General features: G+C 41.4%; 1 protein-coding gene across 1 annotated transcript; it reads left to right on the top strand.

The window, feature by feature from the left end:
• Positions 1–4,027: 4,027 nt before the first annotated feature.
• PLEKHH1 (pleckstrin homology, MyTH4 and FERM domain containing H1) lies at positions 4,028–60,154 on the top strand. The gene is made up of 28 exons (XM_044436919.1): positions 4,028–4,380; positions 10,276–10,338; positions 14,134–14,277; positions 15,186–15,269; positions 16,931–17,012; positions 21,838–22,823; positions 24,228–24,306; positions 26,896–26,987; positions 28,282–28,432; positions 29,145–29,287; positions 30,306–30,416; positions 30,749–30,835; positions 31,987–32,148; positions 32,266–32,346; positions 35,335–35,514; positions 37,731–37,845; positions 41,904–42,016; positions 43,194–43,364; positions 45,000–45,097; positions 46,561–46,738; positions 47,449–47,604; positions 48,575–48,675; positions 50,523–50,664; positions 52,619–52,761; positions 53,717–53,846; positions 54,908–54,994; positions 56,051–56,197; positions 57,377–60,154. The coding sequence occupies exons 1-28, from the start codon at positions 4,255–4,257 to the stop codon at positions 57,551–57,553; spliced, it is 4,329 nt and encodes a 1,442-aa protein (XP_044292854.1). The 5' UTR covers positions 4,028–4,254; the 3' UTR covers positions 57,554–60,154.
• Positions 60,155–63,648: the final 3,494 nt, after the last annotated feature.

Here is a 63,648-nt window from a genome sequence, read left to right as displayed (position 1 = left end):
CTGCTTTTTTTCCTCTTGCAAGGAACCCAAGGTGGCTTACAAGGTTCTCTTCTCCTTTATTTTTATCCTCACAACAACCCTGTGAAGTAGGTTAGGCTGAGAATCTCTCCCCTGGCCCAGTGAGCCAGTTCCCAGTGAGCTTCATGGCTCAGTAGTGACTAGAACCAAGTCCTCATGCAGCACTCCAGTTCTTACACCACACTGGCTCTTCAAATATGTTATGCACATTTTGCACAATCTATTCTCTAATGTTTATTTGATGTTCCTACAAATTGTTTAAGTATTTTGCTCATCTATTCCTATCATCTTGAACGCTTTGGATCCCAAATTGGGCAAAAAGTATAAAAGAATCACAACCAGGATGCTACCACAACTGTGAGATCTTATACTAACTAAATATAAATTCAATTTTAGCACTGTTTATTTAAATATAGTCTACCAACTCCCCCCCCCCAAAAAAACCCCCACAAAAATGTTGCGGAGATGTTTTAGCTCAAGCTTTTCTAGTAGGGAGGAGAAACAGAGATTATGTAGTCCCCAGAGGCTTGATGCTACATGAGTTTCCTCAGCATTGTCCTCTACTTCTCAGCCTAGACATTTGTGAAACAATTCTAAATGTGAGGGCAGTTAACTATGTATTATTGTTATCAATGTTTAGGATACATACTGGACCAGAAAGTTTCTTTGTTGCAATCTACTTGCTTTTGCATGCAAGTTTGGACAATTCATTAGCATTGAGAAACATTCCAGAAATGCATCTTCTAGCTAAACCACAAAATAGGTAACCTTATGCTAAGAGCCAAGTTGCCCATCAGATTCTGTATAAAAAGCCTGCAGTTCAGTCCTAAGTATGTTCATTTAGAAGTATGTCCCACTGAGTTCATCAGCAAGATTTTCTGGAAAGTATATTCTTAGAATTGCAGCACTGGTGACCTATAGGGTTTCTATAGGGTGATCCAGGGATTTCTGCCTAGTGAAGAATTTCCTCTGTTCAAAAACACCTTTGGTGTGGATGAATTGATGAGGTATTCCCCACAGTATTTCAGTGCTCTGCAGAAATCCCGAACAAATGCTTGCTTAGTACATAAGCAGTATAAAATAGCTATACGTAATGGTAAAAGTGACCAGGAATGGATCAACCATGAACAGTGGAAAAATATGGCAGTTTGCCTAAACATTTCAATGGTTTTCATGTGTGAGCTTAGATTTCCAACAAAGCATTTTTGCACTCAAATGTAGTCTCCATTTCCTCAGTCCATGTTTTAGGCAGTTTTCAGTGTTTCACAGAGCAGTCTTGAAAGGTAGATTTCCAATTAAATTTTTAAGTTCAAATGTTTGCCTCATTCCCACTGTACTTGCAACCATTTCTGCAAGCCCATTAATGAAGTGTTTCACCCCTTAGTTTTCAGCATCTCTCTATACATCCATTCAGTCAATTTGGGGACAAGCAAAAAAGGCTTCCAAAGATGATTAAAGGGTCTTAGCTAAATATATTTCAGACTGAAGTAATGAATTCAGATCTAGCCTGATGAATCTTTGGCCTCTCATTATCTCCCTTGCTTGGATACTTCATAACCAAAGTTTTGCCATTGAAGGGCTTCTGTCATCCGTGAGGACACTCGGTGCATTGTTTTCCACAGCCCAATCTAATTATCTTATGGCCTTCTAATGAGGGGGCACATTGCCCATGTGAATTTTAAGTGTAGGCCAAGCAACAGGCCTGTCATTCCTGCTTTCTTAGCAGAATCCACATACCAGAAGATTAAATACACACTGAGGAGCTGCTTGAACAACCCTGCTGGGAAATATTAGAGTCATTGTATCTTGGTGGTCTAGATAGCTATGCTGGGGAGAAAGAGTCCAAATGGAAACCAGAGAAGCTTTGATGATCTTTGTGATAAGAAGAGTTGGATGGTTCTGTCACTGCTCAGCCTGGAACAGCTGTAAGTTTATAACATCTAGGGCTTAGACTGTTTGTTTTTAACTAATCCTCTATGGAGGTTTGATTGGAACTCCTGTACTTGTTAAAATTTATCATTGGGACAGCATCGGATTCTTCATTGCACACTGTTTGGAACTTTCTTTTTATGTTTTTATGCATTTTATGGTTTTAATAATATTTTATATTATTCAAGTATATTTCATTGCTAGATTGTAGGAGGCATTATTTCCCTTTACATAGAGATTATTATTTTGTGGTGGGATAGCATACAGACTAGAGCCAAGAAAGCCATGTTGTAAAAATTCACACAGAGGGGAAAATGTTCATGTAAGATGTGTCTTTAATCAATCCTCAAAGACTGTTATAGTGTTAGAGAAGAATAAGCAATGCAAAAATGGAATGTCAACAGACAACAGGAAGAGGGTCCAGGTGCAACATTAGTACTGATAGAGAAAAACTGTATGAGGATATGTGAAAATTGGGATTGTTGATCAATTATACAATAGTTAAATGAACATCTTTTAAAATTTAAATAAAATGAGCAGTATCTAAGTTTTAGACTAAAGAAATGCAACAGTTATTTAAGCTTTTAAAGATCCTGATAAAAGACCACCTTTTCTTTTTCTTTCCCCTTTACAAAGTCAGAATTAACCCTTAATGTCCACCTCCACCAATTAAACTTTTCCCACTAAGTAAAGTTTGCAGGTCTCATGAAAAGAGAAAAGTCTCTCTCATCTTTCCCCTTCAGAACCTGTCCCAAGCTGCTGTTGCCTCACCCAACCATGCATAAAAACACAAAGTACAGACAGTTGAGGAAAAGACGTTGTGCAGCTAGATAATTGCTTCTCAGCAAACAGATGACCCTGGCAATGTCAAGGCTCAGCCCCAGACACTATTATCTGTAGCAGAATCTGGTAACTGCCATATTGCATTGCACTCCTGGTACATGCAAATACTGTAGCATGATGTGTCCACTGTATTTTCTTTCCTGTGTGCTAATTTCAGCCAGATCCTGTACATCAGCCTTTCCTAAATGGATTGTCGCTAAATATACTCGGCTACAACTCCCAGAATTCCTCAGCCATTATGGGGTATTCTGGGAGTCATAGCCTACTTAACACTTCTGGAGAGCACCAGTGTAGAGGAGACTGCTCTGTATATAAAATAAACAAGCATGCATTCCAGATAGCTTTGAGTCAGCAGAATAGCTTAGTTCAACTTTCCCTAAGCCACTGCCCTCCAGATGTGTTGAACTGTAATTCCCAACTACCAACTCCCCATGCTGGCTGGGAATTATGGCAGTCTAGCCCAGTCCATCTGGAGGGCATCAAGATGGGGAAGACTGTCCTATTTTGAAAGCATGCTGTTATTATTTTACTGGTAGTACATTATATTATCCTGTCCTTTTCCTCTTTCGAGGGACCCGAGGCAGCTTGTTGCTGTTAGTTGTGAAGTCGTGTCCAACCCATCGTGACCCCATGGACAACATTCCTCCAGGCCTTCCTGTCTTCCATCACCCCCTGGAGTCCACTTAAGCTCACACCAACTGCATCAGTGACTCTATCGAGCCACCTCATTCTCTGCCGTCCCCTTCTTCTTATAGCCCTTCCCCTCTCCATTTGATCCTTACAACAGGGTTGGAGGGTGTCTATCTGTGCTTTTGAATTGTATGTTGTTATTTTGACAAGAAGGTAGACAGAGCCTGAATGACAACCATTACTGGCACTGCGGTAATTAAAGCTGCTATAAAGAATCAAATTGCCAGTTTTCTTTCAGACATATTATTTATAGGGCTTCAAACCATGTGATTCAGTGGGACCCATAGTACTATTTCACCATTGCTCTCTTCTTCTTTTACTATATTTGTCTCTTCCATATGGCAGCTGCTACTGTTTTGTACCATACTTCTCAGCTCTTGTGCTGTATGGGTCAGTTCACACATGCAAGTACATCACTTGGTTGTCCTAAATTTATTTAATGTACAGTTGATGATTGGTCAATGTATCAGTGGACTGGTTCCACTGGAAATGTATTGCTGGTGGGAGGTTGCAATCATCCAATAATGCCTATGCATGTTTTAACCAGCTTTTGGTAAACTATATCCTTGATTCCTGTCACACAATACCATGTGAGAATTTCCTCCTACTACTTTACTCTGAAATAAAGAACTACTGGCAAAAATCTTTGATGCTGAGCATGTTTGGTCTATGTGGAGAGGAAATGATAAGATGACAAATAATATTTTAAAAGCATTGTCTAACTCATGTAGGTCACCTTGAGGAGATCAGCCTGGGGTGAAGAAAGGTTTCAGAATGGCAGAACTCACAGCTGAGAATGGTAGCAGCATTGACTGGCAGAAACGATGTCTTGCATTAGAGACACAGCTCTTCAAATTCCGTCTGCAAGCTAGTAAGATCCGGGAGTTGCTAGCTGAGAAGGTGAGGCAAAATCTACTTATTGTGATGTTTGTTATTTGTCAAGCAACAGGAAAGAAGATGATGATGAGATTTCATTTCCAAACCATCCAAAAGTCAAAGCTCTCTAGGCAGTTCACAACAATTCATAAAAATACAGCCCACAAATACATCAAAATAGCATATTGTTCCAATGTAAAACTTTCAAAACAATGTAGCAAATGTAAACCATTTTGCTCAAAGTAGATCTATTAAAAACAACTGGCCTAAATGCTGCATCATGACATTAAATATCCTTAAATGCAGTCTTAACATGGTGCCAAAAGGATGACAGATGAACCTCAGCAAGGGAGATCATTCCATAATGGTTATGTTACTTGTAAGCCACCTTGGTAAGATTTGCTTCTTGAAAAGTGGCATGTAAATACATGTAATCAGTAGGTGCATTTCATGACTAGATATAACAACATTTGATATAGTAGATGCAAAAGTCTTAGCTTAAATTCTGAATACTCTGCCAAATTCATATTCTGCCCAAATAAGTTGTAGGATACAAAAAACTTTCCTTCTTCATCCCATGATTTGGAGTACCTTTAAAATCAGTGGTGCTATATACCTGGCATGATAATGATAGAGGAAGGTTCAGTAAATACTACAGAATAATCTCTGGTATTGATAAGTATGATTAATTGTAGTCACATGAGATGCATTGCTGAGCTAAACAAACTTTGGTGTCATCTCAAGCCATATATTAAAAATTGTGAAGGGAATTTGGTTGATTTTGAAATCATGATGCCATGATCCTAGAAATCCAATGCCTAATTTCTCGCCCTTGTTGTGTGCCTGTTTATATAATCTTCAGACCCTTATCTTTTTCCCTTGGAAACCCAGTACTTCTGAAAAGAATTCAATTAAACGGTGACTAAATTATAAATCTGTCTGATCGCTCCTCAGTCTGTGGAGCACCTGACTGGGAAGGGAAAGGGAAGGGACATAAAGACTGTGGAATGAGTCCAGTTCTGGGGTGAGCGTCACCACTGGCTCCTTTGTTGAGATTTGGGAGCAGCCTGGTTCAGTGGTCAGGTTACTGTGTAACTGGCTGTGCAAGTTAGTGGTCTGTGTTTTTTCCTCAGAGGCCAAAGACCAGGCAGGCTGTATTGAAACAAAAGCTTGTCAAAAGTGTGTGTGGAAAGGAAGCCGTTTCAAACTAATTGAAACTTTTGCCTTAACACTGAGCGTGTTAATTTATTCCTTCATGATTGATCCAGTCGTTCAGTTAATAACAACTGAGACAAATGGGCTTCAGTTCTTAAACATATGAGGTTCCAGAACTACAGGGCTAAAGCCTGGTTCATACATGAAAATATCTGTTGGTTTAGTTTGGACGTTTATGTCTCTACCCGTTTTGTGGCAGCTTCAGTGGATCATTTGATGAATGTACATATGATTTCATATCACTTCAAATGTTCTGGTTTTCTCAGGATCCAGTTCATATTGTCGTATTTTCAGTTATGAAGGGATGAAAAATCAGCTGACTAGAAAGCAGGTAGAAACTATCCCCAAGTGCTTAACAAATGTACAGCAAGTGCTAGTATGCCCTCTTAATAAAAACTCTGTGTTCTGCATTCAGGTTTGTTTTTTTTTAATCGCATTGCATACACCAAGGAAAAGAGGAGTAATATTTGTTGATGAGCGACATGGCAGTCTGTTGCCATGGCAGCATGATCATCCTGTTACAAATAAGCTGCCTCTCGGGGAAAAAAGAACTGAGGGGAGAGAGATGGGGCTAACACTAATTAATTTAAAAGAGAAAGGGAAAAGAAAGGAATGTTTTTATTTTAATGTGAATGTCTGACTGTGCATAGAAGTGGATGTGTGTGTAAACAGGTTTCCCTCTGCACCTTTTCCAGGATTCCTAGGGAATGGGTATTCATACTGACTGTTAACACATCTTCACACAATAAATCTGGAAATGTATTCAAGAATCTTGTGTCTTTAGTAGCTGGCATTTACTTACACACTGGTGCACACAAGGGGAAAAAGCGGTAATATTCTGCTGATGAGTGATACAGCAAACAGTTTCCATGGCAGCATGATGACCTTGTTAACAAATGAGCAGTGGGGCATGAATCTTTGACCAACCTCTTTACCTTTGAGACATTTGTCGGGTGGATAATAGGTCTTTATTTTGGAGGGGGACAGTGTGGTGGGCTAACGATGAGAAACAGAGGAACAGTATTTTGAAAACTGCCTTTTAGTGTTTGTTTGTAGCTAGTTAGCTGTGTGGTTCACTTTTCTCATCAGTAAAACATAATACATGGAAAGAGCCATTTGAATGCTCTGCATATTATTTGTTCATCCCTAGAGAGCCTAGAAGTATTCTTGACACTGAAAAAGCAAAACAAGAAATTACATTCTGGTCTGATGTAAAACAACAGAGCAGCTGTTTTAACATTAGCAGCAAAACAATGAAGTGGAAAAAGGAAGGAGAATACTAGTTATTTTTAGGCTGAATCAGGCTAGGTGGACTTTTATTCAACTACCTGAAGGTTTGGCAGATCAGCAGGAGAGTCTATGAAACATTTAATAAATGGTGTGAATATTGACTTACTCGGGAGGTAAGGAATGTTCCACTGTACTAAAGGAACACATGCCTTCCTCTGAATTATGTATCTGGTCCTGCTTATTCATGAGAGACAGTGAAATATACCAATAATATTTGGAGAAGTATCTGAGAGATAGTAAGTACAATGAAACTCAGTCCTGATGGCTTGTACACAGGTATATAGGCTTATTCCCAGAACGCTGTATAATTTCTGAAGGCTCTACATGGCAAGAACAGAAGAATTCTGATGGCAATGTGTGACTACTAGCTGCTGACATAAAGTTCATGACCTATGGGTCCTCTGTTTTAATCGACTTAAAAAGGAGTTGCCCTTCTGTTGGTATGAAAGAATTGTAATTCCAAAAATATGCAGTTTCCTGCTTCACTGCCAAGTCAGCAATACAGTGAAATCAACTGAAGGCTAACGAATTGGCTATTCTAAAGACCTAGTGGAAAATATCCTTCAATCATACTCATACAACATTCTCACCTCTAGAAAAGCCAGCAGAAGGCACCCCTTAACTCTGTGCAAGTCAAATAATGTGCTGGGGCATGGCCACAATAACTGACCCATTGTTGGTCCCTAAAAGGTGTGTCAGAGGGATAATCCTTTTGGTACATCCATCAAGAACTGACTTGTCTGCAATTTTTTTTTCCAATTGGAGAAGACATGTGCCAGAAAAGCTGTTTTGTTTTCCCCACATTTTGTCCCATTGGGAAGAGAACACAGTACAGACAAGGCTTTAGTTCCTCTGCAGTCATGCCATGAGGTAGATCAGGCCCATGGAGGTTGACCTATGCTGAGATTGGCCTTAGCATACCACCTTGTGCTCTTTTGTTTTTGAGACCCCTACCAATCCATCAATTCCATTGTATGCTCACCTAGGAACTGAGCAACTTGCTGTTTCATGTGTGTAGTTGCAAGATTGGGACTATTGGATTTTTGTGTCTCTCTGTGATGCAGGGAGGCCCATAATTCATAATACAAGCAAAAATGTAAAAAAAGACTGTTATGAATTGCCAGTTTCACTGGCCTTCATTCTGAGTTCTGTTTTTGCTGCCGTGTTTTGTACCATGGAGGACTCCATCATTCCTAAAACTGGTTTAAGGCACAATTCTATTGATATTTCTGTAGGAAGGTTATACACAGAAAGTGATCTCAGTGAGATCTCTTATTTCTTCCCTGTCCCTGTGGCCTGGTTTCTCTGGTACTTCAGCAGCTCTTCTGGGACATAGTATGACAAGGTATGTGGTTAGGAAGTGTTCATTTATTGGGAGATAGCAAGGCCAAGTGACCGCACAGAGGAAGGAGTTGATGACAGCTTTTGGTTGTTCAGAACAGAAACCCAGAGTGTGGTGATCAACTTTTGAAAAAAGCACAGGGCAACTGTGGTAAAGCTACTTGCAAGGATTTTTTCACACAATACTGGCTGATTTTGTATCCATATATTATAATCATTGTGTGTTCAGTCAAGATCAGGAAATTGAGGACCAAAGTAAAGCTTGGATATCAAATCTGAAAGAAAACGCCAACTTTCAGAAAATTCTTTCATTTCTTATATCAGACTTAATTTTGACAAGATGGTTTTGCTCAGGATGATGCTGAGTATCTCCACCACCCTGGAAGACTATAATTAAGAACTGATGTCTGAAAAACAAGGACATTCCTGTCAAGACTGTTGAAGCTTAATTCAAGGGCATGCTTTCCAAAACTGAATGTGAACTATAAGAGAAAGGGAGCAATCACTGAGGAGCCTGAGTTATTCCATGGGAGGTTATAACACTGACACTAAAATCCATAGAATTTAACATTGTATGATTGTTAGGAAAGGTGGCATAGAAATGCACAAGCGTTCTTGTTAACACTTTCCAAAAATGTTGTCAAGTGTATGTAGCACTCCTAGAAACAGTTTTCAGACATCTTATGGTTCTATGGTCTTGTTTAATTGTTTTAAATTCTTGGGGGAGCCACCAACATATGCTGTGTTATTGGACAGCATATACATACTGTAAATAAAATCAATTGAAATTAATGATACTTACTATTACATTATATTATATATTATATTTTTCGGCGCCAGGTAAAGACCTTTTTATTTAAACATCATTTGAATTGTTAAAACATATGATCTGGCCAGGGCAACTTCTTCTTCCTTCTCTTTCTCCTCCTATATTTTTATTTACTTAAGTTATACTGATAATTTTAATCTTATATTTGTAAACCAATGTATTTTTTGTACTTTGTATTTAATGGTAATTTATTATGTGCTATTGTATTTCATTGTATTTTATCGTGTTGTAAGCCGCCCCGAGGTTTCGGCAAGGGGCGGCATAGAAATGTTATAATAATAATTATTATTATTATTATAACACACATTATAATATAATTATAATCTATTATACAATCTATTGGAAATGCATCACATTTATGTCATGTCCAAATCACATGAAATACTAGTTCCACTCAGCTTTGGTTATGCCTCACCTGGAGTGCTACATCCAGTTCTGGGCACAACAGTTTAAGAAAGATGGAGACAAACTGGAAAAGGTTCAGAGTAGGGCAACAAGATTGATCTGGGGACTGGAAACCCAGATCTGTGAGGAAAGATTGAGAGAGTTGGACATTTTAGTCTGGAGAAGAGAATATTGAGGGAAAGAGATGAAAGCACTCTTCAAGTACTTGAAGGGTTGTCATATAGAGGAAGACCAGGATCTTTTCCCAATTATCTCAGAGGAATAATGTGCATAGAATAATGGGCTCAGGTTACAGGAATCCATATTCTGGCTGGACATGAGGAAGACTGCCCTGAGTGTTACAGTAATATGACAGTGGAACAAATTACCTAGGGAGGTCGTGGGCTCTCCAACCTTGGGGGCATTCAAAAGGCACTTGGACAGACATCTGTCTGGGATGTTGAACTTGGAGTCCTGCATGGGGCAGAGGGTGGGCCTGATGGCCTTCTTGGCCCCTTCGAAATCTAGTATTCTATGAGATATTTGAATGTATGTATGTATATGATTGAATGCTAATCTGTATATGTATATATAGAGAATGATTGAATGTGGTAGAGATGAGCATCATCTTAGTGGCAGGAGTACTGGAATCCTTTTTAACCATATAGTCAAATAATAAGTTCGATAATGAGAAAATGGTCAGTGAGTTTGCTCTTAAAGGCTCTTCCTGATTTGGCTTGGTGACATTACTCTAGCAATACCAGAGATCGTCATGATCAGAGTTGGATTTGACTTGAAAGATGATAACTTTTCTCCTAAATCTTGATTTCCCCCCCTCCCTTTCTTATTTTGCTCTGAAGATGCAAGAACTGGAACAAAGAGTGGTTGAGGCAGAACAGAGAGCCCAATGTGCAGAAAAACAGGTAAGAACTACCCTGATTTTGTCACTTCTGTAATATTTGATACCAGCTAGTCTGGTATCTCTGGGGGTATAATAGCATGTATAATGTGACAATTGGTTTTATGGAGGATTGATTCTCTGGCATTCCAGGGATAGAGACAAACAATAGAGTGATGAGATGGATTGCTTCTTATGGTGCAGGGCACCTGTAGCAAGTTGCACAGACAGCCTTTGAGGGGGCCTGTTGGGAATGAAAGAAGTAGGTATCCTTGGAGTACTTTCCAGGGCCAGGGTGACACTGCCTCTTTGGATGGGGACTGTGAGGCCTGGAAAATGAGCTCTGCGGACATACAGATGGCAGAGGAGGGAGAGCTTATCTCAAGGCTGCCAGCTCCAGGTATTCAGGCAGACCTTGAGAACTGACAGGGTTTGGAAGGGGACTTGGGAGAGGAGCCAGAGGAGCCTGGTCTGGTCCCTGGCCCCATGATGTAGTGTCAGGAGAGAAGCACTGGCCGACTAGTTCTAGGAGGCAAGCCCTTCTCCAGCAAGGCACACCCAGGTGGGAAGAGCCCAGGGTTACTGAAAAGGAAGATTTTTGAAAATAGTTTCTAGTTTGGGTTGAATGCTCAACGATTCTTCCTCTGTTGGCTCTTACTTTGCTGGCTGTACACTGGAAATAAAGTGCTTTTTGCCGAAGAACTGTCTGTTGATTGAAAGGAAGAAGGAGGTAACCCATCTCCCGACAGGCATGTTTGGCTCAAGCACTATGTGTTGCTCATGCCTGGTGACACACAGAGTTATTTTTGCCCCACTTTCCTCTGCCCAGACACCGGGATGAAGCCATGTAAATCCCATGCCTCAGAGGCACATGTGTGCTACAGTAAATCGCCTTTGCTGTCCTTCTAATCCTGTTCTAAACTTGAATCAGGTCCAGGAGTGAAGGAACCTTGTTTTGAGGAGCCATCTTGTGAGACCCCAACACTCTTTTAAAGGTGGAGGGGGAAAGCAAGTGAACTTCAGCAAGGCTGAACTGGCTTGAACTGGCCAAACCCGGAGGAGAGAATCCAGCGCAGCGCAGAGGCTTAGCGGTTGCTGCCGCCCTGTTGCCAGTGGCACCAGCTGCCTTGGTATCTAGGGAGAAAGGGATGTGTCTTAAGAAATGCTTTAATTAAATCTGACAGGCTTAGGGAATGATTGTCATTCATAACATGGAGCTGCCACTCCACAAACAGGTATGTTATCAGTAAGCCTGCGGCATGGGAAATGAAAAGATGACATGCTGAGTTTTAGAGCTGCTGTTTTATTTCGCTGCATGAGTTCGGAGGGTTGGAGGGTTGGCTCAATGTGCTCCCTACAGCTTTTATCTTCAAATAAGGAGACCACATGGTTATCGTCCCTCCCTGCCCATTTGGAGCCTCCAGCATAGAGTCACTGCCCAAGCCTCAGATGGGTGGGAGGAGCTCTTTCTTTAGTCTGTAATCATCCTGAATGCTAATAAAAACATATCCCGCTCAGCAGGCTTAGCTTTTTGGCCCGAGTTCCAGGCACTTGCCTTTCAGTTTTAGTACTGAGGACAGACTGTTTGCCCCCCGCCCCTTTAATGCAAACAGACAGAAGGATGAAGCAGAGATTTCTGCAGTCTTGGGGTAAGGAATATTCACTGCAGCATTACTTTTATACAGACATTTGCAAGAAGACTGGGAAATATTACAGCATGGCATTGCCAACCTGGAGGCTTTGGAAAGAAGCCAACAGGTATTGGTTCTGAGCCAGAAATTCTTTTAAAGAGAAAAGTGGTATGATTGACCTTGTTAAGAAGGAGCTACTGATTGGTGACAGGCATCCCTGTAAAGCTGGTGTCCAAATCAGTGGAAGGATAATCCAGCTGTTGAGAAGGAGAAAGGAAGTATAGGGGCTAGAGTAAAAAATGAATATTTAGGCAGCAGGGTTAAGCAAAACTGTTACTTGAGACTTCAGAGGGCCATGACCAGTTGAAGCAGACTGAGGGCCCAAAGGTCTGATCCAGCAGTAAGCAGTTTCCCAGGTTTATTTGAGTTCTTAAAACTGATAACTGGGGCAGCTGTCTCTACACAGCAAGAAGTTAATCTGCAGTGACTCGATAGCACCACAAACTATGTGTGGGATGCCCCCTCAGCCCTTGTGTCTTCCAGTTTACAGCAGAGGAGTTTGATAAACATGAGATATCCAAGGAATGTGACAACCAGTTCCTTATTCAGCTTACCTCCCCAAGCTGGTAGATGCATCTTCTGCTATCATCTTCTTTGCAGAAGATGAGTTACCAGCAGAACTTCCCCCTACCTCACCTTGCACACTGCAGAATAGGTGAAGATGCTTTAACAACCAGGTGGGATGAAATTGACCACCCTACAAGTCTTTTCATGCTAAAGTTCCAGTTGGTTTTATCTCCCTCTTGAGACAATACTGCCCCATTGTCCTTGAACCTGAGAGCAAGCTGGGACTCCTACTTTCTTCCTGCCTTGATCTTCATTCCTGCTTTGAACTTACTGCTAGCTACCCCTGCGAGCTTCCAGGAAGCTTGAAATGAAACAAAATGTGTGCATGTGTGTGAGACCCAAACTAAACAATATGAGAAATGCATGACCATATTTCAGGTGTCTTACAAGTTTTAAAAGAGGAAGTAGCAGGGATGGGGAGGTGGACTTCAGCATGCAGGAAGAGGACAGGGAACCTGGAATTGTGTGAAGGGGAGGCTGCAACTGGCATCCAGCAGAAGTGTGTGTGTGCTGGGGGAACAGTATGTGGAGGTCCTCTGATAGCATTTGGGTTTTTGCAGATACCTGTGAACCTTGATCCATGATGGTGAACCTAAAAAGGAAGATCTCCACATTGCACCTGGAAAATCTTAAATGTAACATTTCTCTGTAGAACTTTTACAGCCAATGGATACTATGCAAAAGCTGCATTAAAAAGTTCTTTCTGGCAACACTGCAAATGCAAATCCTCCTTCTACCATATTGAAAGAGAAGACAAAGGACTGATCACATTTCATGTAGAGTTTGTTCTTTGCTAAAGTAGTAGCAGGCATGGAACAGGGTAGGGAACAGATGAGAATTTGATCCATGGTGCACAGGAAGGGATGGAACTGTTCCCTCCAGTTGCCTCCAAAGATGCTATTTGCAGGGCAGTTTTCCTCCAGGGCAAAGAGTAACAGTGGGGGACAGGAATTTTAATCAGGACCACAGTGCAGATTGGACCACTTTCCCCTTGTGCATCAAACACATTTCTGCTTCTGCTTTTGCAAATTTCATTTAAAGGAAAGAAACATGCATCAGGACCTGTGTTCAGTTCCTGACACCTAAACGGTCCAGGCAGCAGGTAATGAGCTATCCAGGGCTTCAGCCTGCTGCCTGAAGCCCTGGACAGTTGCTAGTCAAAGTAGACATTTCTGGGCTAGATGGATAGGAAGTCTTGATCTGACAGAGGGAAATTTCCTATATTTACACCTGTAAGACATGTTTTGTCCCTTCACTCATGTCTTATGTGCTTGGGATCTCCATGTCTGAAGAGGCTAGATTTCTTGTTTGTATTTCCTGAAAAACATCTGCTCCTTGACCCTTTGAAGCATGTAATGTTATATTTTCAAACTGTAACTCAAAACTATAGTTCATGGAACTCTAGAAATGAAAAATTCTAGAAATGCTTTAAGAATTCCCCTGCTACCAGTCTGTGGACAAAAGGTCCATTGGGAAATGGTTCATTCCACCAAGATCCAGGGTGTTTCCTTCACTTTCCCCACTCCTTGTCATTACAATCAAAGTGTGAGGGGATCTTTCAGGTTGAAATCATGGAAGAGAAGTTGAAACTTGCCAACATGAAATCAAGTGAGTCCAGTGAACACAAGAAACATCAGAAGCTGGTGAGCAGCATACAACAAAAGGATGAACTGATAAAGAAATTGCAGACACAGCTGGAAAACCAGGTAAAATGACTGTTTATTGAAATGCACGTAGCTTCTCCAGCACTAGGCAAGCTATTGTCTGAGATCACAGAATATCTACTTATTGTATAGATACATTTATATTTGTTTCCCTTCTCAGATCAATATTTACTTAAGGCACAATCCTGGTTGGCTGGGGCATGCTGGGAATTGTAGACCCCTTTTCCTGTCTAAACCTGCAGAAGATTCTGCCATCCTTCAGCAGGGCTTCCAGGGCAGTTTACAAGAACAAGATAAAATGCTTCAATAAAATGTAATAAGGGCATATTTGTAGAAATAGCTAGCATCATCAATAAGATTTTGCCTGATGCCCAGTGAAATTGATGGGGACACAAATGAGGTAGCAATTCCTTTGCTCTGGACAGAGGAAGCACCTGGTTGAAAAGCTTTAAAGATTACCTCCATGTACAGATAGACTCATAGGGAAGGAGGATTCCTTCAGGTATTACTAAATGAGCATCTGGCTGTCACAGTTTTTGGGTCCAATTTCAGGGCCTTTTGGAGAAATAAGACAGATTGCAATACTATGGATTCAAGGCTGTCTCCAGCTCTCCCTCAGAATATCTCTCCCTGTTCTTGCTTTCTCTGATCAGGATTAGATAGGCCTCGAAGCTTCAAAGGTCAATAGTCTTCTTTTGGTTTAAATTGGAAGCACACACAAGTCTCCAGAATATTCCTTATAGCTATGGAAAGATTGCTGAAAAAAGATACTGGCTTAGTTCAGGCAACAGGTAGTCCCGACTCAAGGGCTGAATGTGAGCATGTTACCCCCTCAAGTGTGGGTTATCTGAATGTAAGCAAAGGCAAACAGCATGCAGGACTGACATGAAATATGCTCAGCTGCAAGCCTGACATGTCATCTGTTTTTTAATTATTATGTTTTTTCACAGAAGCAGCTGAGAGCAGATGAAGCTAGAATTGTTCAAGAAAAAGCTGCCAAAATTAAAGAGTGGGTGACTGAGAAACTAAGAGAGGTGAAAGGCAGTTTGTTTATTCTTTTCTGATATGAGTAGGCATATGATTAGTGTGTAATTTGATGGAGATGGAGGTAACTCATGCAAACAAAGAGAACTTTTTAATTGTGAATTTTTCAGATTTAAATTATTGTTTGTAGGGCATATTTTGCCATGTACTGGTTGAGTTTTACTCAATTTTCCCTTTCTACAGATTTGCATAACCACAGTGGAACAAAAGGTGTTTTTTCTGTCACTTCTGCAGGGCATTCTATGCTTGAAAGATAGCCCAGTGCTGTCCAAAGTGACTTCTGAAATTTCTCTATTTGGGCTCCTGCTGGCACTGGTTTACTCTTTCCTTGATGGGATAAGCCTCTTCCAGGATGCTGTGAAAGTGCCCTGTACTCAGTCTATTCCCAAACTGGGATGGATCCAGGGAATATCTTCCACAGATAGAGGAGTTCCTTCCATCCATGGGAGGCTTTTGCGTTAGGGTTAGGAATATGACTAGACAGTTTCCCCTTCCATTCCACAGTTCCTCTATCTCCTGCATCTGTACTGGAGGACCCTATGGAACAGTGGGGAAGTCAGTGCTCAGGCCTGGAGGGCAAGATTGGAATTGGCAACAAATATAAGTACACAAACCCCAGTGGGAGCTTTCTGAGCAGAACTCCACTCAAGGAGACTCACACTGGCAGAATAAAACCTTATTGTTGTTTTTCCTTTTTCCGTGCTTCTGCTCCCTGCCCTCTATTTATTAGAATCCCACCTAAATGATCTGGGGACCACAATTACTCTGAAACTGACACCAGGAGATCTTCCAGTGACAATGCAGACATTTGCAACTGCTGCAAGAACATATGATAGGGATCCCCACAAAGCTTTCCAATACCTGCCCTTCAAAACTGCCTTTCAACCTGTTAAAAGTTGAAAAACATTAGGGCACTGGGGTCTCTTTCATACCTGCCACTGATCAGCTGTTCATCAGGCAAGCAGAGCGAGAAAGAACTGCTTCACCTCTTCTCCTTCCATCTATGCAGCCCTTTCCCCCTTTGCTTTCTCTTTCGACTGCAGCCCCATGTTTCTCTCCACTGAACTGCTTTATCTTGCCCCCCTATCTTAACCTCTAATCTTGTTCTTTTTCTTCCCTCTCACTGTTTGCCTTGCTATTCCCCCTTCTCTTCCAGACTCTAGCCTTGCTATTTCTTTCCCCGCCTTACCTCCTTTGACTAAGCCAAACCCTCACATCAGCCATTATGTGACTAACCACACATTTTTCATGAGAACCATTTTTCTGGCACCCAGAGCAAATTCCCATTTCTCAGATCCAAAAAGTTTAGTGTTGTGCTGCACTGCTGAAGAAGGCACCACTTAGAGTGATATATTACTTTGATGGGCGTGGAATTGGCCAAGGATGTCTACAGTGCATTCTGTGGACTTGCTTTGTGATTTAGTTAAATGGTCCAGTTTTATTGCTTTTTAAGCAGTTTCACAAATTTCACTGTGGAGGAAACAGGTCAAAGGACTCTTTCTGGAGGCAGAACTTTCAAAGAAAAGGAATTTAGCATTACATTCCTCTTTTAATTTTCTTAAGTTTTTATTAAGGCCAGAGGCCTGGAGATGACTGCTTTTATAAAGAAAGATGCATGCATTTTTTCCAGCATTTTTCCCTTTTTTCACAGCTGGAGCTAGAAAACCATTACCTCAAGAGTTGCAACCAGAGGCTGATGGACCAGATCAAAGCCCTACAAGAAGCACTGCAGAGTATGTGTACACATACATTCATGTTTATTTTGGGCAGGGAAACTGGGAAGAAGAACATGGACTGTGGTTTCATTATACTTCTTTGCAATGCTTTAGGACAATTCCTTTTTCTTTCTAGTGTACCAAGGCAGAGGGAGACAAATGTGACATTTCCATTTCCTTCTTGTATGAGGCTTTTTAGCATACTTTCAGACAGGCTGTTTATAAGATCTCTATTATTGTAGCCATATAAAACATTTATACTTTAGTTTGGCTGTAAAGGCCATTCTTAATGACCCTGGCAGGAAATCCATTAACTTTACTAGGGTAATCCTAAACTTTGAATGGATTATATTGCTTGTCCCCTAGGGGGGCTGCATCCCAAAAACCATATGCAGCACTACTGACTGCACAATGGGTAATTCTATTAGATTAAGAAATTAAAGGACTTCCACACAACTGTTGTTTAGCGTGCTGCAGCATGAATCTGGAATGTGTGCAGTGTCCATGCAGACTCCCTTCCTGAGGTGTTGTGATGCTCGCTAGCAAGATCCATGTCTCCTCCAATGTGGTTTGAATATTTTCAGTAGACATTGCTTTGATACCAAGATGTAACATCTCTAAATATAAGAAATAGAAACTCTTGCTGAGCACTCAGCTCTTAAGAATTTAGGGTGGGGGTGGCAGCTTGTGGCCCTCTAGATGTTTTGGTCGAAAACTCCCATCAACCAGTATGGTGGTGAAGCATGGTGGGAGTTGTAGGCCAAAATATCTGGAGGCCACAACATGTTCACCCTGATGTAGGGGCAGTGCCACACTTTATACGGCTGCCATGATTGCTGAGGCTATATTAGTGCATTGGTGTTTCTTTCAGATAACACATAAAGCATGGGTGAGCATCTCTGAGTGGTCCAGGGACTAATTTCCAGCCTGCAGACTCTCCCTGGGGCTGCTTTGCTATAGCAGCAAAAATGGTAGTGTTTTGCCACTGATCTTTGGTGGTAAAATGTTACAGAAGCTCAACAGTGTTTCTTTTGAAACAAGCTGAATTTGGTACTTCTGAATCACCACAATTTGCTGCCAAATATAGGCAGCAAACCACCTTTTTTGGCATTATGCCGCCACATTCCAGCAGTGTAGGTACGGTGGCAAGGCTGGCAAGGGCTGCACTCAAAGCCATGGGGGGAAGGGTCTCTGGCCTCCAAGCACTTGTTGCACACTCTTGGCATGAAGTATGTGCAATGCATTTCTGTCGTTTAAATACATATAATGATGCCAGCCACTCATGTGTGACATTTTCCCCAGGGTCTCTCCATGCACAATATAGGTTCCATGCATAATCTTTTATGCTGGTAAGCCTTGCTTCCCTATGGAATGCATGTAGGTACTGAAAGTTCATTGGGAGAAACCCTATTTTGCATCCATAGCTTTCTATCACCTTGCCTGCTCTTAAGGGTAGGGACCAGAGAACCAGGAATTTTCAAGCTTGCCTGAATTCTCCAAAACTCATTTTGCAGTTTGTTTTGGCTTGCTGCTGTTTTCATTGCTGACCTTTTTCCCATCCCGTTTGAATGGAGAAAGTGCCAATTTTAAATGAGAGAAGAACATATTTCTGTGCATATTTTTCTCAATTCTGCATGTTCCCCTATTGACAAAAATGCTTTTTAAAATAATCCTTTCTATGTGCACATTTTTTTAAAAATCCAATTTTTCAAATGAGCTTGCAAATTCAGGAATTTACTAACATTTTTTCAAAAAAAAAAAATCTCCTGCTTGCATTCACATTCAGGTTGATGAACAAGAATTGTGTTCATGTTTTGTGAACAGAGATGCAATTCTCATTCATCCCTAGTTAAAGGTATGTGTTTTTTCCCACTGGATCCTGAAAGCTGCATTTTCTACTAAACTATAATTAACATTTCAAGTGGAAGGGATTTATCTTTACTGAATTGCTTTCTCTATAGCAACAAATTAGGCATGGCCATACACATAGGCAAGTAACCCAGAGCATAGCAGTATGCAAATACATGGGGGTGCCCATTCTGGGGAGATACTCCTGAACTGCACGAGTTTATGCCTTTTCAGTCATGAGGCTTCAGCTTTCTCTGCAAGCGCATTTCCAGCTGAAAGCTTTGTAAGCAGGTTGTCTACATCCATTCTGATTGCTTACCGAGTGAGATGGTTGCTATAATAACCTGGTATTAAGTGTTCCCAGATCGCTACCAGTGAAACAACTCTGAATGATACATTGACTCCTGCACATAATTGTATGGTCTCATTGTGTCAGATTCCGTTTGGAAGCTCCAGCAAAAGGGGTAATTTGAACCAGGCTTAATCCCTTATCTTCCGTGCCATTATTCTGCATGGCAATTTGACAAGTAAAAATAAAGAAAACATTGTCTTTGTATATAGGTAGAATGTATTTTCCTCACATCTAACTAGCCACAATCTCTATCCTACACAGATGCACATGTGTTTGGGATTGAAAGGCAAAACGCAATATGTGATAAAGTTGTTTGTTCTTCTCTTCTCCCACCTTTCTCGTCTTTTAGAAATCTCTTTCAGACATCTTTACTAATAAGCAACGTTGTCTATCACACTAGTACATTGCATATTTTGTGCAGTTAATGAAGTTATGCTGTACTTTGATCATTAGGAAGGAATATTTTCCCTTTAGCATACATGGAAAAGCTTGGTTATGTGCATACTATGTATGAACTGGGAGCAAGGAAGTCTCCAGTTCTGATCTGAGCCCTATGACGAACTCATTAGATGGTGTAAGACCATTGTTTCTCCCAGCCATTGTTTCCAAAATGTTGTTAACGTTGCTAGGGTGACCCTATGAATGAAAGGCCTCCAAAATGTCCTATGCATGACAGCCTTGTTCGACATACTTTCAAAATATCGAAACAATAATAATATGACCCTGTCAGGAAATAATATTGTTCTATAATGAAGGACAGTAAGTGCTACTTAAATGAAATACACAAACACTTTACAGGAGAAAAGTGTGTGATAAATATTAATATACTAATCTTAATAAATTAATGAATTACTGCACTTTTGTACTACCTAATAGCTGAAGCTATCCACAATTAAAACTATAAAATATGACATAAGATACACTATAGGCATTTGGAAGTTTAAATTACAGTATAAAACAGAAGTAAAAAACAAAGAAAACCTATCAATGTGATTTGTGTCCTCATGATGTGCCCACAGTATGACACCTTCAGTTTTGTCACATTTGCTCTAGAGAGAAAGCTCCGGCTTCATTTGATCTAGGACCCACTCATTAGCCTTTCAGTCCAGGGAATTTGCAAAACATCACTTTTCTTCCTATCAACTTCCTTCACTGTCCAGCATTCACACCCACACAGAGTGACTGGGAATATAAAAGTCTGGATGATTTGGCCTTGGTCTCCAGTGAAACTTCCTTACACACGAGGATCTTTTCTAGTTCCTTTATTGCTGTCCTTCCAAATGTCAGTCTTCTAATTTCTTGGCTACAGTTTAAAACATAAATAAATAAGTAGTGTTCATTTTTATTTTGATGTAAATATAGTTGTCAGGAAGCCATGACAGACCGTTCTTTTACCATGAATCAGTGTATGGAGCAAAAAGAACAGCCACCATAGGCAGGGTCATGCAGTTCTAAAGAAATCCGTGCTTGTGGACAGAAGGTCAGAGGCAGAATGTCCCAGACCAAGTTGACCCAGAGGACTTGTATAGCCCTTGTATGATACAATGGCTTGGCTCTAAGCTAAAAAGTCTCTGAAGGAAGAGGTTGGTACCAAAATGCCTGTGGACACCTCTCTGCTGCCCCCCTCACCCCCGCCCAGGCCCCTGTATCTCCTGATTTTCATTTTATTCCTCAGAATGCACACACGCACAAATATATATAATTTTAAGTCCTAACTGGGAAGTTGACATACCTCAAGATGAAGTGCTTCTTCCCATATTGGGTTCAGGGGAGTAGTTTTCTGTCCTGTAATTCAGTCTGCACCTCTGTCTTGCAGTTCGATTCTTGAGTAAGCTACTATTCTTTAAGTCTCACCAGTTTGCCTTTGGGAAATGATTATTATTTGACCAACCTGGCTCATTATGGTGACTATTTTGTAAATGAACAAGCCCTCACATGACAGACATTTTGTGAAAGTAGCTACAGTGCTCTCACAAAATTCCAAATGCATCTACTGATCCAAAAAGTCTGGGGACCTTGAGCTAAGACTCTGAGATTTTATCCTTACTGGCTGAATGCCTGAAATCAAAGAGCCTGAATTTGCAGGTCTTCACAGGCTGGCATCTGACCTCACAATGTCTTTAGTTGTAAAGACAAAGGACTTCTTTGTAGGAAATTTTTAAACATTTAGCCTGAGTGCCGTGGCCCTTTTTAATTGTTTTTGTATTGTTTTTTCTAATTTATTATGTTTTAATTGGTATTTAATGTGTTTTTACTGTTGGTATGTTTTATATTGCAAGCCACCTAGGAAGGCCTCGGCAATTACAGGCGGCCTATAAATATATGTAAATAAATAGATAGATAAAACTTCATCCAGTGATTGCTCAAGGTGGGATATCCAGATTTTGCAGATTCCCCTCCATCATTGCACCCCTTAGCTCCCCCTGAAGTTGTTCTTTAGAATTGAGGCTCTCTCCATGGCAATATCTGTATTGGCAACACTCAGATGCTTGGCCTTGCACATGCAGAAGTCCTTTTTGGAGTGTAAAACTTCCTTTTGATAAAACCTCACTGAAAAACAGATTTGCAAAACTAAAAAGTAAGGTATGCCATATAAGTGGCATCCAACTAAAAGCTCTGTCCACTTTTTATTCCCAATTTTAGATTTGATGACTGTCCCTGCTGAAGAATCTGTTTCCCGCCATAATGTCCAGCTGCTTCGAGACCCCTTGTCATGCCTTCTTGAGAATTCAAGACAGGATTCCAGGCTTCTTGCAGTAGACATTGAACAGGCCTACCAGGGCATGTCCATGCAAGGTGTTCCTTATATAGCAAGTGTGGTGTTTATGGATGATTCCTGCATAGCAAGAGAGGCTGACAAATCAGTGCCTTCTCAGAGGTCACTGAGGCTCATTCCTGACTCCTCAGACTACAATAACTCTTCAGTGAATGACTTGGTCTCCACAGGACATGCCCAAATTCGCCCAACTTTATCAAAACATCAAGAGACTGTGAAATTTCATGGCACTTTAGCTTTTCACTCTCCTCTGGAGGAACTGCAGAGCTCCATCAGTCCCTCAGACAAGACAGTATCTGACCTGTACAAGCCCTTAGATGAGCTGAATAGTGAGCTCAGCACTCATAGGTGGAATTTATCTTCCTCTGAGGAAATCAAAACTGCCCTTAATCAGTCTATCTCAGCAGCAGTTCCAGCCCTGAAGCTGCCAAAATCCATCATTTCAATGCCCTCCAATTTTGCAGGGAGGAAAGATGGACTAGGTAACAGCATGACTCTCCCCAAAGTTCAGATCCCTAGCAATCCAAGGGACAGCATTCTGCTAGCCAAGAGGCATTATAGCCAACCACAGTCAAGAGCTGATTGTCTCCATCATGTGGTGAACATTGAAATCAGCACATTTCAGCCTGTAAGAGCTTTTGCTCAATGCCAGGGACAGGTGGAAGAAACAGATATTGATGAAGAGGTAGCAGAGAAAATGGACGTGGAAGCCTGCCTGGTGGAAGAAGCAGGAATGGAGGAAGTGGCTCATCAGTCTTCTTGTTCAAGGAAGCAGACAGGAACTTCTGAAACCAGAGTAATGGACCCAGGAGGCAAACCACCCACCCCTCCATTGCACAGATTTCCATCTTGGGTAAGACACCTAACACACTATATCTGTGGGGGACTTAAATTCATTGCAAGTTCAGCAGCTTGGAAAGCCAAATCCACTGGTTTCACCATAACTGGAATCTGCTAAATGTGCAAATTGCACAGATGCTGTTTGACTATTTTACTCTAACAATCAGAAGTTAGAATCAGGCACACATTCTCTTTGCCATCAGCAGACATGAAACCAGTACTCTGAAATGCTGCAGCCTGGTTGGATTCAAATAGCAAAATAAGACAATGGTAGAAAGGTTGAGATTCATAAAGTGGTGGCATAAAGGAGGAAAAGTGCTGGGAATCTTGAAGAGTGGCGTGAGTGTGTGTGTGTAGCTTAACCATGAAAATATTTTCCCAGGCTGCTTGTAGTCTCAGGGATGTGACAGATTCTTATCTCTGAAAATATGAAAGTCAAAACCTGCTGGATAACTGATAGATACAGTTGATAACATCCAACATGCCCATGCTAAAATAAAGATAAAGGCAAAAGCTAGAGGCTAGTAATATAGTTTATTAGGAACGGAGTCATATGTTCCCGGTTGTTGTCCCCATTCATTTGAAAGGCACAGAATGTCCTTACTAACAGTGATGCCTCTGTTTAGTTAGGCAATAAAGGCTCTTTGAGCCTTGAGTATTTGAGAATCACTTCAGGGAATACATCAGAGGTTAGAACTAGATGGTTCATGGCCAAGTCAAGTTTTAGAAATAGGAGCTCTGTTTCTCTGCTACAAAAAGTGGAAAGATGTGATTTACAGAGGAGAAGTAAATGGTGTTGCAACCCATCCCTTCCCATAAACATTTTCGCCTGCCAGAGTCCCCAGTGCATATTTCTACCATCTCTGGGAGCAATATCTTTACATTTAAAATGTAGGCAGAGCTTATTATCTTCCTTTCTGTGCAGCATAGGTTAGATATTTGTCTGAGTCAGAGGCCCTCCTCCTGAGCCGTCCTTGAAAGAGATCAAGAGGGTGACTACCCAGAGGAGGGCCTTCTCTGCAGTGGCGCCCTGATTGTGGAACACGCTCCCCAGAGAGGTTCTCCTGGCGCCAACACTTCTATCCTTTTTATTCTCCCAGTATTTTAATTGTTAACTTGTTTTAGTGCTCGGTTTCTATTTTAAAATTGGATGCTGGGCAATTGTTATTCTTATTTTTATTTTTTAGGCTAATTTGCTGTAAACCATCCTGAGACTTTTAACTATGGGATGGTACAGAAAAATTTTAAATCAAATCAAATTAAATTATATATTTATATTGCTCAGGATATCTGGTTCTAGCTCAAGAGTAAGATGATTGGGCCTGAAGAAGGGACAGCACAACCTGAGTTACCAGAAGGTAGTGGAAACCATACTTTTAGTTTGCCTTTCTCCATTCATCCTTTTGTCTTGCTGTAGGAGAGTCGGATCTATGCAGTTGCCAAATCTGGCATGAGACTTTCAGAAGTGGCTTCTGAGAGTGACTCTTCCAACCAGAGTAAGTATTAGCTTGAATCAGCCCAAATGTGCAATCAGATATATTAATGTTCAGTGGATACCACCGTTTGATGAGCCAGTGTGGTGTAGTGGTTAAGAGTGTGGATCTGGGACGCAGAAGACTTGAGTTCTAGTTGCCACTCGACCATGGACACAACTGGGTGACTTTGTGCCGGTCACAGACTCTCAGCTGAATTTACCTCACAGGTTTGTTATTGTGAAGATAAGACTGAGAGAACAAGAGGATGATGTGAACTGCTTTGAGTTCTTAAAAAAAAGATAGGATATAAATCAAATAAATAAAACAGTTTGGTTATATAAACACCCTATTGCTTGTAAATGTGCTACTGTGGCTTTCCCTGTTCTGATGTTCTCCAGTTGTGTTGGACTACAACTCCCAGCTTCCTGCAGCCAGCATCAGGCTTGAGAAGTTTGTACTACTGTTTTACCATATTTGTTGATAGAAAGGAACTTTAGTTATGGAAAGAAGTTAATGTGGCCACATGTTTCATTGGTCAGTGCTGCACCAAAGGTAGCTGCATCAGTGGTGAGCTGTTGTCTTTTCCAAAAACTAGACCTGTAAAGAGAGAGATGGGCTTTCTCTGGCTGCATGTCTATTTTGCAGAGGGTGTGAGAAGCTGAAGTAAGTCCCTTCCCTGAAATGTGGATGTGGGTATTGCTTCTTCTCCAGAGTGAATAGCAGAATAGAGGGAAGACTCATCTTCTGACAATGATAGAATCTGACAATGATAGAACAGGGCAAGCCAGAAGGGGCCTCCCGGGCCATCCAGTCTAACCCCCGGCTCATCATAATCAACATGATGCATGTTTATCGATAGGTACACTACTGATGAGTGCAAAAAAGATCAGTGGAATACTGACAATGGCCTCTTTATCACTGAGATGCTAAGTCTGTGTCTGAACTAAATCCCTTCCATTTGGTGGTGAGGACCCAAATTATTGAATACTCTTCAAAATGCACCCCCAAAAAGTAACCTAGCATGACAGGGATAAAGCTAGCTTAGAAACTTTCTGCATGACATTTCGCTTTCTATGTGGATGAAACTTTTGTATAAAGGAGCATGCCAAAATGTGTGCAGGGCAATCCTAAAAATATTTCTCAGAGGGCCCTACTACCTAGTGTATTTAGTACTGTATCTTTTAACCATTCTAAAGTGGAATATTCAAAGAGATCCACTCCTCTGCTCTGTATATCAAGGGCAGGGAGCCTGTGGTGCTGTCAGACTCCAACTCCCATTAGCCTAGCCAGCATGAGCAATGATAGGAATTGTAGTCCCACAGCCTTAGGCTCCCCATGGCTGTGATAGGTGCTACTTAATTGGAATCCCCAATGGATTGGTAGTTCTTTTCAGCAGGAACCAATTAATAGATGAGTCAGTGTCTACTGCTGGGGTAGGAAATGTGACATCTGTGATCACCCATGTGCCCCCAGGCACCTTTTTGATGCCCATCAAATAATTCTACTACTTAAACAGCTACACATTTTCTTATCAGTTGCTGGGATGATTGTAAAATAGATTTCTGTTCATCATGAAAATCATGGTTCAAATGAGTTATTTAAGTGTGTAAGAACTCAGATCCTGCCCTAGCCTTGTACTTATTCTTTTGGGCAGTTTCTTGTCCATTGCCACATTTCCCAAATCATCCATTTTGTGGTGATGGCCAGAAAAAGAATCTTATATTTTCAAACATGCTCACAGCCCCAAAGGATGCCTGCTCCTAGATTACTGCAATCAAAAATTAAAATAAGTGAATTTTATAGATCAGAAAATATAAAATCAATGGAAGAGCTCTTAGAGTATAAACATGGTTACATATTTGGAAGAAGCAGAGACCCATGACAAATTCCTGTTAGGAGAGATCAGGCAGAGAGGAGGGGAAGTTCATTTTCGCTCTCCCTTGCTCACAAATTCCTCACTCAACAGATAAGAAAACAAAGCCTCAGCAATTCTCAAGATGGGGGGACAGCCTCCTCATAGTGTCTCCTTGGATTGGATTTGCTTTGGGATCATGAGCTGTACTTGTCACCATCAGCCAAAATATTCCTGTTGCTTAGTGCCCAGGCTTAGCATGCTTCCAAAGCCCTGAGTTGGTGGGTGGTCTTTCCCAGTGGCATGGGATAAGGGTGCAGGAACTACTTTCAACCCAGGGAAATTCATGTTGAAATTGCCAGGGGATGAGAGGAGGGACAACGTTTTGACGGCCTGGTAACTGGAGACCAAGTCTGGGAGATGCTACCCACATACAAACCTCTATTCTGCCCTCTGCTTCTGCATGCTTCCTTTTGCAGTTGTAGTGCAGTGTGTATTGTTTGGATCCAGAGTCCCAAGAACTGTTTTTTTTTCTCATAGCCTTTCATCAGGGTGAGAAATGGGCTCCATTAAATTTTTTCTGACAGCTCATGGCTTCATGGTCATTTGTCGATTTTTGTCAAATTCCCTGTTGCTGCATGAAAGTTTCATTTCTCAAAGTCTCATCTAGCTAATTGTAACGTGTCTGTGAAATTATATGCAGCCTTTTAATTGGTGTTTCTTGTTCTTTCCACGTTTGAATACATTAAAAAACTCAGCTTCAAATGCACAAAGTTGTTTACACCCTGGGTCATTCACCTGCCATATTTACCGAAATGTCACAGTGCCTGTCTACTCCGTGCTAAAAGGGGTAAGAAACTATTCCACTTATCCTGTGTTTGGAGAAAATTGGAAAGGGTGGATGAGTCCATGAGAAAAGATGCAGGATGCACTGACTTGGCTTGAGGGCTCTAATGTCCTTGAAACTGTAAGTTCTGGCAAAAGACCAGAAACAAAGGGAAATGTGCTCGCAATTGAGCTATAAAATATGTTAAGATTAAAGAAAGAAAAATAAGGAAGCAACTGTATCCAGTCAGGCCGATGTCATGCTGTAGGAACCCAATGCTCATTAATTAGTTGGGTGGGGTGGGAGGAGCTTTTAATGAAAAGTGACTTGCAGGTTCAAGTCAGTAAAGGAGTTTTTCATCAATATGTTTACATTCAGTTATAGTTGGCTATTTATTTCAAGTTAAATACTTTGTTATATTTTATGGACAATATCTTTTTAAAAATTCTATTTAAGTTGTGAGACTGTTTTCCTCTCAAAACCTGTAGGGTGCTAGGTAAAATAGGAAAATACAGTTCAATGACCCTTCTTTTTTAATTATACCTGTGCAATTAGTACCCACAAGCTATTCTGAGTTTGAACTTCACAGCTAGAATGCATGCCAGCATCTCAGAAATGCCTGAGGCATATATAAGCAGCCACAGGGTGGAGTCTGAAGTTTATCACAGCTGTTTAGCCAAATGCATGCCATGCCAGGGCAAGTGGTTCCATTCATGCACTGCCTGAAACAGAAGGCAAATTAGTTGGAAGGCACAGAAAAATAGATGAAGAGCTATAGGAGTTTTCCTCTTTCTTTCTTTCTTTCTTTCTTTCTTTCTTTCTTTCTTTCTTTCTTTCTTTCTTTCTTTCTTTCTTTCTTTCTTTCTTTCTTTCTTGTTCTGTGCTAGAGGTAGAATAATGAATAATGTAATCAGTTTTTCTTAGTATTTCTTATTTATTTAACTTATATTCCACATTACTAGTCCCATAGGACTCTCTAAACGAATTACAGCAAAACAGTTTGTAACAATAAAAACAGAATAAAAACACAATATAGTAATCAAATAGCAACAATATAAAAATATGGAAACATGTGATAACATACAGTAAAAATATGCAGCTGAGAGTTAAAATGCGAATAGGACAAAATAGTATAACTTAAAACTGTTGAACATTGTAAAAACTACCTTTAAAATTGTACAGTATAAAATCAATTATTAAAATGTCTGGAGAATAAAGTTGTTCTCACCTTCTGCTTGTTCCTCGTGAATTGAGGCATTTGTTTGAACTGGGATGCCTGTTTTAATTTCCATCCTGACTTTGGAGGCTTGTTTTCCAGAAAGCCACCCAAATCAGCAACGTTCCTTTCTTAGATGAGTCTTCAGGCTCTGATGATGACTGCAGCTCCCATGCTAGCTTCAGAACCTCCAATGCAGGATCTGAACCCAAAAGGTCAAGCATGCCAGGCAGTCCCCGCGCAGTAAAACGAGGTAAGTTGAAGGAAGTAGCTTTCTGCACTGCTGTGATAAGGTATTTTAAAAAGTCTGCAGGATGGTGAAATCCGTAAGTCATCCGGGAATTGAGCAGAGCAGGGCAGTACTGGTATGACAAAGTCTTCCATCAGCACAACCTTAAGCTCAGAAGTAAATCTCAATGAATTGAGTGGAATTTACCCCCAAGTAAGCATTCTGAGGATTATAGCCAAAGTTAAGTACCAGTCTGAGGCTGGTGTTTAAATGATAACTCTGTGCTGACTTTTTATACATGTTCATTAATGACAACAACATGAAGACTTTTTTTGTGCAAAACAACTGTCCAAAATCAAGGAGGGTGATATGTTTCAATGTATTTATATATTTCATGCTGAATTTTTAAACTGTGCCTCCAGACATAGCTTCCAAAATCAAGGGCTCACCTTGGATCACATGTTACACAACATTTCATGGTATGAAGGATTATATTTAGCTAGAAATTATTAAGTGCTGGCTTCCAAGTGAACCATTAAATATGCAACTGCATGTGTTAAGCAGCCCTTAGCACTGCAATCCTGTACCCTCTTAATTGAGAGCAAGCCTCACTGAACTCAGCAGGGCTTACTTCTAAGCAGATGTGTATAGAATAGCTCTGAAAATGGGCCAATATACCTATTATGGACTACAGAGGAATCTCATGCAGGTTTTTCACTGTTCTTTTTATTTCCAGCAGGCATCTCTATGTCTTCACTAAGCTCAGAGAGTGACTATGCCATCCCTCCTGATGCCTACTCCTTGGATGAAGACTATTCTGAACCAGAGCACAAATTGCAGCGGACATCATCCTATTCCACTGATGGGGGGGTTTATTCTGTAAGCTGTGCCTCTCCCTGCCACTTTGAGCTAGATGTAACTATGAAACATGGAGAAAAGTCTACCCAGTGCCTGTCAGCAGACAGCAACTTCCACATTGTCTTAAAATAGAGTGCCTTGTCTTGTCATTTTTCATGATCCGCTAAAGTATTTATTGAGTAATGCTATAGGTGAAGAGGCCTGTTGATGCAGCATCCTGATCTTGGGGACTCTGCCTTGTTATAAGCTGATTTGGGCTCTTTCCAGCAAGTGGAGGCAAGTTTTGCTTCTGCATCCTCCAAAAAGGGCAGTGTTATTAGATGGGCTACAAAGCCTCTGTAACTCCTCCTCTTTGCCAGCAATGTGGTTGGGGGCTGGAAAGGCTCGAGATCCTACAGATCCTCAACCACTCACTCCCTGCCTGCTCTGCTGCCTTTGATACTCCCCTTTCTCTTGCTATGAGGTCAGAGTCCCAACCTTGTAAAAGAAGCCACCACAGGAACTATTTTGCTAAAATTTAAAAACCTGGGAAAGTCAAAAAAGGCTTACCTTGGTGCCTAAAACTCATCAGGCTGGCTCTCGGGAGAGCAATTCTAGAGACAGCTTTCCAAATTCAGGGCATTCTGCAAATAAAACCTTTCCTTTGTTGCCGCTCATTTAACTTCTGACAGTAGAATCATCCAGATAAAGACCTATGGCAGGCATGTGGGAGCAGGTGATCCTTTAGGTAATATTACATTCCTTATCATATTCCTGCACATTCAGTCCTTTAGGTGCCTTCTCCCACTCAGGTTCAGAGGGAACTTTGGAATATAGAGGAGGCAATATGGACTAATTTAGGGGTTGAAAGTCCAGCTCTGGGGTTGATTGTGGCGAAATACTTGGGTTCCCATCTCTCAGCCTTCCTTTCTTTTTACAATAGGGGAAAACCATGGAATACAATCAGGTTTCAGTGGTATTCCTTGGTCTTGGTGCATTTCCTTTTCAGTTCTACCTTGTTCATCTCACAGGGAAATATTTTTCTCTCTCTCTCATTTAGCAACCACTAGAGAAATCTGGCTATTTGCTGAAAATGGGTAACCAGATAAAAGCATGGAAGAGACGATGGTTTGTTTTGAGAAATGGACAGATCATGTATTATAAATCCCCGGTGAGTTGTATGCCAGGATTTGTGTCCCTAAATTTAATAAACAAAAGTTACTTCTATTTTTAGAGCATCTTGAATATTTTCATTTTGTATTGCAGACACATTCCAGAAATAGCCCTCCAAAAAAATCCACTTCTGTACTTTAGTATTAAAAATGGGCACCACAGATTAAAAATATAGTGGATCATTGATCTTATCGATGTTTGCTTTCAACCTCAATTTATTCATTAGTGCCTTGGGTGCTTGTCCCGTGTTAAAATAACAACATCATTGTATCTTTAGAAAATGTGTCCGCACTTGATGTTCCATTTGACCTTTCTGATTGGTCTTTATAGAGTGATATCATCTGCAAGCCCCAGGGGCAGGTTGAATTGAATTCTTCTTGCCAGATCTTAAGAGGTGAAGGATCTCAGACATTCCAGGTAAGCATTGCTTCTTGACCTTTGCTTATTATTTCTAAACTCCAAATGATAAAAATAGGAATTGCCAGGAAGAGATTTTTTTTAATGACTTTCTCAGACATCCTGAGAGACCTGAATTGATCATCTTGGACTTCCCATGGTTTTACTGCTCAGAAGAGATTAACTTTGTTTAAAGTTAGATTAACTTTGTATAAAATTAGAAGATTTGAAGCCTAATTCTGAATGTAAACTTAGCTTTTAGTACTTGAAAAACCTAAAATGTTTCCTGTTTGTCAAAGCCTACCCTTCTGAAATATTTGGGTCTTTTTGCACTTCTGTACAAAAAAAAAAAAAAAATCCAATCTTTCCATTTTTGCAATAAGGATTCAACAGGTACTTTTCCTCCAAATGCTGTTGGACTCCAACTTCCATCAAGCCCAGCTAGTATAATGTGATAATGAGCATTATAATAGTATCTGGAAGGCCCCAGTTTCTTCACCCCTAGATTAAAGCTTCTATTCCAGTAAAAATGCAGTTGCTAATCATGTCAAATATAAGCATAGTGGACAATTTCTGTGAAGAAGAATATTGAGGCTTTTCTAATTGATTCAAAGCCATAAAGTACTAGGAATTATCCTGCAGGGCATATATCCACATATTATCTATAATCTGGTTTTATAAACTCGAAATGCCTTAAAGAACAGCTAAATTCTGATCTCTGTATCATAATAAACAATCCATGGACAATTCATCTTGTGAGTAAACCACAATTCTGATCCATTTTTCTGTGGCAACTTGTTTACCACCTTCAACTGATTTTTATTCGTGTGTGTATAAAACATGACCAGTTTCCTCACATGTTGTAAGTGTGCCTACCAAAGTGCCATAAAAGTAATTGCTTTTTGCTTTGTTCTCAAAGTATTATCCCTTAAAGCCTTTTAGGGTACAATCCTATGCATAATTAGACAGAAAAATGCAACAGTTCCATGCTGACTGGGGAATGCTTGACATTGTAGGACTTTTGCTGTCTAAATATGCATAGGATTGTACCCCAGATAATTCTACTGAATGTGGCCTGAAAGTTAGAAGTTAACATATGTATTGCTTAAAAAAAGAGAAAAAAAATCTTAATACCTCGTGTTAGTAGCCTGTGATATTTTCTTCATCTTCAGCTCATCACTGAAAAACGAACCTACTTCCTGACAGCTGACTCCCCCAATATCCTGGAGGAGTGGATTCGTGTCCTTCAAAGCATCCTGAAGGTGCAAGTGACCAGTCCTACTGCAATCCCTCTCAGGGACGCCAAACCCACTGTGAAGGGCTGGCTCACCAAGGTACTTCAGATGTACCAGATGCACCATGACTTGTCCTTTGGCTGCATTTGCAGTAGAATCAATGGATCTATGCAAATAAGGTGAAAGAATATTTCCATTCCTGTGCTTTTTCTTCAGGTGAAACATGGACACTCCAAGCTGGTTTGGTGTGCACTGATTGGAAAAACTTTTTACTACTATCGAAATCATGAAGACAAGGTATTTTTCTATATTATGTTCAGTGTTTTTATCATCTTCCTATCATCCCTAGCAAATATCTTCTCATCCAGTCCAGAGCCTCTTCATTTTTATTACCATTTGTTCACACACTCAAACTGTGTTAACACTATGGCCAAAACATGAAAGTACCAAGGAGGACTGATGTAAGCAATTACAGGAATCTTTAGTTTTATAGAGGCATGTAGAGTGGGAATTTTGGAAAAAATAATGATTAGGGCATGGATCAGGTGGATTAGGGCATAGTTGACTGACCGAAAGCAGAAGGTAACCATTAGTGGGGAATCATCAGGATGGTGGCCAGTGACAAGCGGGGTCCCCCAGGGCTCTGTCCTAGGGCCGATCCTGTTTAATCTTTTCATTAACGACATGGAAGAAGGGGTGAACAGTCTGCTGATCAAATTTGCAGACGACACTAAAACTGGAGCAGTGGCTACAACAGAGGAGCAGGTACTCCAGATCCCAAAGGATCTGGGCAGACTATGGAAGTGGGCAGGAGACAACAGGATGGCGTTCAATGTGGATAAGTGCAAGGTCTTGCACTTGGGGCATAGGAATAGCTGTCATAAGTACAGGTTAGGTGACAAGTGGCTGGAGAGCAGCACTTGTGAAAGGGACCTCAGGGTACTGGTTGACTACAGGCTAAACATGAGTCAGCAGTGTGATGCAGTGGTCAAGAGGGCAAACGCCACCCTTGGTTGCATAGCCAGAAGTGTGGCTTCTAGATCAAGAGAAGTATTACTACCACTATATACAACTCTGGTGCGCCCGCAACTGGAGTATTGTGCTCAGTTTTGGGCCCCTCATTACAGAAAGGATATAGCCAGGTTAGAGTCAGTGCAGCGTAGGGCCACAAGGTTGGTGGCTGGTTTTCAGGGGATGGGGTATGAGGTGAGACTGAGGGAACTGGGTCTCTTCAGCCTGGAGAAGAGGAGACTCAGAGGGGATATGTTAGCGACATACAGGTATGTGAGGGGATGTCACATGGAGATGGGTAGAGACCTGTTCTCCCCTGCAGAGGAAGGCAGGATTCGCTCCAACCGAGCAAAGCTCAGGGAGCCAGGGTTCCATTTAGATGCCAGGAAGCACTTCCTGACAGTTAGGACCCCGAGGGTGTGGAATGGGCTTTCACCAGAGGTCGTTGAGGCCCCATCGGTGCGGGTGTTCAAAGATAGGCTGGACATGCACATGGTGGGCATGTCGTGAGCGGAGCCGGCTGGTGCCGGAGGTCAGACTAGATAGCCCGGGAGGCCCCTTCTGACTCGCTCTGCTTCTATGTTTCTATGTTAATGACTAATCATTTAATATTTTTTGTTTGGCAAAAGGAAAGCATATGTCAGCAGTTCAGGAGTAATCATTTAAAGATGAGAGAGGAAATCAAACTCCAGGGCATTCCACCTGTTCTCAAAGAAACCAGCATCAATTCTCACAGGATACAATATTTGTTTTCAGAAGGATAATGGCAGTGGTCCTCATTGACTTCTCTGTTCTGTTTTGCTTGCAGATCAAAAGTGTCATTGTGCAAGATGTTTTTAATCTTTAAAATGAAGGCAGTTCCCCTAGATCTAAAATGCTTGTAATTTTCCTGTAGTCACTTTGTAGTTTTATGTCAACACTCTTATATCATGAAATACAAAAACTGCTTGAGATTTTGACACTCTTATATCATGAAATACAAAAACTGCTTGAGATTTTGAAGTCAAATATTAAAAGGCACACCTAAACTCAAATCCCTCTATTTCTTAAAAAAAAAAAAATCTGTTTATTACTGTAAATACCGTAATACTCTAAACTTAGAAATTCCTAGGCATACTTGGGAGATGGCATGCAAATTATTATTTTCTGATTTATAAACACACTAAATACAAAAATCCTGTATCATAACATCCCTAGTCAAGGACAAATCTGTCACATAACATAAATGGAACCCATTCCATCATAAAGAATCCATATCAAGATTATTCTACAATCTGCGTTTAAGTAATAAAATCATCTCGTATTTATCGGTTGCTCCTAAAGCACGTTACACTCCAAAGTGCTATTTTTCCTTTCACCAGAATAAAATTCATGAACATATATTTGTTTTGAAAGAGAGGAGAGAGGGCAATGTAGCTCCTGACACAGCCATGGAATAAGAAGGGAGGTCCTCTTATGGATCAGTAAAGGGTCAGAAAACAGGAAACAGAGTATGAATGAATGTTAAACTCTCCCAGTGGAGGAATGTAAGCAGTGGGAATCTCCCAGGGAAAGTCTATATAGACCAATATTTTAAAACTTATTCATAAATAAACTGGAATTAAGAGTGAACAGTGAAGTGACTGAGTTTAAAGATTACACCAAAAATTTTAGGGAGGTTAAAACAAAAATGGATTGTGAGGATTTCCAAAAGGATCTTTCCAAATTAGAAGAATGGGCATCAAAATGGCCTATTCAGTGTAAGCAAATGTAAAGAAATGCATGTTACAGCCAAATTTCCAACACCAAGTAAAAGGTGATTGGATCTGAGCTAGTGATGACAGACCAAGAAAGAGATCTTGGATTTGTGATGGACAGGTCAGTGAAAATATTGACCCAGTGTATGGTTGCTGTGAGAAAGGTAAACGCCATATTAGGCTTAATAAGCATGTTAGGAAAGAAGTAAACACCAACCTGCCAGTTCCATACTGCCAATATAAAAATCTGTGGTGCAGCCCCACTTAAAAAGACCATTCTTGTCACTGCATCTCAAAAATGCTACTGTGGAGTTGAAAAAGATGCCTACTATTCCTGACAGCTATATACTACCTCTGGTAGGAGAGGCAGTAAAGCCTATGCACATCAGTTGCTGGGGTCCATGAGCAAGAGGGTGCCATTGCACTCATGTCCTGCATGTGAGTTTTACTTGGGCAGCTTTGACTTGTGTGAACAGAATGGTGGACTCAGAGGCCCTTGGCCTAATCCACCATCACTCTTCTTTTGTTCATTTCTCAGTGCCCCCTGGGTCATCTGCACATGCCTGAAGCAAAAGTGGAAGAAGTGGATCGCTCCTGTGATTCTGATGAAGATTATGAGACTAATGGTGGGGGCCTTCTGTCTTCACATTGCACCCTGGTCCTTCACCCTCCAGAGCAGAGTCCTACCTACTTACTCATTGGTACTAAACAGGAGAAGGTATTAAGGATGACCCAAAAAGAACCTGGGGTGTAGGGCGGACTACTCGTGGTAGCTAATGCAGAGAAGTAACTGGGTACTCACAAATAGATGTTGTGCTAATATAGCTAGCAACTACATTTGGCATTTCAAAAATTTAATTACATGTACCGAGGGGAGCTTTTTTCTTCAGGCTAGCTGCAACATGAGAGGGCATTTCTTTACAATTGGGGAGGGAAGGGTTAAATCTTCCCATGTGAGGGAGAGAAGGGTTAAATGTCTCCATGCACTGCCATCCCAATACAGAGGGGCGAGGGGACTGCAATTAAAAAGCAACAATGCTACCTACTCATTTAGTGTAATTTGGAGCTTGAGCTTGCAACTTTGTTAGATTTTCTCTCTCTTTTTCCATCACCCCACTCTGCTATCTGTTTGCAGCTCCTGATCATGCATATTGCTGGTATAAGTACCCTAAAAATCACATGCGAATGCCTATTAACATAAGCAGCTTTACTGATAATGAACAGAATGGCAGGCCTTTGCTACTGCCAGCTACCACAGTTGCTGCCATCTAGCTATAGACTGGCCACTTTGCTGGCATAGGAGAATATGGGAATGGGGTTTGTTCCCCTTCTTCTGTTTATGTATTATGACTGTGAGTGTTAGCAGTAGAGGTGCTTCGGGCTAGATGGCCTGACAGCACCACCCATCAGCTGGGAGATGACAACACTCGGTAGTGGAGCACTTGCTTGGCATGTAGAAGGTCCAAGATCAATCCCCGGTATCTCCACTGAGTGCTAGGAAGGAATTCAGCCTGAAACCCTGTAGAACCATTGCCATTCATTTTACCCTCTGTTTCTGTTGTTTTAAATCCGTTTGAGCATAATGTTGCATCCCACATCCTCCATGCATGTGAGCCCACAAACTAAAAGGTTTACATGCTTTCTATCTCTTGAATGAGGCTGTCAGGCTTTTGTTCCAGCCTTACTGTCCCATCAGTAAGGCTGGGACAAAACACAGCAGACTCTGTCCCTCTAGCATGCATGGACTTCCTCTTGTGCTTGGCCCAATCTTAGAGAGCAAGTTGAGCCAACAGGAAGTCTGTGAACAGAACAAAGCTTCCACCACAGGCAACCATGTTCTGTGTCAGGTGGAGCAGCACAAAGAAAGGCTGCTCTGTGTGGCATAGAAGAGGGACGCTGTTTGCACAGTGGTTCCACAGAGCCCCATTCCTGATGAGCACCCCATGAACACGAGGCGTGCTTGCCAGACACTCAGACTCAGAGTCAGAACAGAGGGGAGTGGGGTCCAGGGAGACAAGCCTAGGAAACCCAGTGGACTCCCACCCCCAAATCAGATTCCTCACACATCCCTAGACACCTGTGATCGCTGTCACCACCATGCCTTGTCTCTAGTATTTTATCTAGAAGCCATTTTTGGCTGTCTAGGTTCATTGCCAGGGAGGGAGAGGGAAGGAGCCTGGACACTAGTTGGAATGGGCATAAGGTCACAGGCTCAGGCTCCTCCCTTTTCATCCCTAGCATGTCCTTGTTTGCCCCTTCTGGGGCTCAGCTGTGACCTCAAGACTGGGGCAGCCATTGTGGTTCTTTCAGTACTGGCTATGTGGGCCGGGCCGGGCCTCAGCCTTCAGAATCCCAGCTTTGAAATCACAGGATCTCAGAGCTGGGACATCAAAGAACCCTACAGCCTTTTAATCAGTGTTGGGAGGCCACAAGGTTACACCCTTACTGTGTGTTACATCTTAATTTTCTAGCATAGTTTTAAACTTTTCTATTATGTGTTAATCATGCTGCATTTTGTGGCTTTAATTACTGTGAACCGTCCAAAGAGGTTTGACTATTGGGCAATCTAGAAATGTAATACATACATAAAACAGGGACCAATGTTCTGACTTTGCATATGGAAGCCTGCTTCCTACATTCCTAATTACCTCGTAGAATCTCCTCACAACTTTGAAGGAAGAAATGCAGGCCGTCAATAAAGTATGAACAAGCGCATCTTCCTTACACAAAATAAATATTGTGTTGAAAGGGCCCTGTGACTGCTTAAGAGTAAAAAAACAAATAGCAAAAGCCAGAAACTGCAGAAATTAGTCCCATATGTTTATCACTGACCCCAGTTAAAATGTTACATCTGGATTTATACCTCATGTTTAATATTTAATATTATTCAGATTACCTAGCATCACTTAATCTTCTTTACCCTTTTGTTCCAAGGATGCCTGGTTGTACCACCTGACAGTTGCAGCAGGTGGCAGCGGTGGGGGCACAAATGTCGGTAGTGTATGTGAGCAACTCATCGGGAAGCTGCTGGATGTAGAAGGAGACCCAAGTAAGTAGAGGGCAAAATGTTTTCTCCTAAGGCAGTGGCAAGAATTTATTTATGGGATTAGATTAGCCAATTGACCTCATTATGCAAAGCAATGCTCATCCCTGCTAAAGCAAAGACTGCCTTTGAACTATTAGTTGTGAGACCATTCCAGCCTATGGTGTAGATATCTCATTGGAATTTATGTGTTGAGATAATGTGCTGGAAACAATTCAGGTAATAACCAGATCTCTAAGATTCCACAGATGCTCTTATTGAATGTTCTTGGGAAAGTTAGCAAGACGAGCTCTTTGGTAAGAGTAAGGATTTGATTGCTGAGCACTGGGAAAAGTTACAGTCAGCTGATGATCGGTACAGAAAAATCTGGCATGGGATGACTATATCAAAACAACCAGCATTCATTGTACTACAGGCAACTCATTATGACTCAGTATCCCAAATCCAAAGAAAATTAGTCACTCTAAAGATCCATTGCAAACTAACAGGATATACATAAGTTGCAGCTAAGTTTTCCTTTTCATTTTAAAAGGACTTAAGTGTAACTAACTTGCTCCAAATTTAGGCCAATGATTTTATCTAGGATACCTCAGGACAAACTGGTTGTGTTTCTGAATAATACATGCTTCAGAAAATGTATTTTTCAGGAAAACTTGTTAAGTTTAGTTTGTAGGAGTTAATTAGTCATTTAAACTAATTAACAATAAAGTGTTAATTAGCAATCAGTGTCCATATTATATGTTTGTTTTCTTCATTTGTGCAATAAGATTTTTCAGTGAAATGGTATTATCTCTTTCTTTATCAAAGACTTTGTTCCTCTAGATCTTTATTGTAGTGCAGAATAAATCACTCTGTTGCTGACCCTTCTAGTGTATTCCACAGTTCAATTCACAAAACTCATCTGTTTCTTACCAACGATCTGGCCTCTGAGAGGCTTCTGCATGGCATCTGTAGCAGAGCTACTGCCTGAAGCTGTTGATTACTAGAATTTGCCCCAACAGTGGTTTTCCCTGCTTTAGTGCTATGGTGCCTAAAGTGTTACAGTTTTCTTACATGGACTCTGTGTGCATCTATTGCAATGAATACCTATATGCCATGTACTCCTGTATATTTTATGCATAGTAAAATGTACTACTATTTTTTGGCACAGTTATGTGCAGACTCCAGCAAAGGCAGCCCAGATATCCATGTACTTATTAATTCATAAATACCTGTCTTTCAAAAATCAAAAGTTCCATCAAGTCTTCTTTGCACTATATTTTCAAAAGTGGCTGTTTGTCATCCCACTGTTGTAATATGTCTTTTACTTGTCAGAAGAGCACAGAGAATCCATTGATGGTGCTCTTTCATTAAATTCCGAGAGACAGATTGTTAAGAAGAATATGAGTGTTCATAAATACTAAAGAATTTTCTGTCACAAACATTATTTTGATTATTATGGTGGTACCTTGGCTCACAAATGCCTCAGTTCATGACCAAATCGGGTTGTGAACAAAAATTTCATTAAAAAATTGACTCAGGTCGCGAACTCTGCATTGGATGGCAACCCGAGTGGGGAGGTGGCCACAATCGTGCTGGGGGCAGGGAGGAGATGGCCAAGATTGCACCCGTCTTTCCTGCAGGAGCACACCCGTGATTGTGACCGTCTTTCCTGCATAAGCGCAACTGCGATCTTGGCCATCTCGCCCCCCCAAGCACAATCGCACCCACTCCCCCCCCCGAGCACTCCCACGTTCGCACCCATCTCTCCCCCCCAGCGCATCTGCATTCGAGCCCATCTTTCCACCCCCAGCGTGCTGGGATGACGGACATGTGCAGGGATGACAGGCACAATCGCAGTCATGCTGGGGGTGGGGGGAGATGGCCGGGCTCATGCTTGAGGTGGGGTGGGGGAGATGGCCATGATCTTTGTTGTACTTTGTCACTTTGCTTCTTCACATTTTTCTGATTAAAAAATATAGTTACAGAATGGATTAACCTTATTTACATTGAACCTTATGGGGAAATTTAACTTGGCTCACGACCAATTTGGGTCACAACCAGAATCCTGGAATGGATTAAGTTCGTGAGCCAAGGTACCACTGTACTTCCCCACAAAAGAAGCAGCCAGTAGGTATTGTCAAAACATATGAATGAGAAAAGCATGAGCTATATTACCCTTCCAAAAATCAGTCAGTTTAGGTAAACCTGTATTAAAATGAAATTGTTACATATCTGAAACATTAGTTTTTGCCTAAGTAAACATAACCTTGCATCCATTATCCTGCTGACATAGATGCCAATGAAGCAAACCACTGACTGAGCAAAATAAAATACTCCAATTCATTATTCCATTCCTGTTTAAGACTCTGTGTATCATGTTTATTCGCTGATAATGAATATAAATGTAGATCGTGAGTCAGTATAGTTGTTCACTGGAAAAGGAAATTGGAACCAGGAAGTCTCTCAGGAAGAAAGGGGCCTTGAGGTAGTCACATGGAGAGATTGTCAAACGTTTCTCTGGTACAAGTTCTCAGGTCTAGTTTTCCACAAAGGCAGAAAGACCTGATACAGGTACTAGGAAATCTTGGCCTCAGATATGGTGGGTGAAAGGAGGGTAGACTCACAAGAGGCCACTTTTCAACACTTAGATTATATTCAGTGTCTCGAGTACAATCTGGCATCTAGCTGTGTTGCACTAAGGACACAGATGGGTTTCAAAGAAGCCCAACACAAAAGCCCAGTGGGATACCTGGCCAACCATTCCTAAGGAACTGAGAACACTTGGGGACTAAGGAGAAACCGATCCAAAGTAAAAATCAGCCTATCCATTCAAGTGTTTTCTTGTCAATCGTTAAATCTGGGTTTCCCCATAGAGCTAATTATGCATGCAAAAATTGCTCAAATTTATGTGAAACTCTGCACCACTCCTCTTCTACTGCTGCAATGTAGGAGGCATCCAATCTGTTTTAATATTTCAAGAACCCAACACAATAAGTTTGTGGATCTAAACATGAAGATTCTAACATTTACAAGGGTGAGAAGTCTAATCTGAGTAGTAAAGATGAAAATTTAGTACAAGTCAAGAAATATACCTATGATATAGAGAGACACTGGGGAAGCCAAAGCCACCCTCATAAATCACAAGTTGCATGCTTTCCAAAGATATTCATGGCAGAATGGAACCCCATAAGAATTTACAAAATAAAGTATTAAATTTAGGAAATACTTGCAGGTATAAATAGACTAATCCCATGTTTAGTGTCAAAGCAATATGATACCAGAATACTAGTGCATTATACCTGTATTCCATTGCATATCTGTCTGTCTAGAAAGTGAGAAGTCAGATAAACATCTCATGCTATTTGCAGGGGGGATTAACAGGATTATAAAAGGGAACCCACTGCAAAAATGCTCATAAATATGCACTGTGCTGTGACAGATTTACCTGCATGGTACATCACTGTCCATGTTTGTTTGTTTATTTATTACACTTGTATACCACCCCATAGCCTGAAGGTTCTCTGGGTAGCTCTTAATGAAGGCAAAAACAATGTTAAAACCTTTCTCTTTAAAAAATGGAAAAATAGTGCAAAAGTTATTGATACCTGTGGAAATCGTGCTACTTACCTGAGAAAAGGAAGACTATGGAAGAACTATAGGATGAACAAGTAAGGCATGGCAATTTCAGTCTAAAGATCTACTGTACAAATATTCTTTCTTCAGAATCTTCCTCCCTCCCTCCCTCCCTCCATGTGGAAACCTCATGTGTCTGAGAAAAAGATTCCAGCCTCATTTTCTGCCTACAGTGCTAGCTATCCATTGCTATATAGCTTTTAGCGTGGCCAAAAATTCAAGCAGACCATCTTGCAACTGCATTCAGAAATGGGACGGTCTCACAGTGGCTGTCTCTTGTAGTTTCCCAGAATAAGCAGGGTAGTTTAAGACCAAAGGTGCTGAGAATTAGTGTGGTACTTTCAATATCTGATTCTTTGGCAAGAGTTGTAATGTTTCTTTATGAGGCCCCTTGTCATGTAACTAGGTTTCTGAGATTTTTCACAGCTTTCTTTTGTGCACTCCTTCAGATTCTCCTTTGTGGAAGCACCCTATACTGTGTCACAGCAAGGATGGGCTGCAGACCTCCCTAACAACTCTTCCCTCCAAAGCACTGCAGACAGAGGCCCTGAAACTCTTCAAGGTATTTAATAAGGGGCTATAGTTGGTTTTCAATATATGCAGTTCAAGCACTTGGAAGGGGACAAATAAAGACTATGGGGAGAATAGAGAAGACAGTTGACCCATTCCCACATGGGTTTCAAACAGTCCTATTATTACTGCTACATTCCTTCTGTTTATGTTATAACCCAGGAGTATAATAAATAAATGATAAACTGGATGAAGTCAAACACATTGAAGCTTAATCTAGACAAGGCAGAAGTGCCATTGCATAGCCAAAGGGCAGATCGGAGAATAGGAATTTAACCTGTGCTGGATAATGTTAGATTGCACCTGAAGACTTCAGCTTTCAGTTGAAGTGTACTCAGCCCTGTTCTGAACAGTGACCAAAGGTGGATTTGCACAGCTGGAGTTGGTGCCCAAACTGCACCTGTTCCTAAAGTTAGCTGATCTGGTCATGGTCAAACATGCCTTGATTATATCCTATTTGGACTACTGTAAAACGCTGTATGTGGAGCTGCCTCTGGAAATGGTTCAAAACTTTGGCTAGTCCAGAATGCTGTGACCAGTGTGTTGACTAGAACTGGTTACAGAGAACGTGCCACGCCATGTTACATCAGTGACGGATGGGTTCAGATGACCAGCTACTAGTTTATGTCCAGACCAAATTCAAAGGGCTGGTTATGACATATAAATTCCTATACTGCTTAGGGCCAGGCTATCTGAAATCCCTAATTCTCCCTTATCAGCCTGCCTGGTGAAACCCATATTTCAAGACTGCCACCGTCAGCAGCACATTTGATGGCAACACAAGAGAGGGCCTTTTGGTGGCTGCTCCCAGGCTGCTTAACTCTCTCCCAAAGGAGGCCTGGTTCATTCCCTCTCACCTGTCCCTTACACAGCAGGTTAAGGCTACTTTATTCAAGAAGGTCTTTGGTCTTCAAGTGCATCTGTGGACAGGGTGCTGCTTTTATTCTATATTTGTTGCATTTTTCTTGTGTTTTATTCTTTTAGTCTATTTTAAATTGTTCGGTAAACTACTTTCAGTATCATTTCTGGTAGAAGCATAGGAAATAAATAAAGGTGTTGCTCAGTATAATTTATTTACTTTTTCAGCGGTGGAAGGGAAACTAGAAAAGCACAGTTGCCTCTCTCTCCATGGATGTCCTTCTAATGCATTCTCCATCTCCCCATTTCAGTCTTGCCAGCTGTTTATCAACGTCCCTGTGGAAGCTCCATCTGTTGATTATCATGTGACACTAGCTCAGACGGCGCTCCAGGTCTGCCTGACGCACAGTGAGCTACAGAATGAAATCTATTGTCAGCTGATGAAACAGACCAGAGAGGCCCAGAATCACGCCGTCCTGCAGGTGACCATTGCTCTGCACATTCTGCCCTAAGGTTCAGTGTGCTGATTGCATGCCTAATTGCGCCATTAGAAGATTCAAATATGTGCTTCCAGGCTTTCTATGGTGCTGTTGCCCAGCTTCATTCATGGAATTTCATGGTGGGGTACCCAGCTGATGTCTTTTCCACTCTTTTCCACTGCTGCTTCTACCTTTTTTCTTACCACAGAAAACCAATTAAACAGAAAAAGAATAGCTGCACAATGCCTTTTGATTGGAAGCATTAGCAGCCCTCTGTCTGTAAGTTCTTAATAACATAGTAACTACTTAAAATGATGGGTTGCATAATATGACAACCCATTGTGGGCAACAAGCTATAGGTTGTTGTGTCATGCAAATTGAGCCCACTTTTCCCAAGGTAGTTTGTCTGTCGGCTATAAGCCAGCCTGGCAACTCAGACTGTGGGTCACAGTCGGCTGTCATAGCACCCAAACCCAGGTCACCAGCTTCACCAGGGAAGCAGCTAGTTAGCCGCTCAGCAAGAACAACAGGAACCCAACCTCACCCAGGCCACTGCCAGCAACAGCCACCCCACTCATGCCCAAGCAGCACCATGGAGTTACTGTAGCTGGCCCATTGTTCCCTTGGCCAGCAGCGAACCCATTTCTCTCACTCTGGCTTTTTTTGCCAGCCCTCCAGAGTGCTGATTGTTCAGCAGATACTTCCCAAGGGATTGTACAAGTGAAGCTCCCCATTTCAGACCCGTCAAGCCCCACTTTTTAAAAAATTATGAAAATATTTCTGTACAACAGGGATACAAAAAGGGAAGATGAATCAATGGCAGGTTCTCCAAAACACTGCATGGGCACTTTGGAGGGGCTGTCATAGGTTGTCAACTTGAAGCCTGCAAAAAGGTACAGAGCAAGTAAAAGAAGGCTTGCACGGGAAGGAGGAGAAAAGATGGGTCCTGCCTTAGAATCTCCTGGGGTATCTGTATCCGGGTTATCCATAGGAGTATCTGGGGGGAAGGAAGAATGGAAGACAATCCCTGGTAAACCAGATCATTGTCAGGTAAGCCAAGGTTCAATATCATAAAAGGCATTATGCAAGGGAGAAACAAACTGGACTGGAGCAATGGCACTATGGAGAAGATGGGTCAATATCATTTCCTCCAGCACCATTTCCCCAGCTGCAATGCCACCCCCAGCAAGCTGCTATCGGCCTTGCTGGGAACAACAGGTGGCTGGTAGTCCTAACCAATTGTTTGTGGCCACGACTTGTGGCTGCTTTTAAAGGTCCCTTTTCCCAAATAGAGCTAGTAGCAATGTGTGTGTGTAGGAAGAAAGAGAGGAGCTGGGGAGAGAAAGCTTTTAATTCCCCCAGCATAGCTTCAGTCCTGTGAATGGCTCCTTTAAAATTTGAAGTAAAATCCAGAGCAGAGAATAACCCCGGCTGCATTTGGAGCAACCTGTCCCCACTGACCTCAGTCAATTGTATTTGTCTCCCTTTCATATTATACTTGTGGCATTGGTAACATGTGAAGCAGCCTTTGATGAGAATTGGGCTGGGAATAAAATGTTTTTGTCTGAAGAATAAATGGCAGGGAGAACTGAACACAAACAGCAGTTTTATTGACTGTAAAACTATTTTTCTCCACAGTGCTGGCAGTTACTGGCTCTTTGTGTCCCTCTCTTCTTGCCTCAGCACCATTTCCTTTGGTTTCTTAAGCACCACCTGCAGCAGCATGCGGACCCAAAGTGAATATCTTGTCTTATTTTTCTCCCGGCTGGGTTATTTCCGAATCCTTTCTGTGTCAGCTATATGGCTCAGTTAAACTAAGGAGTCAGTGTATGAATGGCCCATATTAAGACTTGCTTCCAAACAGCCACAGTGTAGCAGCTGCTTAAAATGGTACTTTAATGGAACAGCCTCATATGGCAACTGTATGCAGTGACTCCTATATATTAAAAGTGATTATTGGCAAAAGTATTTGTGATTTTTATTTATCAAAGTGTGTCTGCTGCTCTCCATAAAAATATCCAAAGTGGCATGCAAAGATGAGATGTTTAAAATACTTAAGACAGGTGGAAAAAATAACAAATAATCAGTATAGAAACACTTTAGAAAACATTAGACTGTGATGCAATCGTGGGACTGGAGGGGTTGGCTTTGTGACTTACAAATAGAATTATGAAGGCTGCCTTTTGCAGGGCCTAGCAGCTGCAGGCTCAAAAGTTTTTCCCCATCAGGGAGCAGAGGCAGGGCCTGGGATGGGGTTACTGAATGATTCAGTCTTGCTTACCTGAATAGAGGTGCAGAGGCACTTGCCTTGCTTCCTCTAAACAGATCCCCAGAGGCCTGGCACTTGGCATGCTCCTTGAAAGTCCTGCTTATTTATGAGAAGAATGTGTTTCCACACCCCATTTCTGGCAGCAAAGAAACGACATGCCCTGTTAGTGGGAGCACACACACATGCATTTGTGCACACATTTTTATTTATTTAAATGTGTGGGCCCCCACTGACCCGGTAAAGCATAGGTGTGCCTTTCGAGGCCAAAGGTTTTTGCAACCCTGCCATAAAGATTCACAATCTTATTGATCCTGTCTTGCAATTAGAGCCTTGGCTGGCTGGTGGTCAAAGCACCTTTTGTGAGAGGATCAGTGGTTGAATGGGCCTGGGCTTGATCCACCACACTGGCTCCCAGTTCATTTCTGGGCTTAGTTTAAACCAATGACTTTAAGTTTGAAAACCTTTAGGGCCAGTTCACCTGAAAAACTACCCTCTCCCATAAATATTTTGCCAAATCTTAAGATCTGGTCTGCTCACCAAAAAAGATATGTCAGTTGACCACTATAGGAAAGGCCTTTTTGATGCTGACACCCCAAATATGGAGCAGTTTTCATATTTGGAATCATATATACTGACTTTTTGGCACCAGCTGAAGCCCTTTTTATTCACTCAAGCAGCCTCTGAGAAGGTTCTGCCCTTAATGGAGGCCGAAAGATAATGCTAAATATCTAAATTAAGTAAATATTGTGTGCATTACATTTTAAAGTCTGAAAGGCTTGAATTGTGTTTTAGCTTTTAATTGCTGTCGACTGTAGTTTTATTTGGAATTTCTTTCTGAGACACCAGAGAATTTTTGTTATGAGGTAACTATATAACAAGGTTGTAAGCCAGTGAATCACTCACCGAAAATCTCTCTCCATGTGTAATTAGGAATGAAATAGGCAAGTATGCCATCTACTGTCAGAGATCAATGGAGCATACTTTGAAAGCTGGAGAGCGAGAAGCCAGACCATCCCGAATGGAGGTCGTGTCCATTTTACTGAGGCATCCCTACCACCACTCGCTCCCCTTCAGTATTCCAGTTCACTTCATGAATGGAACCTACCAGGTGAGTCATGAGGCTCAGGAACCAGATACTGGGGGTCTTACAGGGCTTGGTGAATGGTTTGATATGAGCCCTTCAGCCTCAGTGGCTGCCTTTGTAGTGGATTCTGCTTGCAAGTGGGTCTGCTCTGCACCCTCCACAAGACACGTGGTTATCACCTCTTCAATAATCATAAATAAACCCTTTATCTACCATTTAGGCATCCACTTCTGGCTGTGGATTTTGAGTTTCATGAAAGGTTGATTGTTTGATTTGTTATTGTCATTTTACTGTCAAGCATAGGGAGGTGTGTTTCTGGGATATTCTGCTCATGTGTCAAAATAACTTGGTTGCCCTTGGAGATGATGCATCTTGCTTGGGGTAGGATATCAACTGCTGGGCTACTTCTAGTAGCAGATTATTTTGGCCTGCCCTGCATAGCCTTCCCTCTTAGCTAACCTTAGCTAAGGACGAGAGAAGGACAAGTGCCACTGTTTAGTAATTCTGGTCACAAATCTTGAGCCCGTGTCAGCTGGCATGCTCATAGCGTTTCTTGAACCAGGGAGCAAGAGTTACTTAGATGACAGCATGGAAAGGTCTCCACACAAAACCCTTCTTTTACTTAAATCCATTCGTAGTATGTGTTGTACAGCTGAAATGTGACTGCATGCTTGTCCGTTGTAATGATGGATTTCACTCTGCTCTCCATAATTATTTTGTCTGTTTGATTGTAGGTGGTAGGCTTTGATGGTTCCTCAACTGTGGATGAGTTCCTGCAGCGGCTGAACCAGGAGACAGGAATGAGGCAGCCCTCCCTCTCTGGGTTTCACCTCTTTACAGATGATCCTTCAGGCAGAGATCTAGAATATTGCCTGCAAGGCACCATGAAGGTGATTGCTGTAGTGCTATCTCTGTACATGACTTCCAAATCCACATTACAAATATTTTATAATATTACAAACTAGCATATTACAAATTTTACAATATTACAAATATTTTGTTCCTCTGGCTACTTACTATAGTTGAACTCCAAATTGGTATAAACTGAATAAGTATATAATTATATAGTTGTTTTAATGATGTTGACAACTATATATAATATTACCTCTCTCTTGCCAAGTTGCTTGCAGTTATTTAGGAAAGAAATGCTTCTTAGATAGTAAATGTGTCAGTTAAAACAGGGTGGAAATCTGTTGTATTTAGAATTTTAAATCACAATTAATTTTTTTTTAATTAAAAAGTTCCAAAAGATGGCCTACCAGGAGCTTTCTTACTGCTTAAATATACTCTTCCATAATACATAAGCCACACTTTATGATACATAGAGTTTGTGTCAGTTCTTGGTACTCTTGCTTTGGTATCCTATGGACCTGGATAGTAATATGTAGCATATTAGTAGCAACACATTAAGCCCCATACTATTAGCCCAACTGATGACTGACTTGCTGATGGCAAAGGCATGAAATGATCTCCATAAGGTGCATATTTGATGAGACAGAATGAGCAGTCTTGGAAGCAGAAATTCAGAGTAGCTTTCTGTGTTGACTCAGTACAAGGGACCCGAGGTTCAGATATGACCCTTAGCTAGTTCAGATATGACCCTTAGCTATGAGCTCTCATTTCGGACAAGTTTTTATTTCACAAGGTTGTTATGCTGCCTTGGAGAAAAGATGGGATACACATAGGACAAAAATAATTGATATTCATTATTAAGTGATAAGAATTCATGCGTTATGAATTATGAGATGTGGACAAGCTCACAGGACCTGGCCTGTGCCCTTTCTTATGCATGTCTTGAACTTCATGTTTTGGTGTCACTTTACCCTCTTTCTGTCTCTTTGATTATTGTTTTTTTTAAAGATCTGTGATGTCATTTCAAAGTGGGAGCAAGCTTTGAAAGAACTGAATCCAGGAAAATATGAAGGTGGCACAAGAATAGTGAAACTAACCTATAAAAACAGGTACTCTCCACTGCTGGCTGGGACTGTATCAGTTGGATCATCAGTTCATATGTTTATATTGCTTAGGGTTCTATTTTTGAATTGGATTAGGGAAATTCTCAATGAGAGTTTCCTATCTCGAATGTGCACATAAAAATTCTCAATTATTGTTAACTAACTGTAACTGTCCCTTTATGAATACTGTTGGATATGAGGGCTTGCGAGGAAACCGGATGTGCAAGTGTGGTTGTTATTCGGTTATTTAGGGTGCAGTCCAGTCCAGATGCCCATAACCCTCTGAACTCAGAGATAATGGAGATCCCATGCAAAGTGGAAGAAGCACAGAGATAAACGTTGTCTCCGCCCTCCTCCTCCACAGTAAAACACTTAAACAGTCAATTTTGGCCATCTAAGTGTTATGCTTGATATCATGAGGAGAGGAGGCTGAGGTGCCTCCAGGATCCATCATATTGCCTCTTCCTGTTTTGCTCTCTGGCATGTCTACAAGCCCAACCTAATGCATGCAAATTTCCTTCTCTGAACTTGCCCTTGTGTCCTCAGAGACCATGTGGGCTGCAAGGGGGAAGGGGAGGGCACTGTCAGCTCAGAGGCTGGGCTATAAGATCAGATCACTTTTACTATCTCATAACTGCATTGCTGAAGAATCCAATGGCCATCTAGACAATGTCTGATGGCTACCAGATTGTGCTGCTCATGCTTAAAGCTTACTAACCCCATAGAGAACCTTGTGAGGGCAATTTAGCCCCCCATTTTCTCAGCCCTGCTCTGCCTGATGCTTGAAGTACACCACAGTGGCTCTGAAGGCACATGGCTGCCCCCTAATTAGAACATTGGGTGGCACAGTCCTTTTGTCTAGTCAGGTGGTCTCATCTGAATAGGGGATGAAAAGGAGAAAACAGTGTCTCAAATACACAAATCAGAAAGGAGAAGATTCCCACACAGAGAGATGGTTGAAGTAAAAGCTCCTCCTTTGGGAGCTCCTTTGAAAAATGCAGAAATACCTGAAGAGACTTAATCTGTTTCTTAGGCATGTAGACAAAGCTTATCTGCTCTCTGCATTCATAAGAGCACACTGCAGTATCTGCCTGTGAAATGGAGTTGTCAGGTGAAGCCCTGCTGAAGCAACTAGTCTTTCCTGCTAGGCACTTTACCTTACAAGTAAAGAATGGAAAATGTCTAGAAAAGGCACAAACCTTCCCCACCTACAACCCACAAGAATTGTTTGTATGATGTGTGTGTCCAACCTAATTTGTATGCAGATGTGATCCAAACTCCTCCATAGCACTGTGTGCTGCTCCATTGCCAGGTAATGGATTTTATCCTCCTAAGCACCAATACACCAGGTCAACACCTTAGGATCCCTTCCAACTGGGAGCTGGCTTGTGCTGGATTCAGTCTGAGGAGCTGTGGAAAGGCTAATAAACATTCTTGGTTTGTGTCCATTCCCAGCCATTCCTGACCCATTTTACCAAGTATTTACCAAACATTAGTTATAAGCAGGTGGGATCACAAAGCTATTAGACCTTCTTTAAAACTTCCAAGTGTGCATTGTATGCAGCAACAGGCCCTATGATGGGCTTGTGCTACTTTTTATTTCTGATGTGTTTTCTGCTTGCAAAGCTTTGCAAATCTAAGGACACAATCCCTTGGGAACTTCTCCTGCAGAGAAGCTCTGAAATGGGCTGGGGCTGTGCAAGAGCCATTCATTTCAAGAAGACTGGTGTGCTCCCCTATATAAATTAAGGTCAAAAAAGGTATATAAATATTCATTTTAGCTTGGGTCGAACAGGAATCAGATTCTGTGCTAAGGAAGTACTTGGCATATTTGTTTTTCCTCTCGGCATTAGATTGTACTTTCGAAGCCAAGCAAAAGGTGAGACAGAGCGAGAGCGCTTGCTGCTGGCTTTCCAGATAAGTGGTGAAATAGCCCACGGGAGATTCCCTGTCAGTAAAGAGCTTGCTCTGGAAATGGCAGCTTTGATGGCTCAGGTAAGTGGTCAGTCTTCTGTGCCTGTGGGATTAAGGTAGCCTGTGGTCATTAGCAGTTCCAAGGCAGTGAAACATCAGTGCTCTCCAGCTGTAGGAGAAATGCCAAAGAGAGTTTGAATGTTTATTTTCTTATGACCACTGCAAGGTGCTCTATCTCTAAGATCTCTCTTGCTCAACCAGGTGGCTGTAGGTGACAGGACAGAAGAGGAGGCATATAAAAACTTTAAATAAATAATAATAAATAAATGTTTTCCTGAAAGCATATAGAATGAATTTGCCCTCCTACAGCACCAATACGTGATCTAGCAGGATTTTCACATCCATGGGGAATAGGTTCTAGGCCTCCCAGTGGATGCCTGAAACCACAGAGAGTAGTAGACATTACATTCACAGGGGTTGGGGTGCTGGACCCTCACAAAAGTAGAAAAACTGCAAATATCTCTGGGGGAAAGCATAAATACCTCTAGCATCTTGGTGCCCACTGAAGGACAAAGCATGTGAGCGAGGCTGGCTACTAGCAAAACAAAGAGCATGGCGTCCCCAAACAACGTGCATAGTTCCCTAGAGATAATTGCATTTTTTTCCCACTTTTGTGGGGTCTTTTTCCCATAACCCCCATGAATGTAGAGGGCTGATGGTCAACCTTGGTTAAGTGAAACCACGCTGAGACAACAGATACAGGGGTCCTGCTGTACTATGAAGTATTGTGTGGCAAAAGAAACAGAGGGATGGGCTCTGCCGGAAGACAAAGAAGGACAACAAAGGAGGAATGTTGGTGTATGAGCACTAGCAGCCCATCAATGCCCTGGGACATTTGGGTAATTCAGGGACACATTATGTGTGGCAGGTGGCTGTCTACATTCTGCCTTCCTGTCTGCCCTTTTCAAATGCAAAGCAGAAGTTGATGGTGTACACATATGAACAAAGAGAATGGAGGCGAAAGAAACTCAACCTTACACTTCTCTACCCTCATCAACTCACTTTGAGTATTGGAGATGGGCTGGGAGCAAAGTAGTTAAAGTAGCAGAATTCAGACAGGTAAGGTAAGGAAGAGGGGTGTTCCCTTCCCTTTCTTCACATGAAAAATAAGTTCATTGCTACTTGGTGATTTATTCATGAATGAGTGCAGGAACCCTCATGGCTTCCCTGTCATGCTATGGCTGGTTTGGTCTAAGAAGTTTGAGTACAGGGGACAAACTGAGGATCAAAATGAGGAGTTATGGGAAAGTAGAGGAGACCCCAAGATCTAGTAGAATTGATACAGGAATCTTGTGCAGACATGACATATTTTTGTAAGTCCGGGTCTGGTTTTCCTGGTTTTTCAGTAGAAGGCGTAGAAGGAAATACATATTCCATAGACTACATTTGCTCTGCTGTCACTATAGAATCAGGGATTTCCTCAAGCATTTTATCATGTTGGCTTGACTTTTTATCAGTGGCCTGACTGATCACAATAAAAACAAGCCCTGCCATGATTAGTTTTTCCAACAGTTCAAATAATAACTCGCTCTAATAGCAAGCTCAGCTGATAAGTGCTGCTAGGATCATCATCAGTCAAAAAGGGCCAGTGAGATACAAGAGGGAGGTATCAACATGCTGGGAAGAGCCCCAAGGTTTGCAGAAGCACAAAAAAATTCTAGGAGGATGCTTCAACCAACAGCTGAATGGGGGCATTCAAACACCGGCCATCTGTTGGGAGGCAGAGAAAACAGGGAAGAGGGAGTAAAATACCCTGAAAAAGGACATGGGTGCCTTGAACCCTGAGCAAGTTGTTGCAAGTGTCATTTATTAGCTTGAATCTGGTATTCTCTTTAAATGCCACTAAGGACTTTCCTGATTTATTTTGCCTCCAAAGGTCGCTTACCTTTCCTTGCATGCATGCACACACACTTTTGCCTTTCACATTGCATTTTAATCCAGTTTTCCCACACACATCTTGAACTTTTTCTCTTAGGTGGAATATGGGGATTTGGATCGGCCAGTGCCATTAAGCTCCGGGGGCTCATCCCACTCCAAAATGCAACATCTCCTTCAGCAGGTCCTGGATAAATTCTATCCCAAGCGCTACAAATGCAGTATGACTCCCAAACAGCTGAGGTAAGCATGAGCATAAAACCTTACATTCATAAACCTTTATAAAAATAAAATACTATATGCACCTCTTTTAGACTACAAAAGTTGGGGACAGCTCCTTGTATGCTTTCTTCTGTAATTAGCTACATAGATTTGGGCAACGGGATTCACATTCCAATCAAATGCAGATGTCTATATTTTTGCTGACTATATTTCTGCTACATAATTTGCCCATCTGAATTCTCGCAATAGTTAGTGAGCTTCTCCTTAAGCTATTCTACTCTAATTGTATCACAAGTGTACATATGATATACTAAGGAGTGCATTTCTTTACTCATGTTGTTTCTTGTGGTGGTATTCTTTGTTGCCTGTTATTTTAACTTTATTTAAGATAATAGGATTCTGATTTTGAAATTTATAAAAAACAGCTAATAGTCCTTACTTGCTAATTGTCATTTCAAAAACAAACAAAATCCAAACCCTCTCCCTCTCTCAAATGGCGATTACTAAGTGTACAACTGGCTAAGACCAAAAAAAGAACACTCGCATTCAACAGGCTACAATCTCAAGCCTTTAATCTGTCGTGCTACAGATCTAAATGTATGTTCATCCTTGTTAATCCTGTTTCAAAAAAAATGGCACTTTTTAATTTGGAAACATTATGTCTAAGTATAGCGTAAGATCCATATTTTCAGACATGTTAGTCAGATACCAGTTTGTGAAATCTGGTAATGCCTGAGATATAAACAAAGGTCAAATGACTTTGAAATATATATTCAAATATATCAGCAGCGGCTTGCATAAGAATAGCTAATGTTCTATACTACTTTATTATAAAAGCTGCTGTGCAGAACTCAATTCAGGTGTTGGAAATTACAATATTAGATTAAATTATTATAATAAAATTCATTTCTATATTGTCCCAAAGTGGAAGCTCACTAGGTGGTTTAAAGATATTAAATTGGTATTATTCCTATAGGCGATTGGCTGACCAATTGACTACAAAGTGGATGCTGCTGCAGGGATGCTCTCCGCAGGAATGTGTCCGGATCTATTTGACTGTCGCTCGGAAATGGCCCCTCTTTGGAGCCAAACTATTTCCTGCCAAGGTAATTATCTTTGTCCATTTACATGATCAGTTTTTATTCACTGTTGAACTATAATAACTAGTAAGAATATTTTTTCTGGCGAAAATACCAGATTTTTCCCAATTCTAGGAAAGCATGATGGATAGGGGGGAAATAGGGATAGAGAGGTTTTGATGTCAGACTTTGCTTTTAGGCTCCATATTTTCTTACTGTCAACATAGCTACCTTTGTTTTCTGTTTTCAAGGTGTTAAGCATGCGATTCCAGAACCACTAGGTGTCACAATATCATCACAAATACTTTTATAAGTTGTAAAATGAACTAATTTTAACTGGACAAATATCTATGGGAGAAATTATCTCAATCTGATTTCTTCTTTTGGAAGATTTCCAGGCATGTAGTGATTCCAGAAATACTTTAATAAATTGATTTTAGGTTTTAGACTACCTTACAATGCAATCCTATGAAAGTTTACTCTGAAGTCCTACTGTTTTCAAAGGGGCTTCCCTCTTACTAAGGGTTTTGTAGCTTCTTTTCATCCAGAAGGCAAGCCTCTGAAATCCTGACTGAGTTGCAATTGAATCTACAAACCTTTCCAATTAGGGGAAGAAACTGATTTTTCCTTAGACTAATATATTTGCAGTAAAAGTCCTGCCAGAAGTACTGTATTCTATTGCTATCAAATGGCATGTGTGACTTATTTACAAGAGGATATTATATAGATATTTGCTTAAGAAAATGCCAGTAAATCTATTAATAACACAAATTAGGGCTAAAACATGCAAGCTATTTACTTTAAAAAGTCAAGAGTAAGTAACTTCCCTTGCATTGATTGACTGCACCAGTATCAAAATGTTAGCTTACACTAGGACTAAATCGAGAATCGCAGTATTTGTCCTAAAATCTCGTATAAAATTAAAATGCGGAAGGATTTCCTTAGAGTCATACACACTACAATCCAAACTATCAGTGATTACACTGACAAAGAATAAGCTCTGGATACCCCAAGTATCAGTGGGTATCACCTAACCATAATTACATGACTTTGCCATGGAATTACTGTTACTTATCTTGTTTCCCCAGCCTGTTCTACCTTCTTCTTTGGAAGACTCCATTTTATGGATAGCTGTGAATGAAGATGGAATCAGTATACTGGAATATAATACTTTGGTATGGTGAAAAACCCTGGAAAATGAAGTTCTTTTTTTTCAAAATCACATTTATAATTGTACAGCATAGAAATGACATGCACTTTCTGTCCTTATTTCTGATTATAGAACAAAACTCTTTAAATCATATGTAATTATTAAATGAGGAAGATAAATTATGACCTTAGGAAAGGTTATGGTGACCAGACACAGTGGTGGTAGTAACAGAGAATACTGTTTAGATTTATGGGTAAAGTCAACTTCAAATTCATTCAGCCAAACTAGTAACTGATTCAATACATAGTCTTGGATTATATGCATATTTATGATTTAACCACTCTCCTGGCATTTTATGGCACTTCCCTGTCATTATCATTTCATTTGACGAATTCAGACTGCCTGACCCAAAACTATTAATGAATGAGCAAATAAGCAAGTGAGGACCGATTTCCATGGTTTATATTTTGTGTACCACAGTTCATTCTTATTACAAATATACAAATATGATGCTGAGAGTTGTACTGTTGTGGTATGCCAGACAAAGAAGCTGTTCCCCGCTAGTTTTTCGCATCCAGTGATTGTTAGTGCACTCTGTTTGGATGCTTACATGCTGATGTCTTGGCATAAGCACAGCCTGCTTCTCTGCCTTTTTTTTTTTTTTTTTTTTTTTTTTGCTTTTCCATAAGGCCTGCTTAACCTATACATTTTGTAAACACACTATCAGAAAGGAACAATCTTTCTCCTTCTTTTTCCTTCCAAGGAAGCTTGCCCTGTTAAGAGCACCTTGAATTTCACAATCCTTCTGCCAAGGAGAGCCCAAAATATATGTCAGGAAACCTATGTTGGTCCCATATTCCCAGTGCTTGATTCAAAATGAAAATTCATACATGGAGTGCCCCACTTCAGTTCTTTTTACAGATGCAGATCTCTGGATACATAAGGAAAATCATCCCTTAGCACTATACTTAAAATGTCTGTACTTACTGTTAAGGACAGATGCTAAAAACAAGTAGGGAAGGGGAGAAAAACCAGTCCTCTCAAATAGCAACCTTTTTCTCTGTCTTTTGCTTCTATGCAGCACCTAAAGGTGACTTACTCGTACTCCTCTGTACTGACCTTTGGAGGCTGCCGTGATGACTTTATGGTTGTCATCAGTCACGTGAAGGACAGGTGTTCTGGTAAAGCCAGGCCTGAAAAACTACTTTTTACGATGGCTGCTGTAAAGGTGAGTATAAAGCAAACAGTGTAAGGACAGGCAGCTGATTTTTCCCTTTCTAGATATGACTATATAATAATGTACTTGGATTACTAAATGCAGACTGACTGCTCTGAAGTGCCAATCAGGAGATCTCCCAGAAATGAAAAACTTCACACGGTGATGATTATTTAGGGCATAATCCAATCTAGTTGTCCATAACCCTCTGAACTCAGAAAATTACAGGCATCCTAGGCAGAGCTAAAGGATTGCATGGGTGAAGGTTGCCTCCACTCTCCTACCCAGTGAAACACTTAGCTGAAAGTCGTCTAAACATTGCACTTTGGGGTGGGAGAAAAGGAGGCCAAGAAGTCATGATGGTACCGTGTAGCTTGGCAGTGCCTGTCTTTTCCCCTTCCCACTTCTCAGCACACCAGCCAAACACCTCCTGTGAAGTTATTTTTATGACCACAAAGATACATTTATCCTTGCTAACTGGTCTACAATTATAGTAAAATCCTATTATACAACCACTCTGTAGGACACGGGAATCTCACAGATTCCATGCCATAAGCAGTGAGTGGGTCCTATTGATTCCACTGCACAAGTGGGACCCACACCTCACACAAAGGAGATTTAGCCCTTCCAGGGCAGCCCAAAACAAGTAGAATTGTTTGTTTTTTGAAGGAGAAAGATTGGCAGAGCTCATATTGCCAACCTGCCTTTTTCCAAAAAGGAGAGTTTCCATTCATTTCAGGACCTCCTCTGGGAACTGCTAAATTTCCCTTTGGACAAGAGGTAAGTCCCACTTGTGCAATGGGATCAAGGAACCCACTGTTTGAGGAAAGGCATCATCTGGGTGAAATTGAGCAACAGATACCTAAGGGCCCTGGTGGACAGTGCCCATTATTTTTACAACCTGTTCAAAATACAGGTGAAACATGTGCAGAGTGGGTCAAATAATGTGCATACTTCAGTGTGCATAAAGGCTTCTCAAGTTCTCCCTGGTTAAAGGCTCTCAGGTAGCAGGGCTTGAAAAAATTACTCGTCCGAGATGCGTAACAGTCACAAGTGACAGAAATAAGCTAGATGTGGGCCCATTTGTCTGAATCAGTCCCAGATAACTCCTGTGGCACACACAAATTGTGCTAAAATGTCAGCTGAGCAGTAAGTCCAAGAAAGTGAATTTCCCTTTCATCCCCACAACAGATTGTGGAGGTGACGCTCCTTATTGCAAGCTACATTAACTGCTCTTCAACATCACCACACCTGCCTCCTGTGGCACCTGCTCCATGTGTCAGTCCTTCTAAGAAGATCATGGAACTGGAAAGCAGGTCTTTTTTTCCTTCCCTACTGCGGACCACTAAGGGGCCTACACTGCTGTAAGGACCACTGCAAGTGCCTTGAGAAGTTGTCTTCCACACTGTGAATTGAAACCTGCTGTGAATTCACTGGTTATATGCCTGGTTAATCAGGCAGACACCAGGCCTACCTCCTTGGTGCACTGCAGCATTCTTAGAGGGTTTGGAGCCAAACACCCTTAAAAATTAATTGCTGAGCCAGGAGAATGTTTTGAGCAATTTGGGTAACTGTTTTTCAGATGATTTTTGTTTCCACTATTTTCTGCCTTAATATGTGCATTGCCTCCAGCAGCTATCCAGTCATGTCCTCAATGTCAGTTCTTCAAATGGCTCCATAGCATTGCATTGAAGCTGTAGATTTAACAACCTGTTTACATATTAGGGTTGCTGTCTTTAGCTTCTTGTCCTCTAGATACTGCATTATGTCTCAGACAACACTCTCTACTCCTAGAATTTTCATATTAATTTATACAATAACTGGGAATCCTTTATCTCCTTACTACTTGTATGTTTCTCAGCTATTAATTCATTTTTTTCCTGAACATGTACACATCTCCTTTCAAGTGGCAAACTTCTCAGGTAACTTGATTTTGGATAGTCATCTCTTAATTCCCTGACATTGCTTTCTGTCTCTTCTACACAGCCTTATGAAAACAGAACTGTTTATCTAAAATCCTGGTTTTCCCCAAACATTTTCTTTCCTTATCTCATCCCCTGGAGGCAGGGTGTAATCCTATTGCACCCTCAGATGCACATACCACCCTGGCCCCGGAAGCGCATGAGCATCCAGCAACAGGATTGCAGGATCTCAGAGCTAGGACTCTGAAGAATCCAATGGCCTCCCAGAACAATGCATTTTTTGCTGCATTCCTCTTACCTTTACTTGAAATCCAGTGCGTTATGAGAACAAGATCCTGCAATCATATACTGCTTGCAATGGATGCTGAGAGTATTGTGAGTGTCAAACCTACTGAATCACAGACTTTACACAATTTAGTGGGCAGTTACTAAAGTGTGTGTGTGTGTGTGTGTGTGTGTGTGTGGGGTTACTAGAGTATACATTGTTGCCTTTTTAACAACAGCTGAGGGAGAAGCAGTTGCTGGATTAGGTGCTTTCCCCAACATAAAGGACTTTTGTACCTGATTTTCATAAACTATTAGACTGGTTGAGAATAGTTGGGTGGAGTACTAGAAAACTGTTGCTTTTAAAGAGCCTTAGGAAATGAAATAGCCAGAGAAAGGGTTTTCCCCCAGTGTATGTGAGTTCTGTGCCAGATTTTCACAAGCATTCCATTTAGTACTTCAAGGCTGGAAAAACTGAATTCAAAGAACTGGAGATAAATTAACGTATGGACCTCCAACCCATCAAGGAATTTCTTCTGCTTCCACAGTTGTTCTATTTTTTTCCAAAGTATAATGAACATCTTGCCCATAAATTCACTGATAAGGGCAATTTTTCCCATAGTATGAGAGAGAGGTATTCTAAATTTTTCACATTTATACCTCTTTCTGCCTTTGTTTATTAATGCCCGAGTCAAATTGGATTGCATATGCTACATAACTATGAAGCCCAAGGTGGTGCCAACATTTTAACTGAGCCTGTGAGGGGCTTGTTGAGGGAAGCTGCAAAATGCATCTCTGGTCCTTGGGCTACAGTCTGAAGAGGCTTGAAGAATACAGGAAAATTGGCCCTTCCTACTTTAATGGCTCAACCAAAAATTGAAAATAGTCTCAAATTGCAGCACTATTCCAATTAAAAAAAAAAAAAAAGAATGACAATGCCCAAAGTCAAATGTTGTGAGTGGGTGGGTGGATGTAAGGAGAGAACAATGCATATAGAATTAGGCAGTTGTACATTCAAGTGTTGTAGCAGAAACTAGTGTGAACATAAATAAACATTATTACATTGTTGTATAAATAACCAATTTTATTTTAAAGTGCCACACAAGGGACAGCCAAGAACATGCAGTAAAGTTTAGGAAATGCATGATGTGGTGATGCCATATTATGATCAGTTTTGTATGGCTTAAACAAAACTATAGCACAAGCTGGGGCCCATTTGTTTAATTAGCCATCCCATTTGGTTGGGTTGAGTATTGTTTAACCCTCCAACAAACCATGACACAAGTAATTCTGAACACCGAGGATGTAAATCAGACTGAGAAACTGGAAATGAGAGTTACAAGGATGATCACATATCTAGAAGAAGATTCAGTAAAAAAAAATGCTGAAGGAACTAGGTATATGCTGAAGGAACTGGGTATGTGTAACAAAAAGAAAACTAAGGCTGCAGTCTAATGCACTTTTATGTGGGAATAAGCCCCATTAATTGGTGAATTTACTTCCAAGTAAACTTGCATAGGACCAAGCTACATGATTGTTATACTGACAATTTTAAAGTTATTTGCAGCATGCACAAAAGACGTGTGAAATCAATTACACGTTACATGCACCAAGAACATGAAATGTGGGTCAGGGCTATAGAAAGATGAATTCAGCTTAAATATTTGGATAAGGATGATAAGAGTAGTAGAGATAAGAAAAGCTCAGCAATAGAGCAACTGGCCTAGAGTGTATCTGGGCTGTCTTCAAGGAAAACTGGACCATATAAGTGAGCGATACTTAATGGCTGTGTTCACATGTACCGCTAAACCATGCTGCATGGTTCCCATGTGGCATAGATTCTTACCTGGGTGTTTAGATGAGTATGCAGTTTCCATGCTTGCATGGTTTTCACCTCCCTTATTCTTCCTAATGGTGGAAGGTATCCCATCAGCCCGATAGCCAAAATTCAATGCCAGGGTACACTGCTCGTGTTTACTTTGCCTGCCCCTCCCTCACTGCTCCACATGCTCCCCTGGGCATGTCCCCCCCCCCCACTGCTTAGCATTCCAATGTTGCTGCACTCTGAGCTAATGTATAAGCGTACCCACCCACACTCACACCTCTTCCCTGCCCCTCCCGTGCTGCAGACATGTCCACACTTCCCTGGGTCAGGATTTGCATACACTGCCATGGGCTGCCTCTCCCCTGCAGTTAGGCACATGAAGAGCTTCAGTGAGGGCAGGTCCAAGCACGCCATCATGTGCCAGGGGGTGCCCTGAATGGCCTGATCGGCTACGCCTCATTCCTCCCCATCTGTCCCCACAGCCAGCCCTCCTGTCCAGAGCCACACTGCTGTTGCAAACCGTGTCTTTATTGCTGCAGCATCACAGGGACTCGGGGACAGGGAAACATGCCAGGTGTTGATGCAAGCAGCCTCTTCTGCTGGTGCATGAGCTCTGCTGCCCTACAGCTGTGCCCATAAACTCCCCACTGCTTCCCTTCCCATGAGCTTCACGAAGCCACTGGATGCAGGTTCCCTACACCTGGGACTGCCTGCTCCATAAGTGCATAGACAGCCTGCAGTGATGCACTAGGGGCTCTGAGAGCTGCTAATAGGGCTGTGGCAGGGAGAGGTGAGCATCTGCACCATGACCCCATTCGCCAGCCCAGTATTTCTTTGCAGAGCGGGCAGGAAGCACAGAGTGGCACTCTAACATGGCTCCTGCCCTGAAGTAGACTGACATCCATGCCAGGCTGGAGGTTCTACCGGTGGGATTTCCATGGGTAGTTCTTCCTAATCCACTGAACACTGCAACATGGGTTACCTGCACTTCATGCCCGGCAATGGTAGGCATCAGCAGGTTCAGACAGCAGAGGTGACAGGGAGGCTTGTTGATAGTCCCAAGCAAAGCTAGGGAAACTATAGGAGTGGAGGAGAAGGGAGGAAGCAGAGTGGAGGACATAGGCTTTTGGGGGCAACTGCCTTGTAGGCAATGCCCCAGGTGTAACCCATGTAGTCCTTTTGTATAGGGGCAACTTTGTAGAGAAGGGAACAATTCTTCTGCCAGAGTTTATGTGAACTATTGGACCAGATAGGAGCACCAAACATTCACTAACTGCAAGCTTGAGGCAGCTTGGTGCATTTGCCTGCTATCAGCACCATTCCAAAACCACAAGTGGGCATCTGGAAGGCAGTGAAAAGCCAGAGGTGGGAAGAAGCACAGGGTAGCCAATCAGAGTATGGCTGGAGCTGACGCATCAGTTGCTAGGCAGATCTAGACAGCAGAAGTTGCAGGCAGGAGCGACTCCTCAAGCAACAGTCACTCCACAGAATTCTGTGGTAGCCACATGGAAACCACATTTCTGGGTTCACGCTATTGAACAAGCCATGGTGAAGCATGGAAACCATACAACAAACTTGTTTCTCTGTGTTATTACACAGCCACCAAACATACCATGCAGCAAGTCCCTGACTGGGTTCAGACAACATCACATCGTACTATAGTCGTTTGTACCCTAATTTGACATTATGTCTGAACCTGGCCAATGACTGATTTGGTCTTAAGGTAGGCGCTTGCTCTTGGTGATGCAGAAAAGCTTCCCTCCAGCTGTATGGTTGTATGCTGCATAGGCTTTAAACTAAATATAAAAGATTGATGAAAAATCTCAATTCACTGTAGAACAGCTTTCATACATGGTGCAGCATATGGATGGGCACAAGGAACATATTAGTAAAATTTAGGTCGCCATGGGATTTGGCAAAGGTTTGAATGATTGCAAGGTACCATCTCTAATGTGTTCTACTGAACAGAGATACTATAGCATAGCATTAGCTACTGTACATAAAGGACAATTCCTCGGCTCTTGCTGTAGAGGTGCATTTTAGCAAGTACAGTCTCAGGTACATACTTTGTAATGTATTGTATTTATTTCTGAATGTGCTAACTACTACCCCTAGGATTGGGATCACAATGAAATGGAAAGGTATATGATTCTATTGGCTCCTAGGATTGGTTTAACACCACATTTTTAAAACTAATAGTTACTTTCTGCATTCCTGCTTCCTTCAAACAAGGAGTAATTAGCAAACATGTCTAAAATTACAATCCTTCTTGATCTTCTAACTGATGAAATGTATTCATTCCAGTGATCACTTGTGACAAAACCAACAGATGGAAGCTGTGATACAAGCTGTAATGGTTACTGCAATTTATTTTCCCATGAAACCTTATGCACTTACCTAACCACCCAGACTTGTACCACCAGACTTTCTAGTACAACAGAACTAATGGAATTTGCAGATAATTTTTGTTTAATGTGATTAGTGTACCCATTATCCAGGGTCAAGGTATTTGGCAAATTATTGCATGGAGTGGAATGGTGGGTGCCTTAGAAAGGAAACACTTTCTGCCTCAAAAGAGCGAGTCCCAGACATTCAAATCTGCTTGCTTAACTATCTGCCTGCACATATTCCATACAGCTATGTGTCTGGCTGTGCATCCTCAGCAAGGTGCATATCTAGAAGCAAGACAATTAGAAACCAGATCCCCATCTCAATGGCATGCTGCTGCCAGCAAAAAGTGTTCACATTCATTTTGCAATTGAGATGGGTGTAAGCCTCCTTATCCATTCCTTTGGACTTCTAAACACACGCAGTACCTTTTTGTATGTGCTGCTCTCGACTGAGAGTTTGGTTCTGTTTCAAATTAACCATAAACTTTAAAGGTCTCTGGTATCTTTTAAAAAAAAACTCTACCTACTTTCTGACAGTATCTTTGTTATGGTCCTAACTTTCAAAAAGCAGGGTCTGATGAAATTGTGACAAGGAGCAGATAACCTCCTGATGCTTGCTCTATGTACTCATGATCTTCCGCGTGTTCGTCAGGGCTATTTACCTTCAGACTGTTTGAACAGCTATAGGTTGCCCGACCTCAAACACTGCTTTAGAGGTTATTTTTCATATTTTTAGGCAAATCAGCAGTGCAGCAATCTGAATTAGAAGGTGAATTTTCTGACTGCATCTGGGAGTCAAGTAATCTACTGCTCTTAGCACTGCTTACTCCCAAACAATGCATCTAAGATTGTCCTATCTGTTCTAAGATTGCAGTGCATGTCCTATCTATTTCAACGGACATTGCTTACTTTCAAATAATGCATTAAGGTTAGGGATTTAGAATCAAATTTCAAACTGCTCCTTTGATTTCAGACAAGGCTTCAGCTTGTTCCCATTGGCAGTCATATGAATTCACCTTCCTTACTCACTCATCTATGTTGAACCAGCTGTTCAAAGAAGCA

Source organism: Varanus komodoensis, unplaced genomic scaffold, assembly GCF_004798865.1.
Source record: "Varanus komodoensis strain SLA01 unplaced genomic scaffold, ASM479886v1 scaffold3, whole genome shotgun sequence".
NCBI lineage: Eukaryota > Metazoa > Chordata > Lepidosauria > Squamata > Varanidae > Varanus > Varanus komodoensis.
Note: the sequence above shows the minus strand (reverse complement) of the source record. Positions and strands in the feature narration are given on the sequence as shown.

Coding starts and splice junctions, on each gene's coding strand:
- PLEKHH1 (XM_044436919.1), top strand. CDS start 4,255: ATGGCAGAACTCACAGCTGAGAATGGTAGCAGCATTGACTGGCAGAAA. Junction 47,605..48,574: donor GCCTGCAAGGCACCATGAAG/GTGATTGCTGTA, acceptor TTTTTTTTAAAG/ATCTGTGATGTCATTTCAAA. Junction 50,665..52,618: donor TGGCAGCTTTGATGGCTCAG/GTAAGTGGTCAG, acceptor TTTTTCTCTTAG/GTGGAATATGGGGATTTGGA.